Source organism: Ursus arctos, unplaced genomic scaffold, assembly GCF_023065955.2.
Source record: "Ursus arctos isolate Adak ecotype North America unplaced genomic scaffold, UrsArc2.0 scaffold_7, whole genome shotgun sequence".
Taxonomy (NCBI): domain Eukaryota; kingdom Metazoa; phylum Chordata; class Mammalia; order Carnivora; family Ursidae; genus Ursus; species Ursus arctos.
The window spans coordinates 38,954,108-39,024,571 of NW_026623089.1; the positions used below are offsets into that span (position 1 = coordinate 38,954,108).

Sequence of the window (70,464 nt, forward strand, 5' to 3'; positions counted from 1 at the left end):
CCATATTGTTTTCCACAGTGGCTGCTCCATTTTACATTCCCTCCAATAGTGTGCGGGCGTTCCAATTTCTCCATAGCCTCATCAACACTTGTTCATTTGTTTAATTGATGGTGGCCATCCTAATGGGTATGAGGTGGTAGCTCATGGTGGTTTCCATTCGCATTTCCCTCATGGTTAGTGGTCTTGGGCATCTTGTCATGTGCTTGCTGGAGGAAATTGTCTTTGATGTGAAAAAGCCTTGCTGATGGGGATTCTGGAAAGGATTGAGCAGGAGAATGTGAAGTTGACTTTGGTGATGTTTTATTAACTTTTTTGGAATCATTGTCAAGAGGAGATGGAATGCCGGTCTGTTTGTCTTGGCTGAAGAATCTGTGGTAAGCGACGAGTGCATGAATTTTCTCTGCATTTGGATCATTATACTACACCCTACAATCACATGGTAAGAAAAAAAGGAAGCGAGGTAAATTGTATCTCCCCCATTGCCGACTTTTCCTCTACTGTTTCTCTCTAGAGATGCCATTGCTACTTGGTTCTGCGTAACTGTCCAGAGATGTGCTGATGTACAGATATCTTTTTTCACATAAACAGTCACGTATCATACACACTGTTTAGTCTGTGCTTTTTTTCTCTTAAGTACATATTTTGGGGAGAATCATATATTAGTGTGTATGGTTCACCTTCTGGAATGTTCTTCCGAAGCTAATTCTCAATCCGCATGTCCATATTCCCTCCATGGATGTTTCCTAACAGACTGGCCAGTGCGCTTCTACTAGTGTATTCCTTGCACAGATGGACATGCGGTGCCTGGGCTGGCCCAACGGACATCAGTATGAAAGGTGAGGTTCGTTGGTAGCTGTGTGCCTGGTGTTGATCTTCTCCTGGTTTAATTCCAGTTAGAAACTTGATTTCCCCCTTTATACCTTATTTTTTTGAAGATGATAAGGGCCGGTACTCCAGTATAACACAAATATTGCTATATTGATAAACACGTTGATACTAAATTGTTGACTCTTAGATTAAAATATCCGTTCATCAGCTGATGTTCCAAGGGCCTACCTTTGGCACTAGAATGTTGATTTGGAGGCTTGCAGTATAAGGATGAAAATTCTGCTTGTGGGAGTGTTGATGTCTTCATGTCAAGAGCCAATGCAGTCCTGAGAGAGAGGAGGAAAGCTGGGGAAGACTAGGGTGTTGGGAGAGGAGTGGGGAGCACAGGCTGAGGGCCGACAGGAGGGACCTGTGAGCCAGGGTGAATTTTTCCCTGGAGGTGATGCAGGGAAGTCTTGGCATCTGAAGGGTCATTGGGTTGACTTTGTCTTTTATTATAAAAATAATGAGCACAGATGGATACCATCTATGCACCAGGAGTTCTACAAGATGCTTCCCATATAGTATTTCTAATGCTCACATGAATGGACAAGGTTTGTTTGTTTCTCCTCACACGACATCGAAAAAAATCAAGGCTAAGAGGGTTTAAGTGACTTCTCCAGAGTCAAACGGCTAGTGATTGGTGGAGTCAGAATTTTCACTTGGGGTCATCTGACGCCAAAGCCCTGGCTCTTTGACTTTTGCCACACTTCCTTTCCTACTATGGCTGCCTCAAAGTGGAGACATGTTCTGTGATGAACACCAAACTATTAGGAGCCACTCTGCTTGGCTGGAGGGAGGAGAGCATCTTGCCCACAGTGCTGGTCAGTGGATTGGATTGTGCACTTTCCAAGCAGAGGTGGGCCCTCAGCCCTACCCACTCCAAGGCAGACAGTTTGATTCCCTGTCTGCTGACGGGGAAACCAGGCACCCCTCTTTCCATCCCTCGGCTACTGCCGGGATCATGCCCTTTGTGGGCAGATTGGGTGTCCTGAGCATGGAGCTGGAGGAGCTTCCCGGAGTGTAGGCATTGGACCTGACCCCAACCCGTGAGGCAACAGGACACGTCTGCACAGCCATCGGATATGCCTGGCTGGCTCAGCCCATGGTCCCCAGGGCCTTCCTCCCCTCTGTCTAGTTACTGCTCTTGCCGTATCTCCACCAGCTTCTGGCTCTTGGCAGATTCCGGCTCATCTCTAGCAGTCAGGGTCCAGCAGTTACCCTGCCTTGGGTGATGGAGGAATGCTGAAGAGAGGGACTGTTTTCAAGCATGTAGTTGGAGTGAAGGGAAGCCAACAAGAGGTGGGGAAGCCTGGAGGGATTGACAGCCATAGAGAGCCATTCCCACCCCAGGATGTGATGGGAGGGCGCTGGAACCCGTGGGCCCTGTCACTTGAAGAGGGCTGCTGGATAGGAGCCCTGGGCCTGGGGAGAGGGATCCAGACGCTGTCAGCCCTCAGCCTCCCAGTGAGAGATCCAGAGGAATAAATATTCCCGGCCCCACTTCTCTGCCCCTGATTTCTGCTGGTTCTCTATGGCTCAAACAGAAGCCAGAGGGCAAAGGAGCTCCTCGACGCAGCTGAGGCAGGATGTTGGAGGCCAGCGGGAGACCAGGCTACCCGCCATCCCTCCGGTGCCCTTGGCATGTGGGTCTGAGTCAGTCTTCCCCTGTCCGGGCTGGGCCTCCTGCTGTTTCCACCACCACAGTGAGCAAAACTTGACCCTAGCCAGCCTCCTCTTGACTTCCTGGGAGGCTTGGGTAGGTAGCAAAATGAGGACAAGATGAGGTAGAAAATGTGAGAGTTCTGGGAGGTCCTGAGCAGAGGTACAAGGGCCTTTGGGGCCCCTCTGTCCTATCTTGGGGGCGCCCTGAGGCTGTCCACCACCCTGGCTCTGTTAGTTTCCAGAGCTCCAGCTTGCCCTGCCCTTCCCTCACAGTTTAAGTGGTCATCAATTACGCATGGAAATGGATGGCATGGCTACTCTTTCGCTTTCATTAATGTCTGTATCTCTTTCTCCAGATGTCTGTTCAGAGCTGACTCCCCATTGTCAGTCCTGGGCCAGAGGCCCATGTTCCTTCTGAGCTCCTTCCTCCCAGGAACCAGGTGGTACAACAGCTGCTCTGGGATGAGCATGTGTGGGGCCCATGAGAGGAGCCCTGAGGACAGAGGGGGACCCCAACTGCCATCCAGGTTGGGCTGGCTTGTGCTTGTCCTGAAAAGGTGGTCTGTCTCTTGGTTCCCGTTTCTCCGTGGGCCATCCCCTCTTGTGGGTGCAGGGGTGGTGGGCATGGCTGGAGGGGTCCTGGGAGAGAAGAGGGTGGGTGGATGATAGCAGGCCAGGGCTTCTAGCCATACCCACTGCCCCATTTTCTCCAAGGATATTCTTCATTCTCTGTTTTTTTTTGGAATCTACATTGCCATGTTTATGGGGGAATTAAGGAGCAGATGTGGGGCTGACAAATTCCTGAATTCCTTGTTACTTTCTGGGCATTTTGTACTGCTGGGAGAAATGAACGCAACTTGGGAGAAAATATTGCATCTTGTAAATGAATTTTCTCCATCCCCCCTCCCTCTCTCCCTCCTTCCCTCCTCTCTCCTTTACCTTCTTTGGCTCTGTGGCTTCCTCTCAGCCAGCAGGCTCCTCTCCTGTCAGCCCCATCTTGTCGCCCCACTCACCAGCATGTAGTGGGTGTGGCAGGCAGCTTCTAAATCGACCCCCAGTGATCCCCAGCTCCCATTTAATCCCCTTCCCTGGAGTATGGTCTGGACTTTGTAGCTCATTTCTAATGAATAGAAGTTATGGGATGTGTTTTGGTTTGTCTCTTTTGTTCCCCATTGTTCATTTGTTTTGTTTCTCAAATTCCACATATGAGTGAAGTCATATGGTATTTGTCTTTCTCTGACTGGCTTATTTCACTTAGCATTATACTCTCTAGATCCATCCATGTTGTTGCTAGTGGCAAGATTTCATTCTTCCTATGGCTGAATCATAATCTTGTGTGTGTGTGTGTGTGTGTGTGTGTATCACATCTTTATCCATTCATCTATTGATGGACACTTGGGCTGGGATGTGGCTTCTCGGATTAGGCTATGACAAGATGGTGGCTTCCATCTTGGGGACTGCTTACCCGGGAGGGGGGGGAGTGTGTAAGAAAGCCAGGTGACGAGTCATAAAGCCATCCCGTGGAGAGGCCACATGCTGAGGAACTGAGAGAGGCCTCAGGTCAATGGCTGCGAGGGTCAGAGAGCCATCTAGTCAGCTTGCAATAACCCTTCCCCAGCAGTCTTCTGATGAGACCACAACCCAGGTCAACAGCTTGATGGCAACTTTATGAGGCACCTTGAGCCAGACACCAGCCAAGCCGTGCCCAATTCCTGACTTACAGAACTTGAGACAATAAATGTTGTTTTGAGCTGCTAAGTTTTGGGATAATTTATTACACACCGATAGTTGGGGAGGCTCATTAAAGCATGGGAAGGAGGGGCTGGACCTGGGTGTAAGTTGGCAGTGGGATAGTGGGAGTCCTGCCTGCCTTCAGGAGTGGGACAAAGGGAGCCAGGTGTCTCTCTATGGCTGTGGCATCATCTGACAGCCTCACCTGTCTCGGAGCTGATATCAGCTAGATCTTAATGCCAAGGCTGAGGGACGGTGGATGACTTTATTGGGGTGGGGAGGCTGGGGTCCCTTCCCTTTTATTATTGATGGAGCTCAATGTCTATTTTATTAATAATACATGCCTGGTGGTGATGTCTATGAATGAATGTTTTTCTCCCACGTCTAATTGTTCTGTCGGGCATCCCTCCTGTAGATTTTTCATTCCGTCTTTTCTTTATTTGGTAGTTTTATTGCCAGTGATTAGTAATGGCAGCAGTTGGAGTCCTTCTTTATGGGAAAGATTCATCTCTGTTTACTAATGGGATGAATCTGGAACAAGGAGACTTGTCTCTATCCCTGCCCCCATTTAGGAGAACCTAGAGTCATAACTCCCCTGGGCTCCCTTCCCTCCCTTTCCCCCAGCACCATCTTGAAACATCACATTCTTAGGAGACTTTTTCAATCAGGAGAGATGTCCCTGTGGCAGACCTGGAATGTGGGCCATTTGCTGCTGCCCCACCACACAGTGTGTGATTCCCTATTGCCCGACTCACTATTGCTGCCTGATCAACCCCTGTCCCAGGGACGGAGCTTTCTAACTTTGAGTGAAGCTGATCTTCTGCTGCAGTGCCCTTGATGACAGCCATGCCTCCAGGCATGGTCCGAAACCTACAGGACTCACGGCTGGGGTCCAGGGTGGGCTTTTCATCCCTGTACAACACGCTGAATCTTTCCCGATACACTTGCTCCCTGTCTGATTTCTGAGAGCTAAATGGGCTATAAAGTGAACCTCTTCTGCTTTTATGGAGGTGGAGAGCTGCAGGGGTGAAGCAGGCTGAACGTGAGAGGTTTGTGGGGAGAAGCACATTTCTGCAGATGGACGGAGTTATGTCTGCTTGCGGGTAAAGTGGAGAGCGGGCAGGAGGAGGCTCCCGGCGCTGTAGAGTATGCCGACCTTGCCAAGGCTGGTTCCCCAGAGGGCGTCCGGTTCAGGGTTCCTCCCCACGCCCTCCGCGCTGGTGCAACCTGCACCGCACAGCTGGACTCCTCCTTGCAGAGCCATGGTGTTGGCGGAGCAGCTCTGGCTTCGTAGCTGCACACGCCTGGTGTTTGGATCCCAGCTCCCATCTGTGCATGCACTGAGCTGTTTGGACCTTAGATTTTTCTTCCTCACAATGGAGAGAATAATAACTTATCTGGAAGGGGCTCATCAGGCTCCTAAAAGGCGAGCCCAGCTCCTCTAGGTAAGGAGGGGTGGCTGGCCAGAGCTTAGAGCCTTAACACCTGCCCCCCGAGATTTCCCTTTAGTGTGGACCAGCTGCTTCCCCCATGCTGGCTCCATGAGATGTGTTTCCTTTAACCCCGTTCCAGGTACTCCACCTTTCCCTGGTCTCTATTCCTTCCTTCTTCCCTCCCTCCGTCCCTTGTCTCTTCTAAACACATATTTGCATCTACTATGCATCTATACGTCTACTATGTTCTAGGTGCTTTGGAAACAGTCGAGAACAAGATAGAGATCCCTGTTCTGTGGAGTCTATTATCATAGAGGGGAAAGAGACAATAAATAATAGACATGATTTAATCCTAAATTACATGGTATGTTAGCAGATGATACGCATGTGGAAAAAGTAACACAGAGGACTAAGGAAGGGCGGCCTGGCATGAGGTGGGCACTGGGTAGGTTTTGGTGGTCAGCAGGGTAGTCAGAGTAGCCCCGACCCCGAAGGTGGAGCCTTGAAGGAAGGGAATGAAGGAGCCAGGTGACTGTCTGGGGAAGAACATTCATAGCAAAGGAAACTGCCAGTGCTTAGCCAGTGCAAAGGCCCTGGGGCTGCAGCATTAGAGGACCAGCAAGAGGTCGCTGTGGCTGGGGAGGATGGAGGAGCAGAAAGAGACAAAGTCAGAGTGTGACATCAAGGGCTGAGGAGCCCTGGTGGGTGGGGTGGGGGGCTGGTGGGAGCCTGAATCCTTCTGGCATCTGGCTTTTCACACAGCAGGCACAGCAAAGTCCAGGGCCTGCCCCAGGAGCTTTGGGCAGAGCATCAGCTCCTTTCTCAGTGACTGCTTCTTATAAGGAGCCCAAGGAAGTCTCTGCCTGGGGCCCGAGCTCAAGCCCGGGACACCATTCCAGAAGCAGAGCTCTGGCCGGGCCACAGGTCCTGCAGTGTCTCTAGCTCTGCCTTAGGGGCAGGGCCGCACTGGGAGGCAGTGGCACTCCTGCCATGCTTGCTCTCTGATTCGGTCTTGGGGTTGGCACAAGGAAGGAGAGGCTAACTTTGTTCCAATTAAGCTGCATTCATTTTGTCATCTGAATCCAATTCCCCTTCAGTCTTGCGGTGGAGGAATATCCTTTATTAAACTCGGGCCGTTCCTGAGTGTGCAAGGCTCGAGCTGCAGCTGCAGCAGAATCCGGAGCGGTCCCCCCTCCCGGCGCCATGTGGCCCTGCGCTCCTGGAGATTTTCCTCTGGCAGCTTTTTCGTGCCTGCTTGGTGGGAGGAAGCCAGTCAACGAATGACCTCAGCATCCAGGAAGGGGAGCTGTGGGTGTGCTGGGCAGGACCCAGTCCCTGGCCCAGCCTGGAGGGCCCAGCCAGGCTCACTGGGGGCTGCCTGCGGCCAGGCCACCCCCAGATTGTGGGGCCTCTGCTGAGTAGTGAGGGGTTGTGGGAGAGGGAACCAGATGGGTGAGCACTGAGTGGGTGCTGGGCAATGGGCTAAGTGCTTTACAGGCACTAACTCACCTAATCCTTACTACCATCCTATGAGGTTGGGATTAGGATGATCTCCGTTTTATAGATGAAGATACTGAGGGTCAGAGTGACCTGGTCAATCACTGAGTAAGTAGTCCAGTGGGGATGTGAATCCAGGCAACCTGATTCCAGGCTCTGCCTGAGCTCCCCACAAGGGGGGCCTCTTCTCAGTAATGTCTTTGATGTGTCTCTATGGGTTGGGGCTGGGTAGTGTTTTGCTACCCTGGCATGCTTTCATTGTAGGTCTTCAGGGGTTCCCTTCTGAGGGGGTTGTAGGGGTCTCCACCTTCTCTCAGGCTCCTTGACTAAGGAAGGTCAGATAAATGTAGCCCTAAGGGACATCTTGACTCAATTTCATGAGAGAAATGCACCTAAGCCACGTCTTAGCTCCTGCATTTGTGACCCATGGTATCAGTGAGAAAATAAACGTTTGTTGTTTTAAGCCACTAAGTCTTGTGGTATTTGCTACACATCAACAGAGAACAAACACAGTGTTTGCACAAAGTTGTATTCTCACAAGCAGCATATGAGAATTCCCACTGCTCTGTGTCTTTGCCAATGCTTGGGATTGTGGGAATTTCTCACTCTGCCAATCTGATGGGTAGGTCCTGCTGCTTCATTGTGACTTTAATTTGCTTCGTTCACTTTAGAGTTCTGTTGTTAGGTGCATACCCATTCGGGATTGTTGTGTCTTCTTGATTAGTTGGCCCCTTTATTACTATGAAAGATCACTATTTATTCCTTATTCTAAAATCTACTTTGATTAATATGAACACGGCCACTCCAGTTTTCTTTTCTCATTTTTTATTCTTCTGCCACTTGATTTCATTCCTGCGAACATTGAATCAGTAAGTCACGTGTGTTTCTGTGTAACTTAAGTTTATTCATGCTTTTTGCCGTATGATATTCACACATTTTACTCTACGATTGGCTTATTCACTCTATCTCATGTTATTTTTTAGTGGCTGCTTGAAGGCCTGCAATTTAATCTTTAACTTATAATAATAAGGTTATTCTGGAGTGCCTGGATGGTTCACTTGGTTAAGCGTCCAACTCTTTTTTTCTTTTTTAAGATTTTATTTAGTAATTTGAGAGAGAGAGAGAGAGAGTACAAGGGGGAGAGAGGCAGAAGGAGAGGGAGAGGGAGAAGCAGACTCTCTGCTGAGCTGGAAGCCCAACTTGGGGCTTGATCCAAGGATCTGGAGATCATGACCTGAGCCAAAGGCAGACGGTTAACCATCTGGGCCCCCCAGGCCCCCCAAGCATCCAACTCTTGATTTTGGCTCAGTTCATGATGTCAGGGCTGTGAGATTGAGCCCTGTATCGGGCTCCACATTGGACATAGAGCCTTCTTAAGATTCTCTCTCTCCCTCCGCCCTTCCGCCTGTTCATGTGCGCTCTCTCTCTCTCTCTCTCCCAAAAAAGAGATTATCCTGCTTCTTCCATAACATAAGAACCTGACAATAGTATTCTTCCTTTTACCTTCTTTCATCCTTTCTGTTATTGTGGACAGAAATTATTACTTTACTTCTGCTTACGCTGTGCACCCCACCCCATGCTGCCATTATTTTTGTTTTAAACAGTTATCTTTTTTTAAAAAAGATTTTATTAATTTATTTGAGAAAGAGAGAGAGTGAGCGTGAGTGGGAGAGGTATTTACCCCCCCAAAACTCAAAAACACTTAATCAAAGGAATTATTTAGCTCCACTAGTAAGATGAAGCCCCCCTGAAGATTCTACGTAATGCCTGTGTCGTCGAGGCATTTCCCTTCTAATTAGTGGGAGATGAACTGTTCTCGACTTTGTATGAGCTCTGGGATTGTTCCATCTGTGCATTTCTGGTGATTCTTTTCCTGGCATTGGTGGTTTCCTCTCAAACATATATATTTATACTTGGCCAAAGACTCGAAGGGATCCCTTTTGCAGATTTCCAGAACTTTCCTTCTGTTCAGTACTCTGCCCTGAAAATTCTGGTTTTCTTGACCTCTTGAAACTCTAATCTCTGTATCCACAGAGCCATCCAGCTGGGCTCTGTTGTGTTTCCCCTTCCCCGAACTGCAAGCCTGGAAATTGCCTCTAGACAATAAGCTGGTGAAATCTTGGGGCTCACCTTACCTCTTCTCTTCAGGATCACGTGAGGTCCTATGCTGCCTTCTGTCCAGTGTCTAAAAACTGCTGCTTGCTGTAGCGGAAGCCCTGCTGCCACGAGGGGAGGCAGAAGGGGCACGCTTTCACAATATGTACTTTAGCAGGGAGAATGGCGAATTTCAATGTTTGGTAAATTGAGTTAGGAGCTCACTCATGATTTTGATGGATTCCTGTCTCACATCGAGGGCTTTCATCCATTTGGAGTTTATCTTTGTGTATGGTGTGAGAGAGTGGTCAGGTTTCATTCTTTTGCACGTAGCTGTCCAATTTTCCCAGGACCATTTATTGAAGAGACTGTCTTTTTTCCACTGAATGTTTTTTTTCCTGCTTCAAAGATTAGTTGCCCATAGAGAATATGATAAAGTTATTTTTTAAAGAAGATTTCTGTTAATACCTAGTTTCCATGAAAAATCCCAAAGATTCTTGGTTTAAATAAAAAATGGCCAAATTGAATGGGCCTACAGACCTCACCGTTGAGCGACACATCTCTTCTGGTTTGCTGGAGTCCCTGATCAGGTGGCAGTGAGAAGGGAGCTGCAATGAGAATCATTTTGGGCTTAGCAAATCTCCTCCAGGGCCAGCAACAAGGGGGCTTCGATTTACTTAGAAGAACACTTTTCTTTAGCATCTTCTGCCAAAGCTTGGAGGATTCAGATTAGATTCAAATATGTTGTGGGAATTTGGGGAGAGAATAGCATATGGCTTCTCTCTTCCTTCCTCTGCTTCCGGTGGCTTCTGCCTTGCCCCCTCCCTCCCTGCTTTGCAGAGTGTAGGCCAGGGAAAAGTCTTTCCCCAGGCTGGGTAGGCCAGCCCTGTCAGCATGATAACTTGCTCTGGGAAGATGGTATGGTCGGGGGTCCTTTAACTAATGGTCTTAGCTGGGGTCTTCTAATTTTAAGTTCTTGAAGCCTCAAGAACACACCCAAAGGAAGCTTTTGAAACTTTTAGGGATATCTTGGCTGATTTGACTTCCTAAGAAACTTCGGTGTCACCTCGTTTCAAAACCTCATAGAGAAATTAATTGAGACATGAAGATGTCAAGCGGTGTCTCCTCTAGGACTTTCTAAAGCTCTTCCATGCTTGATAATATTCAAATCCTACCTACAGAGTTAAAAAGGATGTGTGGACCCCTTAGGTCATGATGCTGCTTACCTTTTAGGGCCATTTTTCCCCCTCATAATATTTATTGCTCCATCTGTGGAATGAAAATTAGACAGTTTCATTGGATTGAGGGGAAGTGAGAAGAGGACAACCAGCTGAATTTACTCTCCTTGCCCTGAAGGTCAACCTTGATTTTCCTTAGATGACTTAAGAGTTAAACCCCAGCTAAACCAGCCTGGCCTTCCCACTTGGCAGCCAAACATGGTGAAATACTTCAGAAGACTGGGGGCTGGTGCCAAATCCTCCCATGGCAATAAACAGAGTTCAAGTCCGCTCACCACTTTCACTTAATGCAATTTGTCTAATGTCCTCATCATTTCATCATCACTAAACCAAATAAGAGTTGGTTTCTAATTTGGGTTTTGGACGTTGTTGTGAGTGCTGGGCAAGTCTTTGGCCTCCTTTTGTTGGCAGGTGTGAATTTCTCATCAAAGAACATTAGTTAAATGTGAATGCTGACTTATGGGGTACATTGTGGGACATCTGTTCTTGGGCCTCAGGTCCCTGAGACCATATTTGTGGGGCCACAGCCTGCCTGGCTGCCCCTCATACAAGGTCAGGGGAGCAGAGTGCCTGCTCTGGTTTGGGACTGGGTTGACTTATCCACATGGTGTCAACAACTAGGTGGGAAAGTGAGGAAATAAGATCAAAATGGCATGGGTTGCTTTCCCAAAAGATCCTTTTTAGTGGCTTCAAATTTCCATTTAAAGTAAGAATCCCTGGGGCTCCTGGCTGGCTCAGTCCAAGGAGCGTGCGACTCTTGATCTCGGGGTTGTGAGTTCAAGCCCCACATTGGGTGTAGAGATTAATTAAAAAAACATTAAAACAAAACAAAATAAAATAAGAATCCCACTGAATTCAATGATGTTTACCTGTTGCCTACCTTGGGCCTCACACTGTGCTAGGCACTGGAGATGCAGTGGTGATGTGGACAGACAAGCTTCCCTCCTCCAAAACTGACCATTGGGTAGAAGAGGGAGACATTTAAATAGGCAATTACAGTCTGTGCTGTGATGGGGGAAGCACATGGACTGACAGATGGGGAAAGTGAAGTCCATGGTCAGGAGCGAGGGCATTGGGGTGGCCTCCGAGAGGACGCGGTCTAAGCTGGGGAGCGTTAGGGTACCCCTGAGTTAGGCAAGACGAGGCTGGCAGGGAGAGGGTGAGAGTGGACAGGGAATGGAGGCTGGCAGAGAGAGAGAGTTCCCGTCTTGCTTTGCTGTGTCCAAACTATTCTAAAGTTTAGTGGCTTAAAATAACAGCACTTAGTTTATTATCTCTCATGGTTTTGTGGGTCAGGAATCTGGCGACGGCTTGGTGAGGTGCTTCTGGCTCAGGCGGCCAGAAGCAGAAGGTGGAACAGGAGGGCTGGGATCTCTCCCTTTCTTTCCATATGGTCTCAGGGCCTCTCCAGACTATCTCCACCTGGTCAGTGTTGGCCTCTTCTCAGCAGAGTGAGCCAGGGGACGTGGACTGCTCCATGGCCGCTGGGGACTTGAGGAGTGTGTGTTCCAGGGGACAGGGGAATGTGGCATGGCGTTTTTTGACCTGGCCTTGGCATTGCACACCAACTCTATCCTGTTGGGCACAGACCAGTGGGCAAAGAGACACAGACCCAACCTCCTGTGGAGGGGTCAGAGAATGTGCAAAGGGCTGGAAATGGCCCATTTGGTCAACTTGAAGAGCCCAGGATGACTGGAGGCCAAGAAGCAGGTGATGAGCCACTGAGAACTGAGGCCCCGGTATGTGGACCCAGTATGTGCATGTCTTCCTCTGGAGCTGACTCTGCTGAGGTGAGCAGGAAGCCCTGGAACATTCTGGATCAGGGTGGGGCATTATTCAGGGCTCTGGATTCCCTGTGGGGAGAGAGGAAGGTATCATACTGGGAGGGGGAGCAGTGGGGAGGGAGGCTCTAGCAGCAGTTTGGGTGAAGGGTGGTGGTGGGGTGCAGACGAATGGTGCATACTGACAGATGCCTGGAGATAGAATTCACAGGTTTGGGGTCTGATTGAACTGGGGGCAAGAGATTGGGAGCAGTGGGGATGGGGGCTGTGGCTTGGGCTGCCAGGAAGTGGGCATTGTGGCGCTGAGCCGGGAAGGCCAGTAGGGGGAGGACCTGGCTTGAAAGGAGAGCCCTGGAGCTTTTTTCTTCCACCATTTTTCTCTTTGGAGGCCGGTAAGGCTGTTCTGCCATCGCCAGAGTGTGGGTCTGAGCGGGACCCCTGCCCCTTCTCGATTTGGCCCACAGTCCCAAATCCTGCCTTCCTCTGGCTCGTGCACCTCTGTCTCCAGGAGAAGATGGAGCCCAGTCTGTTCTCGTCCCCAGGAGGGGCACAGTTTCCTTTGAACTCCCTTGCTGCTCTGGGGCCTTGGGGTGAATGGGCTGTTAGTGCTGGTCAAAGACTTTATATTTCTGTTCTTTAAATCGTGACAAAACATACACACTGTAAAACTGACCGTCTTAGCCACCGTTAAGTGTACATTTAAGTACATTCACCACCAACCGTCTCCAGACCTTTTTGATCTTCCCCAGCTGGGACTCTGCAGCCACGAAACATCAACTCCCCATCCTCCCTCCCCCGGCCCTGGCAACCGCCATTGTGCCTTCTGTCTCTGGATTTGACTACTCGGGCACCTCGTAAAAGTGGAATCATACAGTATTTGTCCTTCTTTGACTGGTTTATTGCACACGGCACAGTGTCCTCAATGTTCATCCTCACAGCGGGTGTCAGAATTTCCTTCCTTTTTAAGGCTGAATAATATTCCATTGTACGGATAGACGACATTTTGTTTGTCCGTTTATCTGTTGACTGACATTTGGGTTACTTCCAACTTTTGGCTATTCTGTCAATAATGCTGCTATGAACATGGGTGTGCAAATATCTGTTTGAATTTCTGCTTTCACGTCTTTCGTGTATCTACCTAGGCGTGGAATTTCTAGCCCGTGTGGGGATTCCATGTTCAGCTTTTTGAGTAACTGCCATGCTGTGTCTTACAGCGGCTTCTCCATTTTCTATTCCTACAAGCAGTGTGCAAGGGTTCCAGGTTCTCCACATCCTCGCCAACATTTGTTTTCTTTACCTTTTATTTTTTTAAACACTAACCAGCCTTATGGCTATGAGGCGATACAACTTTGTCATCTTGATTTGCGTTTTCCTAATGAATACTGATGTTGAACATGGGTCAAAAGGTTTCCATCAGAAGGTATCCACCATCTGGGAAGTCAGCACACCTGGCAGAAGAGATGTGGTAAGTGTGTGGGGGTCAGGATTGATGGCGAGGCCATTGAAATCACACTGCCCGATACAGTGGATCAGCTGGCTGGACAGAGGGCCCTCCGCGTACTCACACAGGTACGCAACAGGCTACCCGTATAAGGAAGAGTGGAGATGGGGCTCCACCATAGCAGTGCTGGTCGGTTCTTGACCTGGCTTGCTGGTGCGTTCCATCTTGATCGGCAGGGAAGAAAGGGCTACTGAAAGCACAGGAATACCAAGTGAGACTGGCCATGCCATCTCAAATTTGTATCTACCTAGGAGAATATGTGGAAGAAGAACACACCAGCCTAAAAATTTCCAAATTCAAAGGAAAATATAGGACTGACCATAGAAGACAGGATGGCGGGCACCCACGAGGTCGCTCAACACATTATGATGAAGGGGGATGAGAAGGCTCTAAAGAGAGCAAGGTGCACTTCTGAGCTTGGGAAGGATGGGAATGAGAGAAGGAGGTCAGGGCTGGGACTCAGGAGGAGAACCGATGGCATGGAAAGACCTGGAAAATGGTGTCAGCATGGCAGTGCCTAGAATATGCTGAGTTGGAGAACAGTGCTAGAAAAGTGAGAAGACTTAGAAACAAAACCGCGTGTGGCTGAATGCTGAACACAGCCAAGACTGGCTTTGCTTGGGGATGATGATGTGTGTGGTTCCTTAATCCCACATGATCTCCTTGTGTGCTGGGAGCACTGGCTCCACCGCCTTGGAAGGGAGCGCTCATTCCTCTCTTCTGGGAAGATCAGTCCATGACCTCCTTTCAGAGCTTCAGGGAATGCCTGGGCCTGGCTCTGGCAGGGCTGGTGACTGTGTGGGACAGTCCTAGAACCTGGCTGTGCCTATGCCCGTCCACAGCTTTCCACCTGGAGAAGGAGTGCCTCTGTGTTCTCCCTGCCCATGGGCAAACCCTGATGGTCCTCCCTCCTACTATCCCTCTGCTGAAGTGGCTCCACCGGTGGGAACTCTGGGCCCGGGTCTCAGTGATGTAGTTAGGACGCGTTGAACATTGAATCCATCCTTGTCTTAGAAAGGGGGTCATTAGCTTCTACGGCACATTTCCGGTGATGGGGAGCTTAGTGCTCCCCAGGCTGCGCTAACCAGGTGGACACAGCTGTGTAGTTATTGGCACGTCCTTCTTGTAGTGGGAATGAATCGGCCTCCCTGCCTCTCTCCCACCCTGACGTGTAAGGCTCTCTTCCCGTGCCCATGGCGAAGCTGTAGACATGAAGACATGGGTATGTCTCCTGTAATCTTTTCCCTTCCAGACCAAACAGAGGCTCCCAGCACTTCTCAAACTTTCCTGTGCAATGAATCAGTGGGAGCTCTGGCGAAAATGCAGACTGAGAGTCTGGGATTTCTAACAAGGTCCCTGGTGATGTGGAGGCTGCTGTTCCATGGATTACACTTAGAGAAGTGTGAGTGGGGTGTTAAGAGTGTCACCTAGTGAGAGTGAGAGTGACCCGAGGTCCTGGCATGGCCCGTTCACTCAGTGACTATGGGACTGTGGGAATTTACTCAACGTCTCAGTGCCTTTGCGAACAAGGGTACCTCTCAGAGGTTTGTTGTGAGGGTGGAGGCCAGTCTCAAAGCTCCCGGCTCCAGGGCTGGTATATAGCATGTGACTGACAGTGTGAGCTCTTGGTCACTTTCCACTGAATAGCCCCAGGACCTTTGATTGTTCCCTTGAGATACATTTATGTACCTTCCCAGGAAACACTCAGAGGGGCCATACCTCACAGAAGGGCCAGTGCACTAAATCGAAGATGCAGGCATGGCTTCGACCCACAATTTCCACACATAATATGTTTTCACAGTTCTCACCACTGTCCTATTACACACAATGGTAGAAATAAAAGTTTTTTTTTGGTAACTCAAAGGAGTGAAATATTAATTCAGAAGCTGAAGGGACATATCAACAAAGGTCTATCCTGTGAGGCTATACCGGTTTCATTCCTGTGCTGATTAAAAATGCTAATTAGCAATTAGCTAAGCCTTATACTTTGACAATCTATTAGTATTTTACAAACGTCATCTTTGTTTGATAGATTAAAGTTGGGGAAATTCTGGTTTCTTCCTAAGCTGATGTACTACTTGGTGTTTCCTGACTCAGCTTAGGTGCTGTCTCCTTTACGAAGCCCCTTTTCTTCCCGGGCTGAGTTAGGTGCTCCTCAGACCACTCTGCTAAATTACTTACCACACGGGACTATAATTGTTTTTCTTCTCAGTTAGATTTTAATTCTTTGGGTGTGGAGACCAGATCTAATTATCATGGTATATCTTTAGTGCCCAGTAAAGTGCCTGGCACAGAATGGAAACTCTGAAAATGTTTGTAGTAAGAGGGAGGAAAATAGAAAGAGAGATAGGGAAAAGGAGAGAAAGAGAGGAAGAGAGGGAAAGAGAGAAGAAGGGAGGAAGGAAAGAGGAGCACATTATTTGCAAATGAGCTGGTCTTCATTGATTTTGTCCCCAGGAAGCATTACCTGCCTCCTAGGAACATAGGCACCTTGCTGTAAGTGATGGAGGCCTTCCTTCTGGCTGACCTGCTGGGGAGCCAGGTGTCCCGGGAATCCCTGCTCTCCGAGTGGATGCTGCATGCTGCCAGATGCCCTGTTCCTCTTGTGCATTCACAAGGAAGGTGACCTTGATCTCCAAATATCTACCTTGATGCTTTTAGCTCGATCAATAGCTCTGCTTATATTGTTTCTAAGACAGAAGATGACTGCTTCCCCCCACACAAGCTCCCCTAAGGAAAGTATATTATTCCTTGTGGCGACATCGTTATTATTACTATGGTTGTTGTTTTTTTTTAGCCCAGGGTTTCTATTTTTGTTAGGCAGTTCTTTTCCTGGGCCCTGAGAATTTTAAATGAGCTATCACCTTTCCTATCTGTGTAAGATGAAAGAAAGGTGAGAGGATGCTTAGCCACAGCGGCAGAGCCAAGATCGTCCTTCTCACTGACACCCCAATGCGTGCCTTGTGGGAACCAGACTCCTCGGACGGCAGCCGGTCTACGTTCCTAGCTCATCGTCTGGTTGTCTCACCATGGCATTGAGCCAGGGGATTTGTGTAGTATTTTCACAGTGAAATTAAGGTGTGGCCGTACTTGTTGGGAAAACAAACAGGTAGAAAATCCTGAACCCAAATCATGACCAAGAATAAGTTGGAGCCCTTGTATTGGTGCGAGTCTGGGACTTGGTGAGTTCTGGGCCTTGCCATCTTTCCAGCCTGGAAACAGCATCTTTGCCAAAGGAACAAGGATGATGCAGTTTGTGGGGTCCCTGGGGACGGACGTGGGCAGCACAGTCCCGACAGCTGCGTCGACAGCTGCCCTCTCTAAGCAAGGAGGGAGACGTGCTTGGCCCTGCCTTTCCCATAGCACAAGAATGACGTTGCTTCAGCGGATGCCCTGGGTGGAAGCCCATGAAACCAGCCTGCTTTCCTTCCTCGCACAGTTGCCCACAGTGGGCATGTGCTCGCAGACTCCTCTGTTCTCAGAGGTGCAGAGATGCTTATTGCCTTTTGCTCCCTTGACCTGAATCAGATACTTTCCTCCATATCCCCAAAGGCCTGGAAGTTGGGAAAATACAATTTCCTTTCGAGCACAGGGCATAGGCTAACAGTCATGAAATTGGGACACCTGGGGCCTGATTCAGTTCCCTGGGCCAGCCGTGATGGTGAGCTTGGCTCTCCCTCCTCTTTGTCCCCCGACACGAAGGGAGAGCCCGGGCCCGCCAAGGCAGAGACAGTGCTGAGGGCTCCAGAAGGAGCACCGGGACGGCAGCAGGGGCCGAGGCTGCCCTGTTCAGAGTGATGGCCCTGCGTGGCCGGCGGCGATGGAAGGCCTGGACAGCACAAGGCACTTACTCACCAGTCCAGACATGCCACTGCCCACAGATGGAAGACCAGTCCAAGACAGAACCACATCTGCAGGCTTGTTTCACTTTTAGAAAGGTAGCCTTTTCTTTATCAGAAAATAGCCTTCAGAGGAGAACTTCCTCAGTAAAGAAAACCCATTCTATCCAAATAAACCTTTCTGCAGGGTTGCCTTCGGGGCAGTCCTTAGCCATTTCTGCCTGCAGTGAGCTGGAAAAGGTTGCTGCGTGGGAGTGAGTGTAGAGACGCTTCTCTGTGCCATGCTGGACATGGAGGGGCTGGGCCGGGTGGTCTGCTCACCGGGCAGGGCTGGCCTCAATGCAGTGCAGCGTTTCTGGGGGCTTGGGAGTTTGCTCACTGCATGAGCCGGCCCTTGAGAAGAAGTAGGTGGGGTGCCCGAGCAGAGCGGCCATTAGGAATCAGGCTGGACTCCCCCCAGTGGCATGGCCAGAGGAGGACAGGGTGAGGACAGGAGGGAGGGGAGAAGGAAGGGGGAAGGGGAGCAGATCCAGGATCCGGGAAGGGGCTTGAGAGGGACCTGATCATGCAAAGAGCGCCCTCCCAAGCAGGAAAGCCCCAGGAAGCCCTTCAGGTGGGGTTTTCTCAGAATCCCCACTTCCTTTGATACTTTAGGGATCCCACATGGCTAAGTATGTGTTGATGTGTGTATGTGTGTGTGTGTGTGTGTGTGTGTGTGTGTGTGTGTGTGTGAGTGATTGATTGATTGTTCTGGGGAAAGGGGAAGTAAGTTCTTCTGGGTTTATTTGAGGGGGGTTGTCTGCTGCAATTCTCAAGAAATGCCTTCGGTGGCAAAGTCCTCTAGGTCGTTGGTGGAGATGATGCCCAGGCGTGGAGTGTCTCCCCCCTCCTCCCCTGGGCACCGGGGAGGTGGCACCTGTCTGCCGGCCTCACGGGCCCTCTGGGAGCCAGGGCCAGCCGCCTCGGGGGTGTGCGGGGCCTGCCTGAAGAAGGTGGGGGCAGAGAGCTGAGAAGAGCATCGCGGTGGCATCAAGGGCAGGGGCCGGAAGTGGGGGTACAGCATGTAGGGAGAATCAGGTGTGTTTGGCGGGGGCGGGTCGGGGAAACCCCCCTCAGAGGATGGGATGGGGACCTTGACATATTTGCCCGTCTCTGGGTCGTAGAAGGTCTTGATTTTCACCTGGAGTGGCAGATCGAAGACAAAGTACTCTCCGGATTGGGGGTCTTGGAGGACCTTCTGGGTGGCAGGGTAAGGAGCCAGAGGCATAAGGGACTGGGATGCCCCGGGCTGCCTCCTGAGTGGCTCGGAGAAGGCAGACACTGAGTGGCGGTGGACGGGAGGGGGCAGGGAACGGACCTCGGGGAACCTGGGTCGGGGCTTCTCTCCAGGGGATGGTGGCCTACGCTCCCAGTCCTCCAGGAAGGGCTTTTCTTCTGCGGGTTCACCATGCCTTTCTTGGAGTTGGTCGGTCTTTCTCCTCTTGCTTGCCAGCTTTTTCGCCCGCCGCAGGGCCTTCTCTGTTTTGGGTGGGACCGCCGGGGGCTTGCCGGCCGCCCTCTCCAGCTGAGCAGAAGCCTCTGGCTTCTCTGGGAGGCCTGCTGAGCTGGTGGCCATGTCCAGCACCAACCCTCTTGGAGAAAGTGTCCTGAGGTCTTCTGCGGATGGCTCAAGTTGGGGGTCTGAGCCAGCCTCCCACGTGAGGGCGTGTGTCAGGTCCTCCCTACGGGCGACCCTGGCCGGGTAGAGGCTGGCCCAGGGGCTGGGGTGAGGAGGCTCCCCTAGCAGCAGGCCCGGCTCTGGGGGGGCCTGGGAAGCATCATCCCAAATGCCGCTGGTCGCAGGGGAGCACGCGCTGCTCTCGTCCAGGGAGCTGGCATTGGGGGAAATAGCCATCTCGCCGGGGACCAGTCTTCTCCCTGGGGGCCCTGCTCTGGGTGTAGACAGTAAGTGACTTTTGAAATCTCTTGTGTGCTCCTCCCAACATGTTCCCAACTGCCGTGGGGATGGCTGGTCTTCTGGGTCTCCTTGGGGCAAAGTGATGGTGGGGATGCACCTTGGAGCAGTCAGCTTCCCCTGGTCCGTGGAACTGTTCTTGCCTTCGTTCGCCCCAACGTGACGTGCAGCCTGTGGGTGTGGCTTTGGCCCTTCGCTCCCTCTCATGAGTGGAGGAGACGGGACGTGTCTTGTTGGGACTGGCTGGGAAGTCTCCATCCGGGCCATGCCGGGCACCTGCCTGTGGTCCTCCATGCCCTCCCAGGCTGTGTGCTTCGAGTGTGTGTCCTGCATGCTGGCAGGGGTCGGGGTGTTGGCCATTTCCTGGCTCTCGGGGCCACCAAGACCAGCCTCTTCTCCCCAGCCTGGCTTTGGCAGGTTGTCCTCTCTGTGGCTGCCACTTAGAGGGTCCTCCGATGACATGGTCCTCAGGAGGGGCAGCATGATGGGTTTTATCACGGGGGTGGCCCTGAGGGTGTTGTCTTTAATTGCAAACAGTATGTGCTTGTTTGAAGTGGAAGACGGTGAGGGGGTAAGGTCTTTGGCTGTATCCTTACTTCCGCCCGTCCAAGTGCCTCTGAAGTTAGCCTCCCCTCTCGATGCCTTCCGGGGTCTACATCCAGACAAACCTTCCCCTTCTCCTTGCAACGATTCCTCCTTGCTGCGCTCCTGCACGCACGCGGGCCCGTTACTCAGGGCACAGTGCTCAAGCTCACCTTTCCCCGCCGCGTTCTCCTTCTCGTCCTTCTGACTGTCTCCTGCACTTCCATCTTTCCTCCTGTCTTCCTGCTGGCTCTCGGTAAACCACATTTTCTGCTGATCCTCAAATGAGGCAAAGGACTGATCTGAAGAGCTGGTGCTGAATTTGGCCTTACTTTTGAAGGCTGGCATGAAATCAGATTGGCTGTCACTGTAAAACACGTCTTCTTCCTCGGGAGAGAGGGGCCCTGGTGAGAATTTCTGGTTGAAGCTTGGATTCTGAAGTCCTGCCTCTCTCTCAGGTTCTGTGTCTTGAGACACGGATCTCAAGAACCCCTTCTCGAGGCTGGGGGTCTTTGGTTTCTCTGCAGCCTTCCCTGCCTCAGGCTGTCTGCTGCAAATTGTCAGGGACAGGTGCTTCCTGGGGCAGTGTTCCCCGGCATCCGGACCCTTGCCCGACCTGGTGGTGCCCATCTCCGGGTCTCCATCGTCCTTCTCGTAGCTGTTTCTGTCAGCTCCCTCCCCATTGATGCAGAAGGGGGCTTGGGTGGTAGCTGGAGGTGAGCTAAGAGTTAGACAGTTGTCTGCATTGGCTGCACCAAGGTCAGATTTAGGGTCCTGGCTACTGACGTGCGACCCAGGAGGGCCTTCAGCTGGTCTTTCCTTAGAAAGCTCGTTGGGAGGGCTCTCCTCCAGCCCATTGGGAAGGACGACGCCATTGCTCATGGATTCTTGCTTGCTTCTGGTTTTCTCCTCAAGGCCTTTCAAGAGAGGTGAGGGGCTGTATGTGCTCTTCACACGCTTCCGCACATCCTTAAGGTTGAACAGCAGGCTGGGGGCTTTGGATTTGTAGCTGTCCTGAGACTGACATTCAGTGGGCTCCTTCTCTTGGTACCCATTTAGCTGTCCTGGGGGTGATGGGGTTATCTCCACCGGCTGACTGTCGGATGGATCCATGACATGCTTGGTGGGTATGACGGGGGTCAGAAGCTTACTGATGTTAAAAGGAGGACTGTAATGCTCATTGGGATCCATGGGCAGGTCAAGAGCCTCATTTTCTGGAAATTGTCCCTGGGGATTGTGCTTTGTATACAAGGCTGGGCCTCTTCTGGTGGCCTGCTTCTTCTCTTCCGAAGCATCTGGTAGACTTTCTTTCCTTCCTTTACCAGGCTTTGGTTTCCGCCATGGGGCCTGTGTCGTCTTCACCTGAGGGTCAGGCTGTGAGCCAGAAGCTTTTCCCTCCACAGTGAACGCCTGGGCTCCAGGATCCCTGGCTCCCCAGGGTCCAGACGCAGTGAGAGCCCCTGCTGCCAGCCTGTTCTCCTCCTGGCTGCAGGTGGCCAGGGCTTGGCAGGGAGAAACTCTGTGCTCAGGGGCTGGGGGCTCTCTTAACAAGGGCGCATCCTCGTAAAGCTTGGGAGCTTTGCTTTCTGGGACAGGGTCAGTGGCCTCCTTTCTCTCGGGCAGCCTCGGCTGGTGGGCGTTCCACGACTCAAAGGCACTGTTTTCACTGTGAAGAAAGGTCCCTTTGCGGGGCCACTCGTTACCTCTTCCAGGCTCCCCCTTGGCTTGGTTGTGGGGTGGGGAGGGGAACTTGGACTCATACGAGTTGGCCACGTCTTTGGGTGTTGGGAGGAAGCTGCTGGAGCCATGACAGGCCATTTCCGGATTCTTGGGGGACTCCTGCCCTCCGGGCTTCCTGCCAGGCTGGTGGCTATTCTGATGGGCACCAGAGACTTCCGCGGGCACCCTCCTGACAGTCAGAAAGGCAGAATCGAAGCAGAAGTTGACACCACTTTCTGGAAGAGGAGCAAATTTGGGGGGATTCTTGAGAGCTGGGGGCTTACTGGCAGGAGGCCTGCTGTCACCACGTTGGCTCTCAGTCCTGTCAAAAGATTTAATTAGTGATGACACTTTCGAAGCAGGCTTGCTGCTGCTCCTTAGGCCATAAATGGGCACCTCCAGTCTCCTCTGGGCTGGGGTCAACGGGGGGCTGCTCTTGGGATACTTTTCCTCCCCTTGAACGTACTTGGGTAGCTGTTGGAATGTGGCCGCCCAGCCCGCATGCTCGGTGCCTTGCGACGGTAACCGGCTCCAAATGCCGCTTTTCCTGTGGGTGTGGCTCACCGTTCCCTGGTGAAAATTCCCAACCCCCTGGCGGGTGATATCTGGGGACAGGGTCAGGTCAGAGTCATTGAAGGACGCGTCCTCGGAGATGCACAAGCTGCGGAACGCCCGGTCCGTGAGGCTGCTCACCTCCCTGTCGGCATCGTCCGGCATGCTGCCGATGCTCGAGGAGTCGCTGAAGCCGTCTGTGCACTTCCTGCCCCCCTGCATCATCCGCTGGCTGGGAGGGCTGTCCCTGGTCCGCCAGGGGGGCCTCTGTGGGATGATTCTGGAAGAGCAGCCCTCTTCCTGCCAAACTAGAGCTTCCTGTTGACCAGACGCAATTGCGAAGTGGGATTTTTTTGTTGTTTTCTCTGCAAAAGAAAGACATGCAGGGTATGAACAGGATATCCAACTTAGTGGCTCCATAGGAGGCTGGTCCAGATGGGTAATCGTGCCCATGATGGTTAATTTCATGTGTCAATCTGGCTGGGCCCTAGTGGCCAGTTTTTGGTCAAACATGTCTAGATGTGGCTATGAAAGTATTTTTTAGATGTAATTAACATTTAAATCAATGGACTTTGAGTAAAAAAGATTACCCATCCTCCACAATGTGGGTGGGCTGCTTCTCAGAGCCTGAGCTCCCTGGAGGAAGGGAGAATTCTGCCCCAGGTACCTGGATGGGAGCTGCAACACCAGCTCCCCCTCGGGCCTCAGTATGTTCTGCAGATGTCGGACCCGCCAGCCTCCATAACTGCACGAGCCAGTTCCTTAAGATAAATCTCTTTCTATGTCTACACACCCTATCGGTTCTGCTGCCCTGGAGAACCCTGCCTGATACCGTGCCTACGGTCCAGAAGTGCCGTTTTTGCAGAGAGATCTTCCCTGACATTTCAGGGTGTCCCCCCCCACTTTCCCTCACAGTACCCGGTTTATTTTCTTTGTGGTACTGAGCATGCTCTAGGATTAGGTTGACTTCTTTGTTGCCTATCCCATCATGAGACCGAAAGAGCCAGGAGCTCAGGGGCCACTAGGCTGCCTGTCTGCTGCTTGAGCTTGTCCCAGAGCCACCCCAAGAAGGCACAGTCCCCAAGACCCTGTAGCACCCGGGCTCCTTAACTCTCTGAATTGCCCTTGAGTGTGACCAGTGGGAGATGCTAGGTGGAGCATGGAGGGAGCCAGAATCCCATGCATTTCTCCCCCATCCCTGCTCCTGGCTGTGGTGTGGGGTCTCGGCAATGCTGCAGTCCTCTCTACCTATGGCCCCTCCCCTGAGCTCGGACTTTTACTGCTCCCCTTGCCCCCTGGGGCTGTGGGGAGGGTGGCTCCCACTCTTCCTGAGTGGCTCCACTTGCTGGGGTCTCCCTAATGCTTGTACCTCTGTTATGGTCCCTTCATTCGATTTTCTTCTTTTTTTTAAGTTGTAGTGAAACTGACATGAAATAAAATTTACCAACTTAGCCATGTAAGTGCACAGCACAGAAGTGTTAAGTACGTTCACATTGGTGCCACCATCACCACCATCTCTCTCCAGAACTCTTAGAGCTTCCCAAACTGAAACCTTGTACCCGTTAGATATCAACTCCACTCCACCCACCCTCCACTCTGTGACCCCAGCTCCAGGCAGCCACTGCCTGCTTTCTGTCTCTATGAACTGGGCTATTCTAGGTCCCTCATATGAGTGGAATCACCCAGTATTTGTCTTGTTGTGACTGGCTGGTTCACTCAGCATAATGTCCTCAAGGATCATCCACTTCCATCCAATTTCCTTCCTTTTTAATGCTGACTAATATTCCATCGAATGTTTATTCTGCATTTTGTTTCTCCATTTGTCTGTCAGCGAACATTTAAGTGGCTTCTGCTTTTGGCTACTGTGAATAATGCTGCTATGAACATGGGTGTACAGATATGTGTTCAAGATTCTGCTGTCCCCAATTCTTTAGGGCACATACCTAGAGGGGGAATTGCTGGATCCCATGGTAATTCCATTTAAAAATTTTTGGGGAAACGCCGTGCTGTTTTTCACAGTGGTTGTATCATTTTACATTCCCACCATCAGTGCATGGGGTTCGTCTCTCCACATCCTTGCCAGCACTTGTTATTTTATGTTTAAAAAAAATTTTTTTTTAAAGTAGTAAGGAGAGCACGTATTGCATGGTGCACTGGGTGTTATATGCAACTAATGAATCATCGAACTTTACATCAAAAACCAGGGATGTACTGTATGGTGAATAACATAATATAATAAAAATATTATTATGAAAAAAAAAAGTAGCCGTCTTAACGGGTGTGAGGTGGTACATTGCATTTCCTTCTGTCCTGTCTGAGGATGCTGCTTCCACTGGGACCCTGACCACTACTGCTGGTTTACATACTTCCACTGCCTGGAACAAGCCTGGCCCAGACAGAGGATAGGTCAACGAGTACATGAAAAGTTAGATAAAATAGCAAGTAGAGACCCTAGAGTGGGCCCGAGTGGTGGGCATTTGGGACGGTGAACATCTGGCAGGATGCTATGAGTCCTCAGCTGACAGAGGACGTTGTCACCCGGTGGCCCTATTCACAGCAGCAACAGAAGGCGGCACGGCTGCGTTCTTCCCCCCTTGCCTGGCTGGCCAGAGCGATAGCACTGCCAGGGCTTTGGGGGCTGGAAGTTGAAGGTGCTCCCGCCAGGGAGGCAGGGCTTGCACATCAGGGGCCCCATGTCCTATCCCGGCCCTGCATGGGGGATGGTGCAGGAGGTGTCCAGCCCTGGTTGGCTGCTGTTGGGCTAGTGGCGTCATGTTTGGGTCCTGGAGGCCAGACTTTTTTGGGGTTTTTTGTTTCCTGTGTCTTGACCACAGCCTGATGGTGAGTTTCCAGTGCTGACTCATTGGCAGGCCGGCCTGGTTTTATGAATGGGAGAACTGAGCTGCTTGTGTTGGAGAAAGGAGCTCCAGCGAACTGGATGAGCTGGCTCTGCGAAAGCCTCTACTTACATGCTCCTGGACCCTGCCTTGCAAAACAGGGTTGCATCTCCCCAGAGAGCATGGAAGGCCGAGGGCCTCTGCCTCAGCTCTCAGAGCCTGCTGGCTGGCCAGCCTCACTCTCTTCCCCACCGGCTTCTCCTTCCGTGTAGCACGGTTTTGGTCACAGTGATGGAAGCATTCGGATGTCAGGGAAAGTTCCGGCAGTTCTCATCAAAGGAACAATCCCTGTTGTCTCCACTTCGGTGGTGCTGTTTCTTCCTGCTTCGAATGCAGACACAAAGCCTGAGACCGAGCGTGTTTGTTTGCTAGGGGCTAACGGAGCGCCACAGAGTGCTGGCTTACACAACAGAAATTTAGTATCTCACGGTTCTGGAGGCTGGAAGTCCCAAATCGGGTGTCAGTGGGGTTACTTCCTTCTATGGGCTGTGAGGGAAGGGTCTGCTCCAGGCCATTCTCCTTGGCTGGTAGATGGCCACCTTCTCCTGTGTCTTCATATTGTCTCTCCTGCATTGGTGCCTCTGTGTCCAAATTTCCCCTTTTTATAAGACCACCAGTCCTATTGGATTAGAGCCCACCCTAATGATCTCATCTAAACTGATTACATCTGCAACGACCCTATTTCCAAATAAAATCACATTCTGAAGTCCCCGGGGGTTAGGACTTCAACACACGAAAATTTGGGGGATTGCAACTCAACTCATAACAGTAAGGCATTCACTTTGCATTCTTGAGGAACAAGCAATGACAATTAGAAGCCAGTTTGCTGAGGATGGCCTGGTGGGCGGAATGGCATTGATGGCATTGCTGAGCTGCGAGCCTGAGCCTGAACTACCTGTCCTGGAATTTGTGTTATTGGGGTGGGGTTGAGGACCTTAGTGGCTTCGGCTACTGTGAGTCAAGTTTTCTGGATCTTGAGGTCCTACTGATACAGTCAGGGAGGCTTCTGGTGTCCTGAATGTTGGGGTCTTGATCTAGGCAATGGTTGTACTTGGTAATGGTAATACTGGGGTTTCTATATTTCCACATTTAGATGAAAATAGAATAGTTGGAGATTTAAATTTAGAATCTTAGAGTTAAGTAAACGACCCTTCCACTATTAGCAGATACTTGTAATTTTTTTGAACACTCAGCTTTGAACACTTGATAACTTCGGGGCAATATCTTCTCCCTCTGTATTTAGTCTTGGTGGGACTGAAAGTCAAGGTGCCTCCTGAAACCTCCCTGGCCAAGTGCAGATGTGAGACCCAGGCCAGGCCCTTTGTACTGTTTCTTCTGGAATGACGCCAGGATGGAAACATGCTGGGATGTTCTTTCCAGTGGCAGGTTGTCTGCTCACCCTGGAGCTTCAGCCTTCACTTTGAGTCTGCAAGGGCTCCAATTTCCTTTTAATACTTACCTATTTCAGTTGCATTGTCCAGTTTCTGTCTCTTTTGTGCATGGCCAAAAAGTCCTAACGGTCCTGAGGTTTGTGTCATAATTCCCAACAGTAATAAAAGATGTTCACTGATATTGGAGTATTCAGAAAATACAGTAGTCCCCTCTTATGCATGGGGGATATGTTTCAAGACCCCTAGTGGATGGCTGAAACCATGGATAGTAGTATTGAATCCTATATATATTATGTTTTACCCATGATACAGTTTAATTTACAAATTAGACACAGTAAGAGATTACCAATAACCAACAGTAAATAGAACAACTATCACAGTACATTATAATAAAAGTTATGTGAATGTGGTCTCTCTCTCTCAAAATCTTACTGTACTGTACTTACCCTTCTTGTGATGACGTGAGATGATAAAATGTCTACGTGATGAGCAGATGTGGGATGAATGACGCGGGCACTGTGATGTAGGGTTAGGCTACTGTTGACCTCTGACCATACGTCAGAGGGAGGATCACGTGCTTCAGGACTGTGGTTGAGCGTTGCTAAATGAAACTGCAAAAAGAAAAGCCACAGATAAGAGGGAACTTCTGTAACCACATTTCTTCTGCCTCAGGAAAGAGACTTTTATTTAGATAGTTTCTTCAATTCTTTTTTTTAAAATATTTTATTTATTTATTTGACAGAGAGATAGCCAGTGAGAGAGGGAACACAAGCAGGGGGAGTGGGAGAGGAAGAAGCAGGCTCCCAGTGGAGCAGGGAGCCCAATGCTGGGCTCGACCCCAGGACCCTGGGATCACGCCCTGAGCCGAAGGCAGACGCTTAACGACTGAGCCACCCAGGCGCCCCAGCTTCTTCGATTCTGATTTGATTTTCCTGGGATTGGATGGAACAGTCACAGAGTTGGCTCCACACCAGGTCCCATCGCCAGTCTCCCAATGCCCAGTGGAGCCCTTCAGCACAGTAACTGACAAAGGAAGGTGTTTCCTTGGATTGCTTCCATACCTGTTACAGCGGTGGGGGCTGCAGGTGCCTGCCTCACTGGGTTGTAGGGTCTGTAGTTTTACAACTTCTTCTCATGCTTACATTTGCTATCATCACTGCCCATCTAGAAAGAAGAAGAAAAAAAGTATCAGTGGACCCCACTGACCGACTGGTCGAGTGCGCATCAGGTGCAAAAGATGTATTTAAATGTCAGTCATACAGTTGGCTTTCAAATATATTCTTTTAAAATCCACACTTGAACTCAACAAAATTCCAGACATGGGCATTTTTGGTGAAAACCAATATAGAACCAATATCTATCCCTTCCAATATTCATGAATTCATCTCTGGTTCAAGAAATCTTTAGGAACCTATATTAAACCTTTGGGATTTCTAATATGGTTGGCCTAGTTGTGAATTAGTTTTTGCTAGTCAAGTCTGACCACACGGATTAACAACTCAGGTTTTGCAGTAAAGAGAACGGGAGTGGCAGAACTTGAATCCACTCAGCAAGCGGTAGCACGGTGTTCGATTTATTGTTGGCAGGAGGCTTGAGTATCTATTTTGACAGCTAAAAGAACCAAAAGGCTGCCCAGGAGAATTTTAAGAGTACTCAGAATGAAATGTAAGCTAATTAAAATAAATCCATTATGCAAATTTTAAATGCAGACCATTGGGGCTTCCCCAAGACCTTCCTCATCTCACGGCTCCTGGATATTAATCTAGTCCATGGTGGTTTATTAATAATCTGAATAATCATACTAACTCAGGTTTGTGGAGTACATTTCTTTGGAGTCTCACAGAGGGCTTTGTGTCTACCAGCTTCGGGCTCGTCCCTGACTCCCAGGCTGTCCCTTGTCCTCACACCACCCTGGGTTTCCCTTTTCCAAGCTCACGCCCTATTGTCGCAAGTCGCATATCAAAATCTGTATGTCTTGGGAATTGATGGTTGCTTCATTTTCTCCTCAACTGGAAAGAAAATTCCTTGACCTAGAAAAGAAGTCTGATTTGCCTTTGTGGAGTCAGCTCGTCAACACAGAAACCGAATAAATGTGGGAATGCTCTGAATTGGGTATCTTTATGCTCAATTTTTCTGGAGGGCAAACTGAGGCAGAGAAAAGAAGGTGTGAGACTGGAGGAGAAATTCTGTTGAGAAGAACCACTGACTTTGGGTATCAAGCCACCTGAGAAATTCAGACTGATCCTTTTGTGTCACTAGGTAGCGGGGCCCCTTCCCCTGCCTGCTGCTCCGCGGAGATAGAGCTCGGGGCTAAGGATGAAATCAATCCGAGCTGCACGTGGCGGAGACATGGGTGTAGAAGGACGTGGTGGCCTGTAGCTTGTGAACATTTAGGGAAACCATCAGTCTGTGCTTGGATTCACGGGCTCACTGTCATTGCCGCTGAAACACACTTTTTGGAGGCCAGCGCAGATCTGTGCTGCGCTGCTCGGCGCTACCCCCTCGGGCTATTCCTTTCCGTTCAGCACTGCACTCAGGAACAGCTTGTAAGACTAAACGGTTCATGTCAGCCTCTTGCTTAGAATCCCTCAATGGCTTCCCAGTTGTGAAGAATGAAAATCAGCCTCCTTAACAAAGAGCCTTCCTTTCCATCCTCCCCTTGGGCCATCTTCCCTCTCATGGTTGGCTTTCCAGAGCGGGCCTCAGAGCCTTTGCACACATTGTTCCCTCTGCCTGGGATTCTTTACTTTCCCCTTTCCCCTATTACCTGCTTAACTCCTACCTATGCTTCAGAACCCAGTTCACATGACCCTTCAATAAGGCCATTTCTTCAGGCTACTCTAAGTGTCCCTGTTACACGCTTTCTTACCTGGTTCCAGCCACTCCTTTGCAGTACTTGTTATCATTGTACTTCAGTGGTTAACTGGGTGATTGTTGTTTAATGTTTGTCTTTCCTGGCAACCTGGGTGCCTCACGGTGGCTGTGTCCACGTCCGCCTGCTCTCCAGGCTCTCCTCAGGGAGCAGAGTGCACAGCACAAGAGAAGTCTGGTAAATGAGGAGGCAAATCGTTCCACCTCTGTCCTATTACTAACACTATTGACTGGCTTAGCAGGACCTATTTTATTGAAAGTCAATTATAATTGGATAATTCCAGAATTATCACAAATTTCACATTTGTGAATTTGGATTCAAGTGCATTTAACTTACGTTTTGATTCCAACACTAAAATAAATAGAATCTGCCTGCGGTATGAGATGGAAGCAGGTGGAACAAATCAGAGACGGCTCCCAGGCTGTCACGGTGGAAGGCATTCATTTGTACCATGGCATAGGCATTTAAGTTAGGATCCAGTTTCAGGGTAATCAGGGAGGAATAGGGAGCAGCTTCATGACCTCCATTTTCCTCTTTGTTTTTTTGAATTGCATTCAGGGCTCCAGTTGGGGGATGCCTCTGACTCCCTGTGGAGGGCCAGCATCCAGCAAGTATTTGTTGGGCACAGTAACTGGGGTGTTGTTTACAGCCGCATTGCCGAAGCCGTGAACCGGTACGTTATCTAGATTATGGGTGTCAGCAGATGACACGTTGGCATCTGCCCTGTGCGGTACAGGCCGCCCTGGAGAACACGCACAGCTCTCTGTTATCGGGTCCTCCAGCGCTCCCTCCACTGATGCTAGATGCTGGCCAAGCTCGCATCGGGTGGAGCACTTCTGCAAAGCATCAGAGTGCAGGGGTTAGTGGGCTGCACTTTCCAGTTCAGCCACTGGGGAGGGGTAAAGGGTCTGGTGACACACCCACCTTCAAGAGTTGCTTGTGGGGGGGGGGGGCTGGGGTTGTGTATGCGCCCTGTGGCCTTGAGACTGGGAGAAAAACATTTGAGGATGTGCTTTGTTTTTCCTTATTGCCAGGGTCATCTTTTTTTTTTTTCTTAAGATTTTATGTATTTATTTGAGAGAGAGAGCATGAGCAGAGGCGGGGTGGGGAGGGACAAGCAGACTCCCTGCTGAGCAGGGAGCTCAATGCAGGGCTTGAACCCAGGACCCCAAGATCACGACCGGAGCCGAAGGTGGATGCTTAACCGACTGAGCCACCCAGGCGCCCCAGCCGGAGTCATCTTTTGAATCAGAATATATCAAACAAACCAGATGGGAGTGTGGATGTCACGGAGCAGCTTCTTCTCCCACTGAGCAACAAAGTATCCTTTGCACAGTCATCACTCAATTCGAACTCTTCTGAAATGTTTTCCCACATGATGCTCTTCCTGTGTCCTGCTGCAGGATGCTGCGGGACTGTCGTGGCCTGGAATACGCTGCTCTTTGCAGATACAATTTTCTCTTTCTCCTGGTCCCTTACAAATACCTCTGCGTGACCCTCACACAGCCCCAGCTCTGCCCACGCCCCCTCCCTCCAGGCCCGTGGCGCACTGGAGAAGGAGCTGCGGGCCCAGGAGGGAACGGGCTTGGCTCTTGGGAGGGCTGCCCTCGCTGCCTGCCTGATCTCTTTCTTCCCCGGGGCCACCGACTGCTGACTGCTTATCCTCGGCTCGCCTCTCCTTGTAGGCTTTTTTTTTTTTTTTAACCACTGCCATGGCTTTATTCCACTTTATCTGCTGTAAATCCCATCTTTCCAACAAGGCTTTGGGCTCCTTGGAGTGAGAGCCCTGGACCTGGGTCGTCTGGGCCTGGCAGGCTTGCTGGTGCGTGGTGGTCACTCCGCTGTTGGCAGCCCCTGCTGCCGAGGGCGCTTCCTGGCCCGCGAGGCTGTCCTGACGGAGCTTCGCTGCGAGGCTGTGGTTTGACGCGGGATGGCTGAAAGCTCTGCCCCCCATGTTCTCCTTGCCCGCCTCGGGGCTCCTGGCGGGAGCCGGGCCAGGCCCGAGAGGGCATGCAGCCCGACTTGGGCTGGTCTGTCCCTGGCAGTGAGGACACAAGTGGCTGGAGGAGGGGACTCATATCCACCACCGTCTGCAGGCCCTTCTCCAGATGCTCCCCGTACAGCAACTCATCCAAGCCCCGCAGCTGAACAAGTGTGACGGGCCTCCCGCTCGGAGGCCCCGGCCCCGGCACCATGCGGGCCCGTGGGGCCCTATCAGCTTCCTTTCTGGGATGAGACAGCGGACGCTCAGACAGGTGAAGCGAACATTCCGTGTCACACCGCTGGTGAGTGACCGAGCTGGGCTTGGGACCCAGGCCTGTGTGGTCCTGGAGTCGGTCCCCTCCCTAGCGGACGCTGGTTCGTCGGGGCTGGGTTGCCAGATTGAGCCAACGAAAAATACAGGACATCCAGTGAAATTTGAATTCCAGATAAACAACTGAGTACGAGCGTGTCCCGTGTAATAGTGGGATACACTTCGTATTAGTCAGAGTTCTCCCTAAAATTAATCATCACATACTTACACTAAAAATAGGTAGTCACTGTTTATCTGAAATTCAAATTTCACTGGACATCCTGTTTTTTTAATCTGGCAGCCCGAGGTCCTCACCAACTTTTGGAACCCAAAGTGGATCACCATCAGCAGAGGCCAGCTCAGTGAGTCATGTTGACTCATGGTTCTGTGTCACCCTGCAGTTCGGGACACGTTTGGCGGCCATTATCTTGTTTGATCCTCACGACCCTTTCGAGGTGGGGCAAGCAGGCCTTATGGTCACCGTTTTCCAGGTGGAGAAGGAAAGACACAGAGAGGTGCGGAATGTTTTTTGGTGTCACACAGCACGTAGACAAGAGGACGCAGGCTGGGATTCAGCTCAGGCTCACCACTTGGTTACCCCGAGCTTCCTCCGGGAGGCATCCCTGACCCTCTGCTTCATGGGGTGAGGTGCACATGGGTGTGTCTTCGGCTCTTGGGCTGCAGTTCAAGGGGGGAGGTGAGGGCAGGGATGGAGAAAAGGCGGCTTTTTGTTTCTAATTACCTCCCACAGATCTGCTCAGTTCCAGTTTCCGTGACAACCACAAGAATGGAGGTGATGGTTCGGCTGGTAAGCAGAGGGTCCTCCTGTCTGGGGCGGCAGACGGCAGGAAGGTTCGGGGGGCCTCGCAGAGCCGGGCGGGATGCTCTCGAGCTCCTCGGGAGGCCACTTCACTCCCCTCTGGTCCCTGCCCGTCTTTGCACAGGAAGTCATTGGGGTTTGCTTTGCTGCTGGGTTTGACCACTTGCCTGTAGTGTGGTTTTTGAGCCTGAGCTCTTTGGGTGGATTTAATTACCTTAATTGAATGGTGTTTTCACTTCTCAGTAAAGGGGAGGCAGGAAGCTGGTGGAGATGACAGGGGTTGGCTTTATCACACCCTGAAGGCCCAGCAAATTGGAATTGATGCCTCTTGGTCTTCTTTCTGGGTGGTTCTTAGAGCTGTTGATGTGGGCGCGCCTTGAAGAGCAGTTCAGTGTAGGGAATCATGACAGCCCCCTGCCTGTGTGCTGACGGGCCCCGTTCCAGCTCATGAATGCACAGATGTCCCACAGGCAGCCTTCACCAGCCCAGCCCAGGCACGCGCCTTACTCTGGACGCCTGCCCTGCTGGTCAGTCTTGGGCCAAACTCTGGACCTCTCTGTGCAATTGCCAACAGCCTTCTCGCTTGGCGGTTTCAAAGAGAATGCCCTTGTCTACATCCTATATTTTACGAGGCTAACAGTGATGGCAACATCGTTCCTTATTTGGGGTCCTTTGGCGGGGGCAGCAGATGCACCTCGAGTGTCTACAGTGCGGCAGGCCTCAGACCCACTGCTGTGCGTGCCTGTGTTCACTCATTCCTCACGGAAACCCGGCAGGGTAGGCCCATCTCCCCACCTTACAGACGCGGGAACTGAGGCTCCACCTGGATTGCCCGCTGCGTCTTGCAGAGTGTTGGTGCTGGGACTGCCAGTCTTCGGCTCCCGGGCCCTGCTTCCCGGCCCCATGACGACTCGTCCTCAGCCATCCCCAGTGTGATGATGGCTCTATCCTTTTAATCCCTTTTAACTCTGGGAAATCAGAAATCTCAAGGTCATTACATTCTACTGGAAGAACATGGGGGCTCTCGTAAGGCCAACCGGAAGGTCTGTCGTGCACTCCTTCACTTGGCGAGCACCCCCAGAGCATTACTGTACGCCCCCTGTTCCAGGGCTGGAGATGGGGCTGTGGCAGGGTTCACCAGGGCCTCGCCTCGGGGAGCTGCGGTGAGTCACTGAGGGTATTGGGCTGCATTTACCTCTGATTGCCTCCGGTTGGCTTCTGGTGAGCAGTGTCTCCCCCATGGAAAATGCAGCTTTGATTTGCACCTGGGTCATCGTGCATCTGCTTGGGCCATTTTGGCTCCACGGGTCTGGAACTTGTGAGCAGGGGTGGAGGGTTGGCCTGCATCCTGGTCTGGTTGAACGTCCCCAACCTAGGAACTAAACTGGGAAAGCCACAGGCTCTCAGACCGATCCCTGGACCCCCATGCCCTGGAAGAGGACAAGGCCAGCTTCCACTAGCCCCGGGAACACAGTGTGGTTGGCACCGGGGGTCCTGATGGCAGCACTGGGCGGGCGTGTGTCTGAGTCCTCCCTGAATCACATCACATACAAGGGGTCTTAAAGCCCTGCCCTGTGTAGGAGACCAGGAGTCACAGGGAATGTGGCTGAAGGAAGCAGCATGTCTGGGCTGGCTGGGCTCACAGAGCCACTTGTGGGCAGGTGACCATAGCTACCGTTGACATTCTGCTACTTTCTCCTTGGAGCTCAGCCCAGCCTGCACCCCTTTCCCGCCTGGATTCCCAGTCTGCTGTGTCTGGATGGGACATTTCCTCGGGAGCCTCTGAGAATGACCCAGGGCTGCAGTGAGAGGTCAGGGAGTCTGGCAGAGGGAAGGCAAGGCCTGATCTCACCAAGCTCACTACAAAGGGAGGGTGATGGCCCCTGGCATCACACACCCAGCGGGGGGCCCTGTCGCAGAAGGAGGGGGAGAAGCAAGATATAGAGGCAAGGGGAGGTAGGAGAGAGGTGGAGAGATGGGCTGAGTTCAAAGACTCAGCAAGCTGCCCCTCCCGGCTCCTGTTTCTGTTCACTGACTGGGGGCTGAGCAAAGTTTAACAACTGGCTGTCTGGGGCAAAGTTCCTGCCCTACAGCCCTGGTTGGTTTCAGTGGCTGACGTCCTGCTGCCCGTGGGCCACCGTGTGGTGCAGGGACTCTGGGAGCCTCTGAATCCTCCAGTGCTTTGATAAGGATCCTGGGGCAGGGGTCTCACTCTGCAAAGGCTCTCCTCAGTACTGTTTCTGACCATCTCTGACGGCAGGTGTTGTCGGGGATCGCTCCCTGGAGCTCCTGGGGGCTGAATGGGCTGGATGTGGCCAGAGCTGTCTTTGGACACTCCTTCCACCAGGTGGGAACTCAGGCCTGGCACCCTGGGCTTCTCGGCCCTGCTCCACCAGATGTTCGCTGCAGAGGCCGAGGGTCCCAGCCTCAGTGGCCAGACCCAACACAAACCCCAAGGGCTGTATCTACTCACAGGCCAGGCAGCCTTTGGAAGGCGGATACACAGCTCTTTCAGAAACACAAGCGCCGCCAAAAGGGTGGGTCCACCTGGGTGTGGGCCAGGACCTGGTGCTCCTCTACATTCACTGGGTATGACCTTGGCTAAGTGACGGCAAGTCTGTGAGCCTCAGTTTTCTCATCTGTAAAATGAAGCCAATGCCACGCACCTGTGTATAAAAAACTGGGGTTCTCAACTTGGCACTATTGACTTTGCCGAAGTCCTCTGGGGCAAAATCACCCCCTGGTTGAGAACTGCTGTTATGGAATCAAGGAGAAAGCATAGCCCTGCCACTGGAACATCATTCATTCATTCATTCATTCATTCATTCTTCCAATCAGTCAGTCAGTCAGTCAGTCAGTCATCCCTTCTTTATTTCCCAAGAACATCTTGCCTTAAATTCTGGAAATGGTAGGAACTGAAATGAGATAGCCATCAAATGGGCAGTTCTAGGCAGTAGAAAGAGCTGGAGACCTGGTACCCAGTCAGGGTTGTCTTGGGCCAGTCACTTCCCTTCTACCTATAACTGTGGAATAGAAACAGTAAAGTACAACGCGGCTCTGCTCACCCCCTCAGGGCTGCTCCCCACGCTGGAGAGGGCTGTAGAAGGGAATTGTCATGAAGTCAGCGGCAGCCACTGCCTGAGTCTCCAGATGCCTGGAGCCATGTGACTCACCGGCTCGTGGGTCCTCCCCCGGCCAGGGGATGCCGGCACCGGAAGGAGGCCCAGGGAGCCCCGGGCACCACAGACCTGTGTTTCAACATTTGGCCACTGGACACCAAGGGAATTATGTGCATGCCCTTGGCTACAGGTCTCCCAGAAGTTTTATCCTTGCTTGTGTTTCCTTCAACACGCAGTAGGAAATACTCACATCCCGGTACGGAAACTGCTCAGAGACATATACAGTTGACTTTGAACAACATGGCTTTGAACTGCACGGGTCCACGTATACCCAGACTTCTCCAATAAATCCAGTCCAGTACTGTAAATGCACTTTCTCTTCCTTATGAGTTTCTTAATAACATTTTCTTTCCTCTAGCTTACTTTTTAAGAACACAGCATATAATACATGTAACATACAAGATATGTGTTCATGGTGTATGTTATCAGTGGTAAGTTTTGGGGGAGTCAAAAAAATCTTGACTTTTGACTGCACGGGGTGGGTGTTGGCACCCCAACCCCCTCATCGTTTAAGGGTCAACTGTAGATCAAGGAAAATTCATGAAGCAAAACTCAACCTGCTTATCTGTACTACTCCGGTCTACTCTCCTATTCTATTCTATTCTATTCTATTCTATTCTATTCTATTCTATTCTATTCTATTTTTTCGTTAAAAAAACCTCTATTTGCAATTTGGTCAGTGATTTCAGACTTAATAATGAGCTCTGATCTGCAGTGTTTTTTGTAAACTCCTCTGGACCAGTGACTCCAGACATTCCTGGTCAGGCCCCAGTGCTGCTGCCCTGTTTGCAGTGATGCTCGGTTTTCGTTTGGATGGAGAAATGCAGACCCAAGGCCCAACCGCTGTGACTGGCAGCGTCTGACCAGAATCGTGTGGGACAGCAGGGGAGACCACCTCGGGGGGCGGGTTTACAGGCCAGGCCTTGTCTTTGCTTCAGTGCTGTGTCCCCAGTCCCTGTCAGTGCCTGTGCTTTTGTCAAAGGAGCAAACGAATGAATGAATAAGAGAAATCCCCATGTACTGAGTACCTGGCATAAGACAAGCGCTTTATATACTCCAGTATTATTGATTCATGTTTGTTATTATGTAATTAATATTTGCAACAGCCTTGAGAGGTGGAAATTACTCTTGTTCTTCACAGTGGAGGAACCTGGAGCCCAGAGAAGTTTACTACCTGAGGGCGTGGGGTTTGAACCTGGGTCTGCTGAGAGGGAGATAGTGCCTGCAACCTGTATTTAAGGGGGTGCCTCCAGGAGCTTCTGAAATGCCTCCTGCAGACTGGGAACCTCTGCTCAGGACCACCCCATCCCTGGCCACCTGCAGCCCCCACACTCTTGGTTCTCACCCTCAAGTCTCCTTGGAGCTCGTCTTAAGACCCTCGGTCACAGGCTGTCTTATTGCCCGTACCCCATCACACCTGAGATCCCGCATATGGGGTGCAGAAGCGTGAAAGCCTGCCCTGTCCCTCACTGGCAGTTGTGGCTCTCCAGCTATGAGCTCCGGAGTCAGACAGACTTGGGACAAGTCACTCCATGTTTCTGGGCCTCCGTCTTTTTGTAGGCTGGGGCTGATGGGGAGGGGAACCCAGCAGCCCAGTGCTTGCAAAGGCCCTGTGGCTCATGAAGCGGGTCTTGCAGGGAGAAATGATTGTAACCAACGGCCTGACCTCCACCTTGGAGAGCCTTGTCCAGAGAGGAGGTCCCTTCAGGGGGTCCTAGGCGAAGAGACACTTGGGTTTGTTGGGAGTGGGGTGTCCCTCAGCACCCATCCTCTTTCCAGCCCCTGAGAAGAGAGCCAAGAAATTTGGGGATGGGCACCACCCCTGAAAGCAGCACTGGAGTGTTCCAGGCTTGGGCAGGGTGCCCGGACCACAGGGTCAGGGGTGCTGCAGCGTTCTCCTCACCATCTGTGTGCCCAATTTCCCCAGGTGTAAACTGGCACCGTGGGGCTGGGCGGCAAAGGCAGAGAAGCAGTGCTGGAAGAGCCACGGCTGAGCCCCAGCTCCCGGCTGGCAGTTCCGGGTGTCCATCCCGTTTATCCGGCTCCTACTGCCTGCCACACACTTGGAATCCGTGATCTTGCTCAGTGGTCACAACCAGGGGCAAGTTAGGTAGGGCTGGTGCTGAAGGAATTTGAGCTGGGAAAATCGCGGGTCAGAGAGGTTGAGGAACTCGCTCAAGGTCACACAGCCAAAGAGCGCCAGCGTTGGGATTCAGACTCAGGTGTCTGTGCTACATGGCTCTGCCCTTCCTATGCAGGAAAGGCCGAGCGAAGTTTTGGGTTTCTGGGGATGTCTCCATCTGCCATGGTGTCCACGCAGGGTGGCGTGGGGGGGGAGCAGCAGCTTCTCTCTTGGCACCTTCTCTTTTACCTTCAGTGGTTCTCGTCTTCCCATCAGGGAGTATTTGCTTTGGCAAAGCTCGAGATGGCATCCGTTGTACCTGGCTGTCCTTCAGGGAGCATACTGGAGGGTGCCATCTTCCTCGGCCCTGCGCAGCCAGGAGGGCAGGACTTTCTGGGATGGGGGAAGGGGCTCACATGGGGAGTCAGGGAAGTCCTAAACCCAGGAGTTCCTAAACTCCACGAGGGCACACATACGCAAACACACACACTTGTCAGAGCCCGGCTGTCCCGGCCTCTCACTTCCTGCTGGAGGTTGGAAGTAGATGGGAGATGTGTGCGTGGTAGATGACAGCTGTCCTTTCTCCAAGGGGTGTGGCAGCTCTTCCAGGGAAGGAGAGACAACTTTCCTGCCGCGGGGGACTGATGACCGTCTTGCCTTCTTCATGGAATTCCTCATGGGATGCTTTACAGTGGCAAGAAAAAGAATTCCAATGTGGCCACCCAGGTTATCCTTCTAAAAATGAACACTTGAAAAATGCTCTCTCAACAGGCAAAGTTATTTAAAACTACAGCTGGAGTTGAAGGAAAAAGATAGGCTCCTGGAACATCTCCTACCACGTTTGAGAACAACACGGGGACCTTGTCCCCTTTCCTTCTCGAAGGCAGTGGTCCTCCTTGAAGGCCCCAGAGGCCTTGGTAGCGGGCTGGGCCCCACCCCAGAGATGCCCACTCAGGAGGTCGGGGCAGGGCACGGGGGATGCTGGTGTGGCCAGCCTTGGGACCACACTTGGAGCTCCGCTGCCCTGGGTTGGAGGCTGTATCCCTTTTTGGGAGGTTGTACTGATAAGCCAGAGGCTCTGGGGCCCCTTGGGCCCCGCGGTTTCCAGCACTGCGGTCTGGGCTATGTCTGCTGTGCTCTAGGCTGGCTCTGGGCAGGCGGTGCTTGAGTGGGGTACAGGGGTGATTCGGAAATGGTGCCCTCCTCAAGGGACTATTGCCTGCGAGGGGAGAGCCGCAGAGACGAGTGCAAGCTGCACGTCCGGCAGGTGGAAGGAGGGCGGTCTCACGGGGCAGGGCTTGTGCGAGGGCAGCTGCAAGACAGCTTTGGCTGCTGTGTGTGCCTGACACCCACCTGGTCCCGCTGGTGCAGCAAGCAGAGTGTGGTGGGAGGAGCATGGGATTTAGAGTCAGACCAGGAGTCCCCTCTTCTAGCCCCGTGTGACCTCGACACATTGCCTCCCCTCTCTGAGCCTTCGATCCTTCATCTGGAACAATACCCACCGCATTGGGTGGTTGTGAAGGGTGGGGGTAAAAAAAATATCAGGAGCCCAGAGGAGATTTGCACAGCATAAGGACTCCATGAATGGAAGCTTCCAGCACTCCAGAGACCTCAGGTTTTTGAAGGGGACAGCGCAGGGAAGGAATCCCATATCTCCATCGGTGGTGGCAGCACCCGCCAACAGGACTGCTGAGCGCATTAAAGGAGCGCATGTGTGTAAAGCACACAGTAGGTGCTCACGAAATGCCAGCTGGCATCATTTCTAATCCCCAGACAGGGGCAGTATAACATGGTGGGTAGGGCATGGCCTGATGCCAGACCCCCTTGGGCACGGGTCCTGGTCATGCTAGCTGTGAGTGACCCTCTGCAAATTATAAACCCTATTCGTGCCTCGGTTTCCTCATCTGTAAAATGAGACTAACAGTCGTACTTGCCCCATGGGGTCATAGTGAGGACCTAATGAATTTGTGTCGGTGAAGTGGCTGGCACCTAGTGGCTGTCCGTAAATGTCGTTAACCTCCCCACCACACGTCTCGCCCCACTTAGGGCTGGGGGCACGAGGGTCCCTAGGATGACGTTGCCTTTCGCCACATAAGCAAGGCAGTGACTGACCAGTGTGCTGAGAGGGCTTCCCTGTCCTGGGATCTGCCCTTGTGCGTGCCCTCTCCACCTGGTTTCTCTGCCTTAGCAAGCCACTCAGCTCCCTCATTCTTAGATGGGATCTCGGCTGACCTTTCGCAGTGTTGGTGCTTGTAGGGAGTTTCCCTTGGGGAACCTCTTGGGTCTGCAGCTCCTAGGTAGTCACCAGAAGCAATTCGGAGAATCCCTCCATGCTCAGTTACAATTTAGACTCCTACCCTTGCCCTAGTTAGTAACTTTAAATTAGGTAAAATTAAGTAAAGCTTTAATCTCCCTTCTTTCCCTTGGTGGGGGAGGGGAGTTGCTGCTGGGGCAGAGCAGGGCATCCTGGCTGCTGTCGGTGTGCATGGAGTCACCCAGACCCTGCCCATGTTCCTGTGTGGGTGGGAACATGACTTCCCCTCTCGGGCTGAGTCCTCCACCCCAAGTGCTAATGGTGCACAGATCCGTGACGCTATTTGGTGTATGAGGGAAGGTAATAATGATGTGTGAATGTCCAGTGGCCACTGTGAGGTTGGGTCAGTCCTGCATGATGCCAGCTGCTCTACGGCTGAGCAAGGAAGCCAAATCTGCTGAGCCCTGAAACATTGGGGTTTTTCTTTAGCGACCTCTGGAAGGAAAACCCCAACTCCAACCTGGAGTTTAAGCAGGAGAGAAAAAACCCGACAAATAGGGCAGTTGAGAAAGCAGTTGTCATATTTATTATGTGCCTGGTACTTTTCATATGTTTGCTCAGTTCATGCATGAAGGAGCCCTTGAGAGAACGTCTCATTGGTTGGTATTCTCATTTTACAGAGGAGGAAGTTGAGGCCCAGGGGCTGGCTACGAAGGGTGGAGCTGGACTGTGAATCTGGACCTGCCCGTCCCCAGGGCCCCTGCTGAGCACCTCCGCGGGGCTCCCGGAGCAGCAGGAAGCCTCTGAGGCTCTAAGGGCAGGAGCCTGTCTGGGCATGCTTGGCTTCTCTGCAGAAGGTTTTGACTCTTTGGTAAGTGGACTGGCCTCCTCGTAGAGACTCTTCTGGATGGAAAAGACATAGGCTTTGGACCCAGGTCCCAGGTTTGCATCTTAGCACCTCATTAACTGCGTGCACCCTGGGGCAGCTTACTGAACTTCTCTAAGCTGCAGGTCCTACCCTTGCAAGGGGATCCTCCGACCTACTACCCCGGATGAGGCTGGCAGTAAAGCCCAGACAGTCTACGCAAGCGCTCTGCACATGGGAGCCAGGCAGCCAGGGATGGCCCTGATGAAAACGGTGGGCACGCAGGGACAGAAGTGGCCCTGAGCTGGTGGCTTTAGCCCGGTGGGTTTGAATTTTCGTTTCTTGACCTCCGTGGCCGTTAGGCTTGACCTGCCCCAGAGAGGGGCCGACAGGACCAGGTGAGGGGAGCAGCCGCTGGTGCTGCCTGTGGCCAGGCTGCCCCAGCTGAGGGCAGACCCAGGGGCAGCTCCAGCATGAGCTGGCTGTCGCAGTCAGAGCCTCAAGGTGCAAGGCCTGAAACCAGCCTCCGCAGTCAGCAGGGAGTGGGGAGAGCACTGCGCCACTCAAGCAAATCTCAGTTTCCTCTCCCCCTTGCCTTCTGAAGCTCCAGGCGAAGGCATGGCTGAGATGAAATTCCTCTGTTACAACGCTCAGCCTTGCAGTCCCTCAGAAGTCAAGCCCACTCTGGAGGGGGCTCCTCAGGGACAGGAGGGACCAACTGAGGCAGGGAAGAGCATCCAGTCGGCAGAGCCCCTGGGCTCCTGCTGGCACCATGTGCGGGTGTCTCCGTGGGATTTGGAAGCCCTTCTAGGCCCCAGGCACCTGTGATGTGCTCGTCTTCTCTGGGCCAGAGTCTGGAGGGATGGCCATGCAGAGAATGGAGGACACAGCAACTCCCCGCTTCCATGTGCTGTGGTCCAGAAGGGTCTCTTCCCTTTCCTATTAGGGAAGAGAGGTCTGTCTGTCCAGTGCTGGGGAGAAGGCTACTATTGGTGGATTGGACTTGCTGTCAGATGCCCAGACACTCCGACTCTGTAGCCAAGCTCTCCAAGCCTGACTGGGCAGGCTTGGAAGGGAATGCCCTTTGTGCCAAGTGGTCTTCAGTCTCCCACCCGAGAGCCATGGTCAGCGGAGAACTGCTCTGCCTCTGCCTTGAATAGCAGACACGCATCACTCACACATGCAGCTCCCTCTAGGGAATATTCCATGATGATACTGATGACTTACATTGGGGGTGACACAGCTCAGCAGTGCTCCACGGTCTCCATTTTTGGGTCTTGATCTATGTGCCTTGACAAATTCCTTGTCTTCTCCCAACCCCCCATCTGTCCTCACCAGCTGGTATCATGCAACCCCTGGGAACCAAGTAGAAATTAAAAGGTATTTTGACAAGCAGTTTTTCCAACTAACTGAATGAAACGTATTGAGTTGTAGGGTTACAGATTGGCTGGATTTGGTGAAATGTGGTTTAAACTCTCAAATGGAAGTAAAACCAAGATCTTCTGTAGCCTGTTGGGAAATGTCAGCTCTGATGTCTCCACGAGGGCCACCTTCTCTTAAAGCCCTTTGCATCTCTCCAGTAACCCTCGGCAGACGGAGTGAAATCCCAAGAGACAGTGAAGAAGATGGCCCAGCCCTGTCTCCACTGGCTGGCAGGTGTCAGTTACTGAGATTTCTGGCATAGCCTGGAGGAAAAGGGCTATTTCCAGACGTGGGGCTTCCCCTTTCTGTAAGGGTCTCTAGGGCCTCTCAGGGTCAGGAGCGAAGAAGCAGGAGATGCCAAGACACTTGCCTGCGTTGCAGTGAGAAGACTCCAGTGTGGACGCGTTCATCCTCTGAGGACTGGTGGCCCTCTGTAGCCTTCCCGGTCTCCTCCACACACACCTGTCTCCCCAGCTTGCCAGGAGATCCAAGCCCCTGTTTCCAGGACTCAGCATTCCACCAGCCCCCTTTCCTCCCAGTGCTCACAGTTGCTCCCATCCCAACCAGCTTCTGGTCACCAAACAGCAGGCACAATTGTCCTCCTCTCAAAGACCCAGGGGCAGAAGCACGCTGGACTCGGGTCACCCGGAGATGTCTATTTATAAACCATCCTGATAAGCACAGTCTGCCCTGCTCGGCCCAGGCCACACTCCACAGCAAAGCTAACCTCCCAGTGTCAAACGGAATATTTCCTGTACCAGCCAGACTGGAAAAACCAGCCCCGAGGAGGGGCTGGGGCTCCTGAGCCAGCTACGGATCCCGAAGGGTCCAGCTGACAGGCTGTTTTAACAGCTGGAAATTTCCCTGCTTTTTTTGGTGTGGGTACCAGGTTGACCCATCTCAAGGAATGTGCTTGTACAACTGGGGTCAGCAAACTTTTTCTGTAAAGGGCGCGCAGGAAAGGTTTTAATGTTTGCTGGCCAAATGGCCTCAGCCTTTGTAGCCATGGGCAAAATGTAAACGAGCAAGTGTGGCTGTGTGCCAATAAAACTTTATTTACAAAACCAGGTGCCTAGCCCACAGCTGTGGTTTACTAACCACTGTTGTGGAAGGAACTCAAATGCTGGCAAATTGGACCCCATTTAACACAAACGTTGGTTTAATCTACTCTCCAGGATTTCTACACTTATGGGTTTTTAAGAATATTACTTCAAATATAGTTCATTATAATTGGGTTAGAAGTGTTGAAAGAAGTGGTCTATAATTTAGTTTAAAAAATAGTTTTTATTTTCTAGAGCAGTTTAGGTTTGCAGTAAAACTGAGCAATTTAGGGAAAGGAACAGAGATTTCTCATATAGTCCTTGCCGCGCTCCCCCCGCCCCATATGCATGGCCTCCTCCATGACCAACATCCGTGGGAGGGGTTTCAAGTCCTAAATAATAATTTTTGTAAGGCTATCTAGTTTTCCACACATATTCAGTATTGTTCTCCTCAGTGATCCATTCTCCATGAGAAAAGAGATACGATTTTAGATTTGGCCAAGCGCGAGTCTGGTGGAGGACCCCCAGCATGTGGGAGAATACTGTGGGGGGCTCCATGCTCAGGACACACATATTCCCAGAGTCCACCGGCAAGAACGTCCCAGTGACCAATTGTCCTCTTTGTTACAGCCGCCGGGATCCTGCCTAGCCTAGCACTGGTCTCAAGATAGTGAGTCCCCTGCCTGAAGACCTGTCACTGTGGGGTTGCCCCCGTTTGACAATGCGTGACTTCGGCCGATCCACAGGCTTGTGTCTGCTCGGCCATGTGAGAGCAAAGCGTCCTGACACACGCCCGTAAGGACAAAGTCACACACATCTGTACCATGCACTCTGTACGGCATACCCCTCCTGCTGCACATGGAAATCTGGCACCCACGGCACCCCCAGCCCACCGAGAACCTCAGCCCCCAGGGTGCCCCTTGCGGCTCACACCACCCTGCACAGCGCCCGGACTCGGAACTCCATCCCCGCCACTGCCGGCCCCCCAGCGAAGGTCCCTGCCGCGGGGAGCTCCAGCCTCCCTGCCTCCGCTCAGAACCCAGCCAAGCGTCCGCAGCCTACCTTCCGCTCTGCGTGTGGCCCAGCTGCTGGCTCTTCAGGCCTCCCCGGGAACCGGAGAGAACCTTGAGTCCTCCAGCAGCCCGGCTCTGCCCGGCCGCCGAAACTTCTTCCCTCCTTTTCTGGGCTGCCCAAAGAGGAGCCGGGGACGGAGTCAAGACCCACACCTCTTAGTTCTCACGGACCTGCCCACCTGGGGGAAATCAGGGCCCAGAAGTTGTCCCGACACTGGACGTTCATGAAGCGTACCTAAATAGAGACCCGGCCGGGGGAAACCAAATGGTGTTCTTGGTGGGGAAGAGGCAAACAGTCCGCACCGCACACCCGCGTGGTGTCAAGTAACAGTCAGATTAAACAAACAGCCTCAGCAGCTATTTTTACATCCAAATCGGCCGCTGGTAATAGATAACTTGGGGAGTGAGAAATTGCTTGCCGCTGAGCTGGACCCTAACCATGAGTCCAGCTTCAATCCAGAACGATTTCTGAAAGCTATTTCAGCACCTAGATCCAAATACTAACATCCCAAGGTGCGAAGGAAAACATTTGTTTGGGGAAACGTTAAAAAACACGATAGTGGGTGCCTTGGAGCCAGCGCCGGCCCGGACGCCTGCTGATGTCCCGGGGCAGAAATAGCCTGTTTCATCATCCCCGCGGAGGACCGCGGCCTGCATTCCTCGAGTAAGGAGCCGCACTCTGCTGTACTTTCGGAGCAAAATAACAGGCCCAGCTGCAGGCTGGGGGAAGGCCGGGCTGGGATTTCAGGGGGAGAGTTTCAGAAGGATGGGAAATAATCAGGGAAGAGGCAAGGTAAGTGGCTACTCGGTGAGCCGGGCTGGGCAGGCCCCGTTGTGTGCAAGGTCCAAGTGCTGGTGGACAGGTCTCGTCCTGCCAGCTCAGAGCTCCCCTCTCCGGCTCTGGGAGGGGCTGGCCCAGTGGCCACTTTCTGTCTCAGCCTGGGGTTGCCTGCTCTCCAAACTGCCTGCAGATCCCCAGCATCTTCCAACCCTTATGCCTTTGCTCATGCTGTTCCAACCCCTGGGAGCCCCCCTTCCCCTCCCTGAGTTGGCCCTGTGACGGTCCTCTCACTGCAAGGATTTAAAGCAAGAATTTTTGTCTTTGTTTCCAGGAGACTTTTCTCATGTCCCCCTGCCCCTTGGCCTGGAAAAGTGGAGGGGCTGGCCCCCACCGGGAACCCTGCTATACGAGGTGCTCAAAGCCCCTGAAAGTCTGCACAGTGCTGTATCTCTGTATCTATTTGTGGACTGCCCCCCTCCCCCTTGTGGGCTCCTCATGGCCAGCAACCTGTGTCCCAGCCCTAACTCGGGGCCTGGCACCACCTCCAGCCTTGAATCTGCTGGTGGCCAGGGTCACAGAGACCCGGGTCTACACACTTCAGTTTGAACCAAGTCAGAAAGAACAGCTCCTTGTTGTCCCTCAGTAGGAGGGGTCAGACCCCAACCAGCATATTATCCAGCCCCTTTTCCTCCCTGGAGCCTCAAAACTTGCCTTTTGTCCTGAGAACTGAGGACCTGACTGCAGGGACACCTGCTCACTGATCAGTACTCAGAGACAGTGTGAGGGAGGCTCGAAGGGAACCCCTTGATTTTACCTACCCCACCCACCTCTCCTGCTTGTCAAAACCAACACTAGCCAATCTGGCCAATGGAAAGAATCAACTTGAGATGTGAGCCAGCATTAAAACAACACAACACAACACAACACAACACAACACAACACAACACAACACAACCAAAAGACTCGGAACCCTGGCCCCTTGTATTTCCTAGCTATCTGACACCAGCCAAAGCCCTTAACCTCTCTGTGCCTTAGTTTACTCATCTGTAAGATGGACAGACTGCCTAAGCTCTGCTGGGCTGAAGATCAAATGAATTCATGTACACTGATATGCTTGTATATTGCAAAGCTTCTCAAATGTTAGTCATTTTTTTTTGGTGATTTTTGCCGCACCTTCAACCAACCGTACTAGCACTTACTATATTTTTGTAAGAAAAATTTAAAACAACTTCTTAAAAAACAGAGCTTTGCAGCAAACCTGCAAAATCGTGGGTTTGATGTTCTAGTTCATTTTTTCCTGTTACACATTGAAACAAATTCATCGCCAGTTCACATGTTATCTGTGCACGCCCAAATCATTTTGTTCCAGATTTTAGGGAAGGCTGCATTGTTAAATCTCATTTTACAGGGGGCATTTGCTTTGGGGTGTGAGTAACAGGAGCTGAAACCACTCAGCAGGGCCCTGGTCTTCCTAACTTGCTTTCCTCCCGCTCCTCAGCACATTCCTTCCCCAGCTTACTTTTAAGTCTTCGCAGGTGGAGAGCCTGACCGCGTGTCTGGTTTGGGGTCCTGGAAGAGGTGAGCTTTGCAGTGCGGCGGGAGCTGGTGGTGTTTGCTTGAAGTGGCTGCCTGAGAAAAGAAAAACATGAGGGTGACCCAGGGAACTTTCAGGAGGCAGGACAGTGGCTGGCAGCTTTGTTAGCGTCAGCAGGAGGGGTCGGGAGAGAACAATAAAACACAGTTGACCCGGCAAGAGCCTGGCCTGGGAGCAGGAACCCTCAGAGCTTGGTGGTGGGGTGGTGGGGGTCCAGCTAGACTGGTCACAGCTGACAGCTGCAGAATCCGATGTCTCCCCCGGAATGTGCCCTACCTGCCCCGTGCCATGGACTCCACATCTGGCTCGGTCATGGTGGGCACACCGGGGTGGACCACCCCCACACCGAGCACAGCCAGAGAACTCAGCTCCCGCTCCGGACCAGGAGCTCGAGGTGAGCTGGCATCTTTCCAGGGGCCGGGCCCAGGCAAAGTGACCACTCTCGTCCAGTCCAGGAGCCGTGAGCTGCGTGGAAAGAATGTGAATGAAGACACAATTCTAAATGTAGAACCACGGATGCTATGTGAGCTGGCTCCCTAATCATCCAGAAAAACAACGCCTGCGTGTACATTCTGCAAGAGCATAAATAAAGCTGTCCTCAGGCAGCGGGCTCCGGCGTCCCATCCTTGCAGTGACTTCTCTGGCCCCAACTCACGGCAGAACCCCTGAAACATGGCAGCAGGGGCCCATCTGCCTGACCGCATGGGTGAAAATGGCCTTGCTCTTGCCTGGACGTGCATGGTGCTTACTAACCTCATTCTGCAGCAGACTGGCTCCATCCTGCGCCTGTATTATTCAGGAATGTTCAAAAGCTCGTAATGGGGACAATGCAGAATTTCCAGGGCTGGGTGTTTGAAGCTCACATCCCTGCAAAGGACATGAGGCAACTCTCCCAGTTCTCCCGCCGCTGTGGTTGTACCAGACTGCTTGTCTGGAGGCCTCAAGCAGACTTCTCCTCACTTGTGCTCATTCTTCTTTATGAGTTGTTTGCATAAACTTCTTCAGGAGGGTGGAGCATTTCCTGGGCTTAATAATAAGAACAAAGTCATAAATGCTAGTTAACGCTTATCAAACCGTGACTCGGTGCCCTGCACTGTCCTGAGTCTTTACCTAAATTAACCTCTATGCTGTACCCTCTTTATCTCAGGGCCTGGCACCATTCTGTCCTAGCCCCACAAATTGCTACCTGCCAGGGAGCTAAGCAGAGACACGATAAGGAAACCGGTGTTTCCTGAGCCTGCATGATGTTCCAGGCACCGCCCGTGTGTTCTTTCACTGAGTCCTCACGATATCCCAGTGTGGTGTCTGTTCATCTCCCCTCTTTACAGATGAGCAAACTGAGGCTTGCAAAGGTCCTGGATGTCATTCCGCTAACTGTGGCACTGAGGGTGCAGATGAGGGCATGTCTGTCTGCCTGTCCAGTCTGTATATCTCTGTGACACCCCCCACCCCCAATACAAGCACACTCCCAGCCCGAGTCCAGGGAACATGGCTACCTTCCATCCACCTGTTTTCCTTGTCTCTCCCTGGCAAGAGAGCAAAGTCTGGCCAGGACACCTCCTTAGCTACTGATTTGTTATGGGAACTGAGGGGATTCTGTACCTCAGCGTCGGCACAGTGAAAGCATATCCTCAGGGCTGATGGCAGGGTGGGACGTCACTGTAGGGGGATACAGCTGCAGCTTGGGCCTCGCTGGGCTGTCACTTGCTGAGGGGCCTGAGCAATCAGACCCTTCCTGTCAGGTGGATTTTCTTACCAGGAATTCGGAGTTGGCTCCTTTGTGAAGGGACGTTATGTGGTAATGCGTGTCTGGTGCCTAGCTCAGAGGTGCTGGATTTATCGAGGCAGGGGTGGGGGCAGCCTGTTTGCGCTCACAGCTGGAAAATGGCTCACTGGCTCAGGTTGCTGGGACCCCTTCCCTAGGGCTGCTGCTCTCCTAGCCTCACCAGCCTGGCTCCAGGATGGTCGTGTCATAGTCAACTGACAGTTACCTGGGCCAGGAGGGCTCTCATTAAGGCCTTTCCTTCAGAATTCCTTGCTTAGGACTTTCCAGTGAAAGACTTCAATGCAAGAAATAGAACCTGGGCCGTGAAATGAAGTAAATCCCGTTTATTAAAATGCTGTCAAACACCAACAAAATCATGGTGGCCAGTGGAGAGGTCAGCCACCAGTGCATGTGGAGTCTACGAAAGCCATCTCTCCACATGGAGGGATCTGGAAGTCGAGAGTCAGGAGGAGCAAGGGGAGTGGAGAGGTGTGTGTGCTCTACTCTTTCACATATGGGCCCACAAACTTTTTCTGTAAGAGGCTAAAGTAAATGTTTTCAGGTTTGCGGGCCAGATGGGCTTTGTCACAACTGCTCAGCTCGGCTGTGGAAAGTGGTCAGAGATGATCCATAAACAAAGGGGCGTGGCTGAGTTACAATAAAACTTTATTTATGGACACACAGATTTGAATTTTGTATAATTTTCCCAGATCACAAAATATTCCTGTTTTGGTTTTTCCATTTAAATATGGAGTTTTAGCATTTTTAGCTAATGAGACGGTACAAAACCTGGGGCAGGACAGGTCGGCTCCCGGACCGTCGTACGTGCTGAGTACTGAACCACTCTCTCCCTCCAGGCACATGGGCTAATGGCCACCGGAAACCTCACTAGTCTGAATGGAGACCTGCTGTAAGGGGGGAAGCACACACTGGAATTCCAAGACAGTGCCCCCCAAAAAGTCCACCCCCAAACAAAAGCAGAACGTGAAAGGTCTCCCGTATAGAATAGTGTACTGGATCTTGTGTGGATATGATGGCACTTTGCATATTGTGGCTTTAATAAAATATATTATTAAGATTGTTTTCACATATTTCTTTTTACTCTTTTAATGTGGCTACTGGCAAATTTAAAATGACACACGTGGCTCACGGCATGTATTTCTAGTGGACGGGGCTGAGCGGCTCCTCTCCTGGCAGTGACCCTGCCCCTCACCACCCACTGCTTCCATGAGGCCGGTCGGTCCGCTCCTGGGATCAGGGCGGGTGTGGTCCTGATGAAAATGTTTCAGCTTTTCCATCGTCACCTGCTCTGAGTTCGGAAGTTAAGCAGGAACTGTGTATTCCTAGATCACTAGTAGTATTATTTCTATTTGGTTCTTCCATTATCTGTAAAATAGTGAACCTTAAGAAATTAAACTTTCTGTTGATGAAGACAAATGGGGATAGTTAACCATGTTCTGAGCACCTACTGGATACTGGGTTAATGGTCTTCTACCCAGTGTATATTTTAATTTTCACAACCCCCCAGGGGAGTGTGGGGACCATTCCTATCTCCAGTTTCAAATGCAGAACAAAGTCAGAGAGGTAAAAATCCCTTGCCCCAGATTATGTGATTGACAGCAGAGCTGGTCTCAAAGTCAGGTGGCGCTGTCTCCCCAGACTGAATTTTGTTCCTGGTGCCACACCCACTCAGGTGCTCATAGAAGCAGGGCCTCCTGGAAGAACTGTTTCTCCTTACAGCTCAGAGAGGTGGCGGAGGGAGCGCTCAGAGCGGCCTGGCTGTGGAGGAAGAGGATGGTAAGGCAGGGCTGGGGTGCAAAGCCAGAACATGTTCTTTTCCCACTCTGCACCCCCAGGCATTGCCTGCTCTGTCCCCCAGCAGAAGCTGGGAAGGAAGGCCCACTGTTTAACTGTTCCATACCCACCCTGGCCCAGGAATAGTATGATTGCTTTGACCTCAGAGGTGGACCAGTCTAAGAATCACTTCTCTCACCCTGGCTGCAGCCATACGGCCTCCTTGCTCCTCTTCACGTATGCAGCTCCATCCTGCCTCAGGGCCTTCGCACCTGCTGATCCTCTGCTTGGAGTTTTCCGCCCCTGATCTTTACAAGGCTGCTTCTTTCTCCCCATTCAAGTGTCAGCTCAAGGGTCACTTCCTCAGAGAGAACTTTCCTGACCATCCCATCTAAAGATTCTCACTCTCAGCCCTGGTCATTCTCCATCCTGTTTATATTCTTCGCGGCACTGATCCCTAATGGGACCATCTCCTTCTTTGGTCATGGGCTTATGCTCTGCTGATGCCCTGTCCAAAACGCAAGCTCCAAGAGGACTTCTAGTTTGTCTGCCTTCTTGTCCCCTGCACCTAACGCGTGCTAGTGGGTGAATGGGAAAGCAGTGCAGGTGACGGGGCTCCTTACAGCTTTGCACCTCCCCCTGGCCTCACGAACTCAGTGTTCGCTTTATCTCAGGGCGGTGATCTGCAAGTCAGCTGGAGGGCTGGTGAAAACACAGATTGCCGCGGCCCTCCCTCAGAGTGTGTATTTCTAACAAGTACGCAGGTGGTGCTTACTCTGCTGGCCCAAGGACCACCCACTGGAGGAGAAAGAGCTGCTCCTGGCCAAGCAAGGCCAACGCCACTATTGCGACAGGTGACCCTCTGGGAGCTGCTGCTTCAGAGTGGCTTCCCACTCAAGGTGAGGCTCTATCCTCCCTGTGTCTCTGAGGTAGAGTTACAGATAGGAGAGCTGAGACACGAGTGAAATAAGCAGAAGGTGAGGCTGGGGCTTGAATTCAGGAGTTCGGGCACTCAGCCTCGGTAGGCTCCCACCTGTCCTGCCGCCTCGCTGCGGTCTCACCTCCTGGAAGCCTTTGGACGTGGGTGACAGGTGCCAGGTGGATCCAGCCACCTCTTTCCACTTATAATCTATGTGATGCTTGGCAGAACTTTGGGAGGCATGGCCAGGAGAGGCTGTGTAGCTGAGTGGCTGAGAGTGTAGATTTTGGCCTCAGACAGGTACAGGTTCCAATCCCAGGTCTGCCAAGCCCAGCTGCGTGACCTCCGGAGCGTGATTTGACTTCTCCAAACTCCAGTTTGGTCCTTCCTTCACGTGACTGTTGCAAATGGTAAATGAGAGGACGCAAGTGCGTGGCACGGGTACTGCTCACAGATGGCACGACAGGCCGAGGACGCTCTCGGGCTAGAATGGGTTGGATCGGGGATGGGTAGGAGAGACATGGCAGGTTCGCAGTGATTGAGAAACCAGGGAGCTCGGTGGGGAGGTGGTGAGCGGAGGTCCATGAGCGGGGCTGGGCCTCACCGTGGAGCACCGCGCGGCTGTAGAAAGCAATGAGGAGGGTCTCTCCGTCGTTCCCAGGGCAAAGGGGAGACTCGTGGGATCATATGCTACCATTTACTTAAAAAGAAGAGGGTACAAATATGTGGGTATTTATATATATTTGCTTATATTAAAGGAATATAATAGAATAAATAAAAAACCCAGAAATACCTCTGGGGAAGGGAAGGCACAGGGGTGTGTGGGCTTGGGAATAGGAGCTGGGCTTCTCTGAGTCTACTTTGTTGGGTAGATTCGATGTGGAGCCATGTAAGTACCTGCCAGCTTATAAAACGAGATTAAACCAAACCTTTAAAAAAAGCAGTCCCTAGAAATTAGTGCAAAATGAAACAAATGAACTTAATGTGTAGGGGGCATAATTTCACAGAGGGGAATTATTTCCAGTGCTTTGAAAATACATTAATTTGATTTAACATCTGCGGTCAGGATATAGTCTCACTCAAAATTAACTGTCAAGTAAAATCTTACACTGTTCTCAGAAATATAGATAGATGGAGATAAAGCAAATGAGTAAGGATGTTAATGTCATTAGAAAGCGAAGTGGTTTTTTTTTTTCTTTTTGTAGTAGAGACGACAGATGCAAATATAAAATCAAAATGGTAACTAAAACCCCGTACCTGTATATTTACATTGAATATGAATATCAAGTAAAGAGAGCATATAAAATAAAACATAAAAAATCAAGTATAAAATCAATATAAAGAGAAATCATAACGAAATCTACTTTCTCTTAAAAAAGAAGAGCATTTCCTACTAAGAAGGCAGTAACTAACATAATAACTAACATAATAGCTAAGAGAATAACAACGAATCGCCTTTGGACCAAGATTTTTGTCTCTAGACATGATTTCTCATTAAAAAGAGCAAGTACTCCCTGAGCTGGAGCAGAAAATGTATAAGAAGGAGCCTGAAACCCCTTGTCACACCTCGAAGGGAGTCAGGCTAAGGAAACCCCCTGGGAAAATATCAAAAGAAGAGGGGCAATTTGAAGAGGTTCCCACCAGGAGAGGTGGGAGGATACAGTGTGTGTATCAGTAAGAAAACACCACAGGGGCTGAGACACATTGAATCTGCTTGAGCCCAGGAGTTCATAATGATACTGAGAAAAATAACAACTCAAGCCACCCTCTGTGGCTCCCTGGGCAGAGGTAGGGAACAACTTCTTTTTTTTGAAAAGGGGAACAGGGTTGAGTACCTCCCCTAACTTTCCTGGATGAACCATACAAAACAGTTCAAGGAGCCAAGTGATGGATTAGGGAAAGTTTCTCTGACAAAGAAGGAAGGGTAGAACTAGAATATTACCAGTTTCAAACCCCTGGCGAAATAGTGGGTCACGATGACAATCACCGAGGGGCCCCCTAAGAAAATACATAAATACATATTGCCCATGAAGTATTCTTGCCAAAAAACCAAGCCTAAATCAGACAAGTCCCTAACCCTGGATTTTACTACCAGATTCAAAGAATTACAGGAATAGAGAAAAATCATGAAATGACACTGTGACGAAACAAGGAGAAAAATCGGGGTGTGGATAACTCTACGGGACAAGTGACCGATTTCTTTCACACATTAACCTTTGAAATTGAAGCAGGTGGGATCACTTGATTAAAAGACACTGAAGGAGACACATCAATTAAACTCCGCCTACAGACTCTTTCTGGATTCTGATTCCAACACACATCGCAAACATTTATAAGACAACTTGAAAAATTTGAGGGCTGCCTGGGTATTTGATGCCACGCAGGGACCACGGCTCCTGTTTTTAGGCGTGGTCATGGTATGTTATGGAAAGGGCTTTATCACTTAGCAAGACCTACACCCATATTTATGAATGAAGTGCGATGATCTCTGGGACTTACCTGTAAGTCGTGCAGTATATGGGGACATGGTTGGAGTACACGAAACAAGATTTTTGGCCTTGGGCATTTGCTATACTATCTTCTGAACTTTTGGATACATTTAAAAAGTTCCATAATTAAAAAAAAAAAAACCCACAAACTTCCCTGGGGCAGGGAGGAGAGAAAGAGAGGGTCAGGGTGAGCGGAGGGGGAGGTGAGAGCTCCGGGGAAGGAGAGAGACGCAGCAGGGAGTCCGAGAACGCCGCAGTCAGGAGGCTCTTCGGGAGCCAGGGTGAGATCTGAGACTGTCCCCCAGGCCACGTGGCAGGGGAGGTGGCACCCGGGTCTGCCTGGCCCATCCCGTAGACTCCAGTCTGTCTGGTCACCTCACTTAGGGTTATTTGATATTAAGTAGCTTCAAGGAGGCCAACGTTTCTACAAATGTTGGCAGGTACACAAAACATCAGAAACAATTAAACGTCCAATTTTAGAGTTTGGTTGGCTAAGGCTACGCTTAAAAATTAAAACTTAAAATAGAAGACATTATTTATGGTAGATTATTAAGTAACCAAGTAAAAATGTATATATTTGTGGAAAGAAAAAAACCCCTGTAACAATGGAGTTATGTAAAGAAAAGTTCTCCAGTGACATATCACTAAGCATTAGGTAAAAAGATACCTAAAACCAACAGATACTGTTTTATAAGCAGAATATGCGTGTGTTGATTTTTCCTTTTTAACAATAATGATAATGCATTTTTCATCGAGATGATTTGTAGCAGGGTGAAGAAAACTTGTTTCTACTTTTGACAAGAGATTATAGTTGGACCCACTTGCAGGAAACCTGAGTGCAGAATTTTAGTAGGGCTCTTTCGGTTCCCCTACCACGCTTGCCCCGCTGGAGCCACCTTCGCCTGGCAAAGGTGAGTGGCTAATTTCACCCATGACGTTAACACCCCTGGAATGGCTATATGGGATCGTGGGGCTAAAAATACCCCAGTGCAGGCGGAGTTTCTCTAGAAAGCCCATAGCTGTCTACTTTATCCCAAGGGCTGGGGAGGTCACACCCCTGTGGCCAGGGCTGTGATGTGATGACTGCATCTAGGGCAAATACTGCTTCTTGGACCCTTGCAGATCCCAAAGTCCCTAAGGCATTGCCTTTGCTGCAGAGTGCCCCGGGCAGGAGGTGGGGGGTCCTCACAACCACGGATGGGCTGCCTGGCTCATGTACCTTTAGTCTGGTTTCCTGTTGGGGAACAGAAGATGCCAAGACCCCCTCTGGGCACCTCAGTTCCACCAGGAAAGGTTCATTTGCATTCTCCTGTCCAGTTTTAGGGCACAGAGCAGGAAGCAGACACCCACAGTGGGAGAGGTGTGGACAGAGGTGGGGATGGAGCCAGTCTGCACTCTCAGATGAGTAGCTATGTAGGTCACCATCCCCCTCCAGGTTCCCTATCTGGGACATTCAGATCCCAACTCCTCAAGACTAGCCCTACTTCCAGAACCTTCCAGAGGCTTCCAGAGGCCAGACTTCAGGGAGCTTTCTCACAACTTCCTGGGCATCCACCAGTCACCATTCTGTTGGCACGGATGGTGCTGTCTGGTATGCAGAGGGCTCCCCATCACTTTATGGGACATTGGTTCTTAGCGCAGCCCTCTGAGGAAAGCTCAGCAACCTTGTCATCCTTCACTTTCCAGCAGAGGGGGCAGGGTCTTGGGGATTTATGGAAGTCACAGGGCGAGTCCAGCAGATAACGGAGCTGGTACAGACCTCAGGTGCCCACCAATTAGGGTAGGGGCTTTCAGGCTCTTTCCTGGCCTTCGTGGAGGGACCAGCACCTACCTTTACTTACACATCTCTGGCTCGTAGCTACAAGCCCCAGATTCGCCTAAAGCAGTCCATGGCCAGATATGGCCCAGAAGACTATAGGTGGGTTTCGTTTTAAAATAATTTGGATTGGTCAGCAGCATTTATTTATTTTTTAAAGAGGATTTTATTTATTTATTTGACAGAGAGAGCATGCACACAGGCAGGGGGAGTGGGAGAGGGAGAAGCAGGCTGCCCACTGAGCAGGGAGCCCGATGCGGGGCTCGATCCCAGGACCCTGAGATCATGACCTGAGCTGAGGGCAGATGCTTAACCACCTGAGCCACCCAGGCACCCCTGGTTAGCAGCATTTAAAGACCAGACGATTTTGTGGTGATAGCGGCATATCTATTGGAAGATTGGGCACCGCTGGGTGGCATTCATGCGTGGGAGGAGCGGCTGGGGCTGCCCCTTCAGGCAGGGTATGCACCCTCCTGCCAGCCATCAGAGAGCCTCACTCATTTACATAACCCGTCAGGACGAAGACTGTGGTGTTTGCAATTGCTTTCTAAGCACAGGATGGTCTAGACGGTGTTGGAGAGTGCTAACTGATCACGACAGCCTGTCTCAATGCCTTCCTTAAAGCCAGCTGTGGGGGCAGGACCCCGAACACTCAGCCCCGCCACCCTCCTTGCCGCTGGACCCCGTCAAACACTTGGAGAACTGGGAGCCACGTTGAGTTGAATTAAACCTTGAACAGGACATAAACCAGGACGTGTTCTGCTGGCATTAATACTAAATAAGGCTTATCTTCTGAAGCATTTACCTGCTGTGAGCAGATATGTCTTCATGAAATATGAAATCCACCCAAATGTATTAAAACCGCCTGCGAGTAGTGGGAACTCAAACTGAGCGGCCCTCCGTCAGAGCCTCATTATTATGATGGCATTATTTATTTATACCCCACCGTAAGACAGACATGATGTAATCCAGTAATTAAGATTGTTATGATTGAATATTTATTAAGCACCTACAATAAGCCAGTCACTGATCCACAGAAAATGAGTCTTTACCCTCAAGAGCTCCCATCTCGCTGCCATGGGGAACTCAGTGCCTCTCATAGGGGAGCAGGGGGGCAGTTTAATGGATTTTGTCTTTTCTGAGCAAGCCTGAGAAATGACACTGATCAGAAATTGGATCCAGTTTAGTCTTGCTGTTCATTCCGAATGAAATGAAAACAATCCATCGCTGGCTTAGGAACGAGATAGGCGTGCAGAGGGACTGCCCCTCCAAAATGTCTCGGATGGGTAGCGAGGCCTCCCAGCACGCAGTGGTGGGCGGGCCAGGGCCTCCCCTGTCTCTCTCCCCCTCACCTCCCACCCAGGCCAAGAGGCATGGGCAGCTTGGTCTGCTTTTTAAACTCATTCCCAGGCCCAGATTGGGTGGCATCTTGGTACTTCTCGTAACTGGGGTCCTGCTCTGACATGTCACAAGCCAACATTCGCTGGGTCCCTCCTGTGTGCCGGGGACTACAGAGGACACCAGACACAGCCTCAGGCCTCCTGGAAACCTTGTTTCTGGACAAGGCCCCGCAGGGAGCTCCCTCCATCTGTTTCCCTCCAACTGCTCCGAGACACCCCGTGAGAGCTTCCGTGGCCTCTCCTCTCTCTGGTTTTCCCTCACTTGTCCTTCTTCCTCCACACCGGGACACTTCTCCCCGAAAATGATTTGCTGGGCTGTGAGCTCGCCAAGGTAGAGTCTATGCTCTGGGCTCCTCTTGCTTCTTCCTGCCCCCGTGCCTGGCAGTTGTTTGTACAGCAAAAGAAGAAATGAATGAATGAAAGCATGAAGGGGTCAGTGAGCGAAACATAATTGTAAACGTGTGCCAGGCATTGATACGTGACCTTCTGCGACCAACTTTCTTCACTTTTGGTTTTTCCCTAGCAGATTGTGTCTGTGTTTGGGAAGAGGGTGGAATGTCCCCCGGGTTCTCTGGTGCGTTTGGTAGGAGGTGTTTGAAAACTGACACAGGCATGCCACGCTTCCCTGAGCATTAGTCCTCACTAAGGCACGCGGTTCAAATAAAAGCCACCTTACCGTGGAGGAGACCCTAGTCACTTCCCCAAAATCTCGGGGTTTTCTTTTAAGTTAAAAAAAAACCAAACAAACTGTGGTTAAATGCGTGTAACATAAAACTTGTCATCTTAAGCATTTTTTAAGTGTGTAATTCTGTGGCATTAAGTACGTTCATACTGCAGGGCAACCAGCCCCACCATCCACTTCCAGGACTTTTGCAGCATGCCGAACCGGGGCTCTGTCCCCATGAAACGCTAACTCCCCATGCTCCCTGCCCCGGCCCCAACACCCCCACCCCACTTCTTCTCTAGGAATGTAACTACCTTAGGTACCTCAGGGAAGTGGAATCATGCAGGATTTGTTTTTTGTGACTGGTTTACGGCACTCAGCATAACGTCCTCCAGGTTCTTCCATGCTGTAGCCGTGTCAGGGCGTTCTTCCTTTTGAAGGCTGAGTAATATTCCACAGTGTGTATGTATCATATTTTGTGTATCTGTTCGTCCATGCATGGACGCTTGGGTTGTTTCCACCTTTGGCTATTACGAATAGTGCCGCTAAATCGTGGGTGTGCAAGATCTTGTTTCCATTGCTTTTGGGTGTGTACGCGGCAGTGGGACTGTCGGGTCCTCTGGGTAGTTGTATCGATAGCTTTCTGACGAGCTGCCATGTGGTTTTTTGTAGTGGCTGCATCACTCGACATTCCCACCACGGTGGACAAGGGCTCCAGTTTCCTCACATTCTCACCAACACGTGTTTTTTTCTCTTTTTATAAAATTTTGAGAGTAGGCATCCTCATGGGTATGAGGTGGTATCGCACTGTGGCTTGGATTTGCATTTCCCCAATGATGAGTGATGTTGAGCATCTTTTCAAAAATACCAGTTTTTAAAGAAGCCAGCAGACGCCCCTGGATGAGGTTTTATTGGCAACATGAGTCTTTATCTTGAACATGCCATATGGTTTGTAGCTGTGGCTTTTGATGGGCTTGCTGGGGGACTAGGGGTGAGAGCCTGGACCGGTGTGCGGGGGTGTCCACGGTGCCTCCTCTTCCCTTTAGCGCCGGGTCAGCTGCAGACAGTGATCACCTGTGGGGCATTACGCATTGTGATGCTGCGTCGCCTCTTACGTGTCTGATTTAATCGGTCTGGGGCCACGTTCAGCCTCACATAACCGGGGAGGGCAAATCTGATGTGCAGCCAGGAAGGGAATTGTTGCTTCAAGCTGTGCTGTTGGTTCCGTGGGGTGGGGCTCTTCTGGGGCCAGCGATGGGACATAGCTGCCTGTGTAAAAGTGAATGAGTGCATTGCTTCGGGCAGGTTTCTCCTGGTGCCGGGGATGAGGACCACACTGGAGTCCGCTCAGGTCTACTTCCTTCTCTGACACTTGTCCCAGTGCTGTCGGACACCCCTGAAGTCTGCCTAGCAGGTCTTACGACGTGTTTGCTAGGAGGCTGGGGGATACCTCTTCCTTGTGGAAAAGAGGCTGTCACTTACTAGCATGTCCCCACTTCGAGGGGGGTTTAGCAGAAAATCTTTGCCGTCTGGAACTAGTGGTTAAGCCACAGCGTTTCCCCACCATCTTGATGAGAAGACTGGCCAGGAGGCTTGATCCAATACAGATTACCAGGCCTCCCCCTTAGAGCTTCGGCTTTGGTAAGGCTGGCTCAGGACCAAAGAATCTGTTTTGTTTTGTTTTTGCACAAGCACCACAGATGACACTGCCCTAAAGTGGGGGTGGTGGCGAGGGGAGCATCTTCCCTTTGGTGTAGACCCTGCCCTCTGCCACCATAACTCACCGCTCACTGTGAGTCCCTTCACTCTCAGCCAGACGTTCACCATGCGTGGACCCTGGACCAGCAGCATCAGCATCTTGGGGCTTGTTAGAAATGCAGATTCTCAGGCTCCACTGGACTAGACTCTGGGGGTGGGCCCAGAGATTTGTGTTTTTCTTTATTTTTATGTTATGTATGTAGTTATTTATTTATGTATTTATTTATTTATTTTTATTATGTTATGTTAGTCACCATACAGGACATCCTTATTTTTTGATGTATTGTTCCTTGATTCATTGTTTGCGTATAACGCCCAGTGAGTTGTGTTTTTCAAGCCCTCTGGGAGATTCTCCTGCAACCACTGGTCTTAACAAAGCATTTTCATGTGTTTCCCTTATGTTTCATAGGTGGGAAACCAGAGCCCAGAAAGCAGCATGACTTGTCCAAAGTCAGACACTGGAGAGGGTGCAGAGCTGGAACTCAAAACCGTGGTTCCTGACTCTGGACCCAAGAGCTCCCATGAATTCCTTCCCCAGAGAACACGAGGATCTGTAGAGATGGGTGTGGAGCCCGGGCGTTCAGGAGCTTCTTACCCCGATTCTAACTTCACTGCCAGGGATGGGGAGATCCAAGAATGGAAGGGATGTAATATATGCCTTTCACGTACATTAGAGAATATTTGGTCAATAAACACAAAAACAAGCCCCGTCTAAAGACAACCCTCCCTTCTCACCCCCAACAAGAGTTCTACACTTCGGGTCTAGGATCTTAGATTACACTAAAGGAGAAGAACTCTTTAAAACAAAGGATTGCATAACTAGGCAAATCAGACATAAATATGATGTCCCCACCCATGGCATCGGCGAGAACTGTGTAAACAGGACTGCCATTGACCATAGTTCTAATCTGGAGAGAGATCAAACCACCAGACCCAGGCCACACCCTTCAGGAACTATTAAAAGAGATTGCTGTCGAAATGCCAGTTCAGCCCAGAGTGGAGAGGAAACCTCCAGAGTGGCTGGGCTTGAAAAAGGAGCAAGACTTAAAGGCAGAGCTGTGACCTCAGCTCAGGGGATGTTTTCCACCTCTTCTGAGGAATGTCGGCCACCCCTCCATGCCCCTCCCAACCCTTCCGGATGAAAGGGGATTGCGAGGCAGTCAGACAAGAGAACGGGGCTGGCACCTGACTGCATAGTCCTGCTTGGCCTCTTACTAGCCATACGGGTATGTGCACATTGTTAATCCACCCTCTGCCTCAGTGGTCTTATCTATAAAGTGGGCATAATAATATTGACCTGGCAGTTTTTGTGCAGATTAAATAAACAATGTGTATTCAATCTTTGGTTCCATGTTTCACGTGAGGTTGCGCTCCGTGCGAAGCAGCTCTGATTAGGAGAGTGGTATGTTACCTGTGGTCCTTGGAAGAAGCTTCTGTGGACAGACCCTGCCTGGTTGGGGTCACCAGCTCAGGCAACAGGGAGCAGTGTCAGGATGCCTGTTTGCCCTTAGTAAGTATTCTAGGCAAAAAGTCAGCACAGTCACCCCTGAATGCTTCCCTCCCCAGAAAGTCGAAAATAGCCCAGTCTTTGATCTGTTTTGAATACCACAGAGTGCTTGTTGCCTCCATTTCCCAGGTATCATCCCTCCTCATTCAGACCCACGTTTCATCTTTTCCTTTTAAGGTTCCACTGGGGGTCTCATTCCTGAACATTTTCCACGTGCACTTACAATATAGTTATTTGGGAGTTGGGGGTGAAGCTGGTGATGGGAAATGCATGTGGGTATGTGTGCGCATGCATGTATGAAGTGTGTGTGTGTGTGTGTGTCACAGGCAGGCCTGGGGTCAGACTTTGCATTATTATTTTACCAAAAAAAATAATAAGAAGCTGATTTCCACTGTTAGCTCACTCCTTACCTCTAAGGGCTTTCTAAGGATCTTATCTTCTAATTAGCAAATTTTCTAGGGATCTTACCCTGAATTCTTTGTACATATTATTATGTACCATGTAAGAACTAAAATGTCTCATGTTTTGGAAGTGCTTCCATGCTGAGAATTCATTATATATGCAGGTGAGCCTTTATGGGATCATAGCATCCTGGAAGGAGGTCATCCTACCTCCTCATCCTACATCTGGGGAAAGCCGGGCCCGGAGAGAGAAGGAGTCGGCTCCAAGGTTATGTGGTATGTGGGTGGTAAACCCCAGTCCTGGCTTCTCTCTTTTGTGGTACAGTTGGATGGAATTGGCCCTTAGAATGCCCTGCCAGAGACCGAAGCAGGCTAGATATTAACTGTTCTTCCCGTGGCAGGATCTAACGCGTGAACTCCACCATCACGGCCCAGAAAATCCCATTTCCCAATTTAATGCTGCAAAGAGGGCCAAAAAATGGGCCTATCTATGCATCCACTCATTTATTTAATGTTCCTATGTCCCTGGTTTTGGGGACTGGGGACTCTGAGATACAGACATAGTCCTGGCTCCCACCCAGCCCGTGTGCTCGGCCCCCTGCTGGCGGGCCGTGGACATTGCAGGTCATGTTCTCCCTAAGGCCAAGGAGCGCGCGCGTGTGTGTGTGTGTGTGTGTGTGTGTGTGTGTGTGTGTACACACACGCCAGAGAATCTCTGCCCAGGCTGCAAGGCTGCAAGGTTGCAAGTTTGCAGGTCGGACTGGGGCCCAAGGTGTAGGGAGTGGGAGAGTGAGCTAAGGAGTCTTCCCCTGGAGACCTGATACAATTTGGAGTTTTTTAGGAAGGTTGCAGTGTTGAGAAAGCATTATTAACATGCTCTCCCATCCCTGGGAGAAAGTATGGGGAAATGAGGTCACAAATCAAAATGGTGAGGAATTCCAACAGCTGGTGAAATAAAAAGGTGTATTGGAAGGTGAAAGGCGATGAAGTTGTCTGCGTTCTTCATTTGGGATGAGGCATTCCTTTTCTTGCTTTTCCTCCTTCCCTTCCTCCCTTCTTTCCTACTTCCTTCTAACAAAATGTATTTTTCTCATTATAGACAATTCGACAATTTGGGGAACGTAAGAAAAAGTAGGAAGAGAAACCCCACCCAAGATGTGGACAGTGGGGGAGTCTATGCTTGTATGGAGTGCAGGGTGTCTGGGAATTCCCCGTACTTCTGCTCAATTTTGCTGTGAACCTAAAACTCCTCCAGAAAATAAAGTCTGTTAATTAAAAAAAAAAACCTCTACCCATAAGTTCTCTAATTTCTTTTTAAAGATTTATTTATTTATTTTGAGGGAGAGAAAGGGAGAATGGGGGGAGGGGCAGAGGAAAAGAATTTTTCAAGCAGACTCCCCACTGAGCACAGAGTCCTCCATGGGGCTCGATCCCATGACCCATGAGGTCATGCCCTGAGCCGAAACCAAGAGTCAGACATGTAACTGACTGAGCCACTCAGGCGCTCCCCTAATTTTTTATATGGTCGTGGACGATTTCATCTGGACAATTTCATAATGTTCTTTTGTCACCGAGTGTTATAATGAAAGGATTTTCATGTTACTTTGACTTCTTCTGAAACATTATTTCTAATGGCTTAATATTCCATACTCTGGGATTTCAACGTATTTGGCTCTTTAGAGAATTCCACAAAAAAGATATTTATAGATAAGACTTAATCTTATTTAGACTTATTGTCTTAAGATATATTTGAGATGTGTAATTATTGGAACAAAAATGCACATTATTAAGCCCCGTATGCACATGTCTTGCCAGATTGCTTTCCACTGCCACCAGCAATGGGAAAGCCTGTCTGTTTGATCACATCTCCAATAGCAATGAGTATTTCCTTTTTACAGCATTTTGCTACTATGAGCTGTAGGAAACAGGAAATGTCCCTGTGACCAGGTGTGTGTGGGGGGGTCAGGGCTTGAAAGGACACCAGTGACCCTCATGGCAAACCCTGCTTGCTGTCCAGCAGCTCCGACCACCCCCGCCTGAGCTGTGCCTGGCGTAGCCCACAGTGGGCACGGCCAGGCCGTTCAGCATTCTGCTGGGAGAGCATCTGGAGACCAGCCTTCCATCGTTCTTCTTTCTCGTCTTTGGGATGAGATCATGAGATGCAGGCTGGTAATTGCTCAGGAAAAGAAGGCTCCTTTTTAATCAGGTGCTAAAAGTGTTTTCAGCAGCCTTGTGCCGTGCTGCTGACGAGAGCAGTCTCCAGCCAATTTCGTGACACTTCAAAGAGCAGAGGTAAGATTGCTTCTGGGAAATTAGCACCACCACCTCCGCCCCCAACCTCGATTTTCTTGGACCATTTAACACAGGTCAAACCCAGAGATGGGAAATATTGATGTGTCTGCAACACAGATAGTGCTGAGACCCTGGCTGAGACCTCAGGCAAATCGCCGTCTCTGAGTGCTGCGTTCCGTTTCTTCATCTGTACAATGGACCAGTAGGAGAGAGAAGAGGGGAGAAAGTCACAGCGCTTACTGTGCTGCATACTTTTCATGTCTATTTCATTTGGTATTTTCAAAAACTGTATGAGGCGGAGAGCACTGCTATCTGGGGTTTGGATCCATCCCGCTGCGCAGCGCAGGTCCCCCTCCTGGCACCGCTACAACCGGCACGGAGACTCTCCCCCTGGTGCCCGCACCCAGGGCCACGGAAGCAAAACCTGGTGTTGTGACCCACAGCCAACATCCTTCTTAACTCTCTTGTGCTGAATTCCTCCAGCTGTAAACAGAGCCGATTGGTTTCAGCCTCTCCCTCCAGGCCAAAAGCACTTGGGAATCACAAAACCTCCCTAAGGTTGGAAACAAATATTGTTCAGGAAATGGAAACTTACCAGAGCAGTTAATCAAGGCTGCACAGCTGGGGCGGGGGCTTTCTCTACCACCTCCCTCCTGCTCCCCAACCTTGCGGTTCTGCTCCTGATAACATCTTAGGTCAAGCATGTGGCTAAATATAGCCACTCTCCCAGCTGGGCTGTCATCAGCACTGTCAGTGATGTCCCAGGTTTTCAGACTTAGCGTCAGCCTGTGACTTGACAGCCAAGCTCAGTTATGGGGTTGGGATTTGTTTTCAGGAGGCCCACCCTCTTCCCCACTCTGACTTTAGGCACTGGAATGGACCCCAGGTGTGGAGCGGGGTGGGGCTGGAGGGAGCCTGGCCCTGCAGACCCAGCGGGCTGAGTCTTCAAGATTGAAGTCTCCGACTCCTATGCCCCATGACCGTGGGAACAGCGCTGCCTCACAGGAGTACAGGGTAGGGCCAGGGTAAGTCACTGTCTCACCACTGGCCGTGTGGGAACGCGGGCAGCCATGGACCCTCTGAGCCACGATGGCCTCATGTACAAGACGGGGTGATGAACGTCGTGCCTGCCATCACGGTGAATGAAGGCAGGCAAGGGCGCGCTGACTGTCGAGAAGCGAAGCTCCTCGCACTGGTGGAATTGACGTGTATGGAGTCGGCCACGAGGCTTGGCCTCTGCCACCTCTCCACCAGCCCTGCCGTAGAGATACCCAGTTCAGCCCAGCCAACATCTTCTGAGCGTCTCCGCGCACTGGCAGCCCAGGGCTCGGAAAAATGCTGGGCTCAAGCGCGCACAGACGGTGAGCCGCAGAGCCAGGACCGAAAGCTGGGTTTGTGCCAAAGTCTCCATAGTCCCTGTCCGGTGCTCCCTCCTCCCTCCTCCCCAGGTGACTGTCACTTACATTTTTCTCTAGTTTATTGCTCTGAGAATTCTTGAGGAGGAAACCAACTGAGGGCAGAAGAGTACAGAAGGGTCTGGATAGGGCTGAGGAGGGGGCTCAGAGGGGGCTTACCCCCAATGGAGCAGTTTGGGGGAGGCGGGGCTTCTGCACTGTCCCATCTGGAAGCTCCAGGAGCATCGTTCTGTATCAATGGCATCCCTGGATTTGTACAGCCCACAGCCTGTGCAGCTGAATGTGGTGGCCTCTTTTGGGCCACTTCCCCTCCAGGCTCCTTGGCCTTGGCCCCTTGGAGATATAGCCGGGTATGTACACTCTTTCCTCATCCCCCTGAGGCCCACAGTCTCCCAGGTTAGAAGCAGGGATTGAACTTAGCTTAGTTGAAGTGATTTATTTTTATGAGTGTCTGTTCCCCTGTTCAAGTGGTGCAATGCAGTGTAGTGAGGTTGCCTGGATTTGTAAGCTTCCTCTATTCTAGAAGCATTTGTTTTGTAACTGCCATGGGCCAGGCAATGGGGATACAGCAGTGAGGAAGACAGACAGGGTCCCTGCTTTCTTTCTTTCTTTTTTTTTTTTAAGATTTTATTTATTTATTCGACAGAGATAGAGACAGCCAGCGAGAGGGGGAACACAAGCAGGGGGAGTGGGAGAGAAAGAAGCAGGCTCATAGCAGAAGAGCCTGATGTGGGGCTCGATCCCATAATGCCGGGATCGCGCCCTGAGCCGAAGGCAGACGCCCAACTGCTGTGCCACCCAGGCGCCCCAGGGTCCCTGCTTTCTTGAAACTTAAATTTGGGGGTTGGGGTGGTGGATTCGAGATGAGAGTATGGAGCCTTGAGGCCAGGGTACAGTGGTTGCGTTTTACTCGGGGTTACAGGAAGCCGATGGTGGCTTTAATCAGGGGGCTGGTAGGATCCGATGTGCATTTTAGAAAGACTTCTCTGGTTGCTGAATGGAATACAGAATGTTGTAGGATGAGATGGGGGCAGGGTGCCAGGCAGAAAGATGGGTAGGGGTCCCACTGAGAGGGATGGTGGCCCAGAGACTCAAGGAGAGCAAGGAGGAGGTCATTTGGGATAGAATTTGGCTCTGAGGCCTTGGGCGTGGGGGATGAGGAAGAGGAGAGCCACGCAGGCCTCCTAGTGCTGAGCACTTAACTCGCTGTCTGCCACTAAGGTCTGCAGATGTTTTGGGAAGCCACCGCGCGATGGGCTGCTGTCCACAGCTAACAGGTGGTGAGCACATCTCTGTGACTGAGCGATCACCACATATTGACTCATTTTCATAATCGCAGCAATCCTAGGAGAGAGGTACTATTGCTATGTAAATAATTTGCTTTAGTCACTTGGCAGTTACCCAGGCATCCTGGCTCCTCCAGAAAATTGGTCTCAGCAGTAGGTGTCAGCTTCTCCTCGGGCCACCGGCTCTGGTCATCAGAGGGAGCTTTGCTCATGGCCATGGGTAAAGGATCATGTCCACGCTTGAGAAGCTGACGTTTGCCTTCGCCAAACATAGGTTCGTAATTTCTCTTTGGAGTTTGCTGAGGACTAACAGAACGCTCCCCACTCTCTGTCCCTTAAACAGCAGATGAGCCTTACCCCGGAGAAGGTGGAGGATGGCAGGGCTGCCTGGGACCTTCCAGGGGGCCAGGCCACCCTGCTGAGGGGGCCCACAGAAAGGTCGAGTCCCTGACCCCAGGGAACCCAGCAGTACCTTTGAGCCTGTCTGGAAGTTTCTGCGCAGCAGAAGAGCTCTCGTTCAGTGGCCCCATCGAGATGCACACACAGTGGCTATTCCAGTTGCTAGCCACCAAGGAGTGCTTGTGATGTGGGCTGCAGGTTGGCCTTGGCCGTGCTGGTTAGCGCCACACACTGCGGGGAGAGGAGGGAGCCGCAGAAGCCCCAGGCCCCTGTCCTTTCCCTAACGCTGAAAGTTCACCCCACTCAATCTTTGCATGGATCATTGGGCCGGTTCCCTGGTCATAAATGCCTGTTCTTCAAAGTGCAGTAGGGACGGGCCCTCTCAGAGCCCGGGGTTGGATGGCCCCCCGAGCGCACGTGCCTGGGCGTGCTAAGTCCCGGTACGCTTGTGCAAGCGCGGCAGGTCTCCTGGGGATGGTGAGCGAGTCAGAATAAAGAGAATGGCATTTGGGGCATTCTTGGCAGAGATGAGATGGTCGTGTGACCAGGGATCCAGGTAAGGGAGGACAAGGGGGTTCCTCAGGATCTCTGGGTCCCATCAGGTCGCTTGCACCTGCGAATTCGGTACCATCAGCTCTGTTTTCCAGAGATGTGCACCTGGCTCGCGTGGTGTGCCTCTCGCCGTTACCTCTCTGGCTCCCACACGGCCATCCGTTGTGTTAATTGAGTGCTTCGCAGTGTTTGAAGGCCGGGTTTTGTGCTTGAATATATTGCCACATTAATAACTTCAGAACATTTCAGGCAGTGTCGAAATAGTAAATTAGGACACGACGGGCCATATATTCAGGGCAGAGAGCTGAAGTGCCATTTTATTACATGTGCCATGGAATTAAAGGCTTAATTTTCTTTTAAAAGATGGCGATGCATCATTTCCTGCAGCCAGGTAAAAATAGTTAGCAGAAATGATTGATCCTTCATTTCATTTAAAAATAAGAAACCGGAATCCTAGGATCTCGTGGTCTGTTATTTATCTCTGCCTGGAGGGCACTTCGATCTGCCATCCTGACTTGAAGGACACCGCCAAGCCCTGGGAGTGGTCCGGGGAGGAAGGTGAGGACGGAGCGGTGGCTGCCCCTATGGGTTGCTGGGCCCCCCGAGGCTCAGAAGGAAGGCAGGTTCCTCTCCCAGGTTTGACCCCAGGCTGGCTCTGGGGTAAGGCCATCACCTCTTGGTGCGCGGTCCTCTCACTACAAAGTGAGAGTAGCAGGAGCTACTCAGGGGGCTGCTGTAAGGACCTCGTGAGATTATAGCTGGAAACAAAGTGGGTCTTTAGCGACTCTTGCACAATTAAAAAAATTATTTATTTTTGAGAGAGAGAGGGAGCAAGCAAGCAAGCAGGGGACAGGGAGAGGGAACGGGGAGAGAGAATCCCAAGCAGACTCCCCACTGAGCATGGAGCTCGATGAGGGGCTTGATCCCAGGACCCCGAGATCATGACCTGAGCTCAAACCCAGAGTTGCAGGTTCAACTGACTGAGCCTCCAGGGGCCCCGTGACTCTTGCACAATTATGTGATATTTGCAGGAAGAAAATTTTAGGACAGCTTTTTTGTTTTCTGATAATAATAGTAATACTCACTGAGGAGAATTTGTAAAATAGAGGAAATAACAAAGAAGAAAATAAAGAACTGGGACCATGTTGCCTGAAGATGGTCAGTGTGATTTTTTACCTTTTTTGGCACACGTTGAAAAACAGAATTAGATTCACATACATTTGTAATATTCTGGTAGTCTGTTTTCCTGGCTTGGTATTATAATGTGAATGTCTGTCTCATCATTGACAGTTGTCCACAAACTTCTTACATGGCTGCGTACTGTTCCTTTAGATGAAGCCATGTGACCTATGCTGATCCCCCATTGTTGGATCTTTACCTTCTTTCTTCTATGAACACTCCTTTTTTAGTCCTCTATAACTTGTAACTGTGAAGGGCAGATTTTATTAACCTGTTTTATGACTCCTGCACTCTAGCAGCGGGAACGAATTACCCCGAGTGGCTTGAAACACAGAAGCTTATTCTCTCACAGTTCTGGAGTCCAGAAGTCCAAGGAGCTTGCAGAGCTGAGCTGCCTTCCAAGGCTCTCCTGGAGCAACTTCCTGCCTCTGCCCGCTTCCGGTGGCCCCCAGTGTTCCTTGGCTTGTGGCCGCCATCACCCTGGTCTCGGCCTCCGTCTTCACACGGCTTCCCCTCTGTGCGTGCCCCTCTCCTCTGAGCGTCTCTTGTATAGAGGAGGATGTCACTGGAGGGGGGGCCTGCAGAGACGCTTTCTCCAAATAAAGTCACATTCGTAAGTTCTAGGTGTGGTTAAGGTGTGGACGTGTATTTCTAGGGGACACCATTCTGCCCACGGCAGCCAGGACACTTGCCCCAGGTCACAAGGCTTTAGGTAGTGGAGCTGGGATTCGAAGCTAGGCATTTGGCCGAAGCATATAGAATTTGTCCGAGCGTCTTTTTACCTACACGAGAGTCATCTTTTAAATTTTTTGTTTTGAAGACCTCTTTGTCAGATGACGCTGGCTCTCTCTTGTCTGTCCTTGCCAGGTCCTGTCACCCTTGGGGGTAGGACCGGCAGATGTCACCTTAGAGCCGTCCCTACCAGTGGGTGGGGCCTCCTGGCCACCTGCCCGCCCAGCTGCAGTCTCCCACCCTGGGTGCCTGGGCTTTAGCGTCAGTTCTAACAGGAGCCAGCACTCACAGTCTGGCAGGCGTGAGCTCCCCGGGGGGTTTCTGTTGTCTCAACACACTGTCCACCTTCCAGATACCTCGGGCATCTGTGGCGCCCCCTGGATCCAGACCAGCTTTGCCCTGACTGCTCTAGGCTTCTTCTCCAGGCGACCCCCACATCTGGTCTGCCCTGCCTCCTCATTGAGGTATGGGAGGGACAACCCCCCACAGTACCATCTCCAGACGCTTGACCTCCCCACGTGGCCGGAGCTGCTAAGACGCTCAAGCAAGGTTCCTAAAAGTGACATTGCCCTGCCCACTGCTTTGCAAATCTGCTTAACAGACGAGAAGACTGTGGGACTTCCTGCGGATGGCTAAGAAGCCGGGAGAGGCGCCTCTGAGTGGGCCTGGCTCGCTGACTCGCCCCCACTTCTTCCCGTGGGCCTGAGCGTTGGCTCTGGTAACCCCCTCGTCATTCTCAGCTCACACTGATTTATGGCTGTCTATACCTGTAACCAGGTCTGGGTTCAAATCCTGCCTCTACCTCTCCTGGCAAGACCTGTGTCATAGTTATTAAGGTAAGAGGTTGGAAGGAAGACGGCTCAACCCCAGGAACTCGGACGCCTGGGTTTCTGCTTTCTGGCGGCAGCACGGTGGGGCCGTGGTGCCCACAGAGCCATGAGGACCGGGGGTGGTGGTGTGGGGGAGCTCCACGCACTAGTCAGGGGGGCGGGTCTTGCTTAGACACAGATCCGGGACGGCTCTGAGGATGTGCCTCCCCA

General features: G+C 51.3%; 1 protein-coding gene across 2 annotated transcripts; it reads right to left on the reverse strand.

Annotated features, from left to right (window-relative positions):
• Nucleotides 1-17,729: 17,729 nt before the first annotated feature.
• CUNH10orf71 (chromosome unknown C10orf71 homolog) lies at nucleotides 17,730-48,345 on the reverse strand. 2 transcript variants are annotated; one of them, XM_044378012.3, is made up of 5 exons: nucleotides 47,333-48,345; nucleotides 46,982-47,091; nucleotides 27,803-27,905; nucleotides 27,188-27,352; nucleotides 17,730-22,818 (listed from the first exon to the last, which is right to left on the reverse strand). In XM_044378012.3, exon 5 carries the CDS (start codon nucleotides 22,676-22,678, stop codon nucleotides 18,458-18,460), a length of 4,221 nt encoding a protein of 1,406 aa, XP_044233947.1. In that variant the 5' UTR covers nucleotides 22,679-22,818; nucleotides 27,188-27,352; nucleotides 27,803-27,905; nucleotides 46,982-47,091; nucleotides 47,333-48,345; the 3' UTR covers nucleotides 17,730-18,457. The 2 variants fall into 2 exon arrangements, with proteins under 2 accessions (XP_044233947.1, XP_026337292.1); XM_026481507.4 differs by lacking the exons at nucleotides 46,982-47,091; nucleotides 47,333-48,345 and adding an exon at nucleotides 44,671-45,891.
• Nucleotides 48,346-70,464: the final 22,119 nt, after the last annotated feature.

Bases quoted from the DNA above. Each gene is read 5' to 3' on its own strand.
- CUNH10orf71 (XM_044378012.3), bottom strand. From the start codon at position 22,678: ATGATGCAGGGGGGCAGGAAGTGCACAGACGGCTTCAGCGACTCCTCG.